The sequence below is a fragment of the Trifolium pratense genome, linkage group LG4 (genome assembly GCF_020283565.1).
Source record: "Trifolium pratense cultivar HEN17-A07 linkage group LG4, ARS_RC_1.1, whole genome shotgun sequence".
Taxonomy (NCBI): domain Eukaryota; kingdom Viridiplantae; phylum Streptophyta; class Magnoliopsida; order Fabales; family Fabaceae; genus Trifolium; species Trifolium pratense.
In genome coordinates this window covers 60,365,112-60,437,019 of record NC_060062.1, presented here as the reverse complement: position 1 = coordinate 60,437,019, position 71,908 = coordinate 60,365,112, and the positions used below count along the sequence as shown (strand labels likewise).

At 32.2% G+C, this 71,908-nt stretch overlaps 8 protein-coding genes, 1 long non-coding RNA gene and 1 pseudogene across 9 annotated transcripts; 7 read left to right on the top strand and 3 right to left on the bottom strand.

Annotated features, from left to right (window-relative positions):
* The first annotated feature begins 3,304 nt into the window (after nt 1-3,304).
* LOC123920030 (keratin, type I cytoskeletal 10-like) lies at nt 3,305-4,483 on the top strand. The gene is made up of 2 exons (XM_045972117.1): nt 3,305-3,668; nt 4,012-4,483. The coding sequence occupies exons 1-2, from the start codon at nt 3,530-3,532 to the stop codon at nt 4,353-4,355; spliced, it is 483 nt and encodes a 160-aa protein (XP_045828073.1). The 5' UTR covers nt 3,305-3,529; the 3' UTR covers nt 4,356-4,483.
* Nucleotides 4,484-8,738: 4,255 nt separating this feature from the next.
* On the top strand, nt 8,739-10,256 carry LOC123920031. Its single transcript, XR_006813394.1, has 2 exons — nt 8,739-9,783; nt 9,893-10,256. It is a non-coding gene; the product is annotated as an uncharacterized LOC123920031 (long non-coding RNA).
* Nucleotides 10,257-10,646: 390 nt separating this feature from the next.
* On the bottom strand, nt 10,647-15,338 carry LOC123920029 (shikimate O-hydroxycinnamoyltransferase). Its single transcript, XM_045972116.1, has 3 exons — nt 14,885-15,338; nt 13,621-14,056; nt 10,647-11,789 (listed from the first exon to the last, which is right to left on the bottom strand). The coding sequence occupies exons 2-3, from the start codon at nt 14,029-14,031 to the stop codon at nt 10,896-10,898; spliced, it is 1,305 nt and encodes a 434-aa protein (XP_045828072.1). The 5' UTR covers nt 14,032-14,056; nt 14,885-15,338; the 3' UTR covers nt 10,647-10,895.
* Nucleotides 15,339-29,189: 13,851 nt separating this feature from the next.
* Nucleotides 29,190-29,642, top strand: LOC123923076. Its single transcript, XM_045975715.1, has one exon. It carries the CDS (start codon nt 29,190-29,192, stop codon nt 29,640-29,642), a length of 453 nt encoding a protein of 150 aa, XP_045831671.1.
* A 569-nt stretch (nt 29,643-30,211) lies between these two features.
* On the bottom strand, nt 30,212-32,089 carry LOC123923218 (annotated as a pseudogene).
* Nucleotides 32,090-34,331: 2,242 nt separating this feature from the next.
* LOC123921457 (probable protein phosphatase 2C 60) lies at nt 34,332-41,936 on the top strand. Its single transcript, XM_045974017.1, has 11 exons — nt 34,332-34,689; nt 35,276-35,398; nt 36,100-36,163; nt 37,301-37,409; nt 37,993-38,146; nt 39,262-39,387; nt 40,368-40,491; nt 40,603-40,679; nt 40,904-40,956; nt 41,090-41,144; nt 41,264-41,936. The coding sequence occupies exons 2-11, from the start codon at nt 35,282-35,284 to the stop codon at nt 41,498-41,500; spliced, it is 1,116 nt and encodes a 371-aa protein (XP_045829973.1). The 5' UTR covers nt 34,332-34,689; nt 35,276-35,281; the 3' UTR covers nt 41,501-41,936.
* A 6,373-nt stretch (nt 41,937-48,309) lies between these two features.
* LOC123921269 (chaperone protein dnaJ 8, chloroplastic) lies at nt 48,310-50,119 on the top strand. Its single transcript, XM_045973743.1, has 3 exons — nt 48,310-49,018; nt 49,155-49,223; nt 49,755-50,119. The coding sequence occupies exons 1-3, from the start codon at nt 48,800-48,802 to the stop codon at nt 49,908-49,910; spliced, it is 444 nt and encodes a 147-aa protein (XP_045829699.1). The 5' UTR covers nt 48,310-48,799; the 3' UTR covers nt 49,911-50,119.
* Nucleotides 50,120-53,883: 3,764 nt separating this feature from the next.
* LOC123921268 lies at nt 53,884-57,200 on the bottom strand. The gene is made up of 2 exons (XM_045973742.1): nt 56,953-57,200; nt 53,884-54,239 (listed from the first exon to the last, which is right to left on the bottom strand). Exons 1-2 carry the CDS (start codon nt 57,122-57,124, stop codon nt 54,136-54,138), a joined length of 276 nt encoding a protein of 91 aa, XP_045829698.1. The 5' UTR covers nt 57,125-57,200; the 3' UTR covers nt 53,884-54,135.
* A 4,347-nt stretch (nt 57,201-61,547) lies between these two features.
* On the top strand, nt 61,548-63,585 carry LOC123882333 (lamin-like protein). Its single transcript, XM_045931180.1, has 2 exons — nt 61,548-61,840; nt 63,173-63,585. The coding sequence occupies exons 1-2, from the start codon at nt 61,645-61,647 to the stop codon at nt 63,508-63,510; spliced, it is 534 nt and encodes a 177-aa protein (XP_045787136.1). The 5' UTR covers nt 61,548-61,644; the 3' UTR covers nt 63,511-63,585.
* A 2,367-nt stretch (nt 63,586-65,952) lies between these two features.
* LOC123923352 (F-box protein At5g07610-like) lies at nt 65,953-67,502 on the top strand. Its single transcript, XM_045976040.1, has one exon. It carries the CDS (start codon nt 66,105-66,107, stop codon nt 67,233-67,235), a length of 1,131 nt encoding a protein of 376 aa, XP_045831996.1. The 5' UTR covers nt 65,953-66,104; the 3' UTR covers nt 67,236-67,502.
* The last annotated feature ends 4,406 nt before the right edge of the window (nt 67,503-71,908 follow it).

Sequence of the window (71,908 nt, the reverse complement as noted above, 5' to 3'; positions counted from 1 at the left end):
TAGAAAACAAGCAACCATCGAGAAAGATCGGATACATAAAAACAACCTAACTATGTCAATAGCAGTGAAAATAGGCTGCATCGAGTTAGGCGTGTTACAAAGTCTGAGTCTAGCCTGTCAAAAAGTCAAGTTTGAGTCTGACCTGTCAAAAAATTAAGACATAATCTTGTTTTGTTATAAGCTTATTTGAAAACTTGATATGACATGTTAGTATATTTAAACGTCTATTTCATTAACTGTCTTCTTTATTTAAAAAAAGTGTGTGACATAAGTCTATATAGACTAGATCGTAGCCCTATAGATCAGATTGATACCACGATCGACTCTTTCACAACCCACTCATAATCGCCACTAGGATAATCCATTATATTTTTATTAAGTATAAAAATGATTGAAATAATTGCATGAAGAGTAGGATTGTTTACTGGTTGGATTAAGTTGATTTTCAGTACTTATCCAAACCAATGGAATATTATTGAGTCAGTTTGAGTAAAAATATTGTATAATTAATATCAAGTCATATAATATGATATTTTGATGGGAAAAAAAAAACCCAAAATGGTGGGAGGATTTTAGAGATTCCTGATTGGTATATATTTCCTCGGTCCCAAATTTTTAGTCATTTTATCCTTTTAGTTTTGTCCCAAAACTTTAGTCCTTTTAAGAAACCAATACATATTTAGTGATACTTTATCATTTGTACCCTTACTAAAGTTAAAACATTAATTAAATATATTTTCTCTTTCTTAATAAAGTAAGGATAAAAATAACTTTACTTATCATTTTTTTATCATTTATTAATCTCCGTGCAAAACTTAAAAATGACTAAAGTTTTAGGACGGAGGGAGTATGAATTATTGGGTTAGTGGAAATAATGTATGTAGAGATTGAAATTTAAACGCTAATACATCCAATTTGTTTACCTTTTAATATTAATAACTTTAAAAAATAAAATTTTAACTACTAGTTCCATTAATAAAAACAATTGCTTGACGTCAAAAGAAAAACATGACTAAAAACAGATAAAATAATATGTATATTCCTTTTGGCTAATGTTGTAGGAGTACATAGTTTTTAGTTCTTGCTTTTTATAATTTTTTTTATTTTATTTTTGAGTTAAATATATTTTTAGTCTTTATAAAATTACTAAATTTTGTTTTAAGCACCTGTAAAATTATTCCGTTCGTTTATGAGATTATTTGCTTACTCATTGAGTTCTTAGTAGTATACTTCAGCGTATCATATAGATTTATGGTTGGTTCTTGATATGTTTATATTTTAATTAAGTTTGTTCTAATAAGTCAATAACCCTAGTTCTTAAACAAATTAAATTAAATAGAGATATATTTTCATACAAAATCATTTGCAAGAGATCATCTCCACCTAACATGCATAATATATGATGAAAAAGAGTAGTCATTGCTTTGGGCTATAATCTGTGTATCAAATGAAGAAAAATGTCAGTTTAATTTAAGTGCTGAGAGTTACATTTTCTCACTTTTAAAGTATAAGCATCATTATTCATACAACCCATTTGCATTCTTTAAATGGGTCCCACATATTTTTTTATATTATTTCATACTTCCTAAATATTTAAACAACTCAACTCTATTTTTCAAATATCCATATATCTCATCAAAAACTCTAAAATGGATCTCATTAGACCCCACATAAATAACATTCATATGGTTAAAAGTATGTAGTTTTAATATTATATTGTTTTTAATGGAGCAAAAGCAAGGTAATGACCGTTCATGCAGTAAGAAACGGTTTCAAGTTTGAGAATGACTTTCATTGCCAATTATCCATATGGTCCTGACAAGTAACGTTCATAGTCAGATAAGAGACGACCGATAATTATGCTCTTAGTTATTCAATTTAACGAGTGACCATGTGTCTAAGTCAGAATGACTTATTTCCTTTTATATATAAGAAAAAAAAAATGGCTTATTAGGAATTAATTTTTAGTGGTCCACATTAAATTACTTTTCACCTTTTTTCTTCGTGAAACAAACTAATATTCTATTAAAATTAAAGTCTTTATATAACCCGATTTACCCTACCAATGACTATAGTTCAATTGAAGTCATATCAAATGAAGATGAAGATTTCAATATTTCTTGCATTGTTCCTAGTGATCATGATTTCATGTGTTCAAGTCATATCAAATGAAAATGAAGAGAGAAGCCGCCTAATCCATACCAATGAACGCAAAGATATGCTTCTTTATGCAAGCACGTCATGATCCTCCAGACCTCCACACAGACTCCAAAATTGGGGTTTTAAATTTTAAATTTGTTAGATATTTTAAAAATATTTATTGGAAATATTTAAGTATTAATTAACCTATAACAAATTATAAAGAGTTGTGTTTTAGAGAGGACATATTCGTCTTTTTTTGTGTTAATCCTCTAGTTTTTGAGGAAGATGACCCGATAATTCTAAATTATTTCGCAAAATAAGTAAAGTTTAACATAAAATTATTCTTATAAAAAATCGAGTTTGAATTTTCCAAAATAATTCGTGTTAAGAGGAGATAAAAAGGTTGTTTGCATATCAACAAATATAGTATGCACAATGTTTTGTTCAATGTGAGAGCTAACAAATTCCTATGATTAGTCCTGGATCAAATCTGACAACTATGCTGATTAATATACACAATCAGATCAAATAATCTTATTAAGTAATAAGATATTCGCCCTATATAATTGGAATACTCTAGAAACGAAATTAGATCAAATTTCAAATTATAACATATAACTTATTAGTTTATAGCTAATTAAATTAATTTGAGGGTATTTGAAGGTTGATTCAACAAAAAAAATCAAATAAATAAGAAATTTTTAAAAAAAATGAAATCTTCAACTAATTTATAACCAACTTTATTTCACATGCATATCTTGTTCTTATTAGTTGATAGGTAAACATTCCCAAAATATCAAGAGGTAAATTTATAGTATTTGATAAAATTAACAATTAAAGTAATTTATTGATATAAAATAACATAAATATACTTATTTAATATTTAATTTTTTCAGGCGGCAAAAATGAAAAAAAAAACTAATTAAATTAATTTATCATAAATTATAAATTAGTAAAAATAAACTATCAACTTGTAAAACAAGAGTTTTCAAATGATTTTTTATCATTTGAGGCTTAAAATTTGACATAGCCTAAAATGCCCCCACTTTACAGGAGTGAGAGGAGAGATGTTTCTTTGTTTTTTTGTTAGGTAAGAGACTTTTCTTTATTATAAAAAAATAAAAATAGAGACTTTTTGAACCAAAAATAGAAAGAGCAGAGTCTTCTTTTCTCATCTTTAAAATACACCGAAATTTAACAATTCATATTCTATATTTCCATTCAAAAAGAAAAATCATATTCTATTTTCTTAGTTTACTGAAACAAGCCAAACACGTCTTTAGATAACTAACAATCTCCTTTACCTTAACCAACACTACACTTCATAATCTGTTTAACACAAATCTTGAAATTGTTCAAAGAAAATACAAAGATCTCAAATCCTAACATGAAGTTCATATTACTTTTATTGTTCCTAGTAATCATTTCAGGTGTTCAAGCAATATCTAATCAAGATTTCAATATGAATTTCACTTCTGAAGATACAAGCATGAATCAAAGCTATGAGCAACCACATGAGCTTAATGGTACAATTTCTTTACCTTTTCAAAAAAATTGTGAAATTGAGTTAAATATTGCTTGAAAATTAGTTTATTTACAAGCTGGTGGTTTTGTATAATTAAGTTAGTCTCAATCCAAATAGTTTATTTAACTGCCTGAGACAGTTTTGTACGGTTGAGTTAGATCAAAAATGAGTCAGGACCACCTGTTATCGGGTTACTCGGGTCAAACTCTAGTTTTGTCTAGTCTTGGGCTTGAGGGGGTATTCCTCGGCTTACGAGCCTGGTTTGTAGGGTTAAGTTAGACTCGACCTAAATTCTAAGACAATTGTAAGCGAACTTATTTATACTTGTGTTATTCAAATGATAGGGAACTTGGATGGAAAAGGAAACCTAGAAGTCTCTACAAGGTTGAATCACAAAGTTGTGCTTATGGAAAATAATAATGAGAACAAACATGAACTATCTGTTACTATAAGAAGAGGAGGAGGAGGGAGGGGAGGAGGAGGAAAGGGAGGGGGAGGAAGTGGAAGGGGAGGAGGAAGAGGCAGAGCAGCGGGCGGAGGAGCGGCTGCTGGAATTATCGGTGCTGGAGTTATTGGCGGTTCAACCTATCGCGGGACTCATCACTCAAACAGTTCTGCAACTTTGTTATCTGCAGGGCCTCATGTTTGTGTCTCAACACTTATTTTATGTTTGAGTTTTTGGCTTTAATCACGTTGTTTCACTTCCACTAGTTAAGTATTTTGTGTTGATTTTGTTTAGAACAATAGCAATCTTTTCTTTATTACTACTAAATATATATTTTGGCCACAATTAAGAACATGTTTGCTTGTTGATTAGTTTGTGCCCTCCACCTGAATGCTATAATGTCATCGATAATATCGTATGAATATGAATCTTTGCGTTTTGCTGTGAAAAAGTACTAGAACACTGTCTTGTGAGGTTGAAAATTCTTGAGAGAACCTTTGGTTATTTACTGATAATAAAGAAGCAGAAACCAGCTAATTTTACTTTCTTTTGGAAAGATAAACTATTTCAGCTATGTTAAATCTTTTTACTAAGAAGCTGAATAGTGAAAATTCAAAGTGAGAAATGAGAATTCAAATGAAATAATTTTATTACAAGAAAAACAGGTTGGCCTCCTCAGAATTTTCCACGTGATAGGGACCACACCATCTATTTTTTTTTTTTAATTTGAATTTAACAGCCTAATAATCTACTTTTATTTTGTTTAAAAAAAATTTAAGTAGGAAAATGATGTGATATTTTGTGTCAAGCATTGGCACATGTTTGCCAGAACACTTGATGTACCAAACACTGTCATGAGGGAGGTTGGTTAGAGAAAAGTTACATCCTTTGGTTACTCTTGACAGTAGAAAAGCAGCGCCAAAATGAACTTGTTGCTTTAACAATTGACATTTATTGCCGAGAATTACGAATCAAACCCTAGAACTCGTGATCAATGAAGAGTTGGTAGATATTCTCAGTGATGTTGTTTATGTATTTACCCTGCTAGTTTTGCACCATGGTTTAAGCCTGAAAGACGACGACTCAGTACCACGCCAAGCAGCCAATAGGGACCAATATGAAACTAGTCAACGACTAATAGGATCTGTTGTTTTTGTTAAATGATATTTGAAAAGTAGGATAACTCTTAATCATTATCAGTCATCTATTTTATTCAACTATGTCAGTTAGTTCTGTTACTTATTGTTTTTTATTATAGGTGTTACTTGTTAGTTAAGGGTTGGTTATTCCTGTACTTCCCAATTGATCCTTGTAAGATATGGAACCTGATATCACTTGTAATTAATATTCATTCAATCAATAGAGTATTATTCATATATCTCTTTCATCTTGGTTCCTGTTATGGTATCACGAACTCGGTTTGGAAGCATCGTCTTCATCAATCATGGCAAGAAATAATTCCAAGCAAAAAACTCCATTCACTCAAGAAGAGTTAAAGAGAAATCAACAGGTTGGTTTTACTCCAGCAGAGAAATCAATAGGTAGACATCTTATTAACAAGTGTAATTCACATTCTAGACTAGCATCTTGGATATTAGATTCAGATGAAACCGATCATGTTTTTAATACCTTTTCAATGTTTTTTCTAATTTTACTAGAATTAAACCTATGAAGTTTAAGCTTCCAAATGGAAACACAACAGTTGCAAATTATACAGGAACCATCATTGACTCATTGTTTAAGTAAAACCTAAACTTCAAAATGTTAATGTTTAAAACTATACCATAATCTGCTTTGTGGCATTTTCGTTTAGGACATGCATCAAATAAATGTATTCAATCCCTTAACTCTAAGTTTCCTTATATCTCTTGTGCTATGCAGTAGAAGTAGAACATGTTACTCACATAATAATTAGGATTCCTACACCCTTACTATACCTAACAAATCCCCTTTTGAATGTTTGTATAAATCTATTAGCTGGACTATCCATAATAAGAATTTCATTGTTTCAAGGAATGTCAATTTTGAGGAACTGATTTGGGAATGACTTGTGAGGGTGTGCAACATGTGATTCTGTGATTGAAATACCACACAAATGAGTTCAGAAATATGGACCCTACTGGTACCATTACACCAGATTCCACTAATGAAAGCAGGACCAGAAATGATAGTCCAAGAAGGTCTACTCATGTGATACATAAACCAGTACAAACTTTTGGATGGAGTTTCAAGTTAAAGTAAAAATAAATAATTTTATTTTTTTATTAGCGAGAGAGTAGACGTCAACAGTCTCTGTAAATCACACAGGCTTTTTCAACAAAAATTCAAAAGAATGTCAAAAATGTAAATGTTTTGAAACTTAAAAGATCTATGCAAAACGTTTGATATTATTTGCTTTTAGTTTCTATGAAATTTTCAACTTTAAAAAGTCAAAACTTACATGATTGTAATAAGATTGTTATTGGATACGTTTTTAGGGGGTCCACAATTTTTAGTCCACATTTATCATTGGACACCCATATTTTCTTATTCTGTCTCAGAAATTTCTTGTTCTTCTCCCTCCACGTTCATGGTTGCTCACCCTTAGCTTCATAGCATATAGGAGATCCCAAATCCCACTAGTTTGCCAACACCTTAGGCCTAACATGAAGGTAATATTTCTTGCAACTTTCCTACTGATAATTTCAGGTGCTCAAGCCATATCAAATGAAGATGAAGATTTCAATATGAATAATTTCACTTCAAAAGACGAGAGCATTAGCCATAGCAATGAACAAGCACATGAGCTTCTTGGTACAATTTCTTTAACTTTTCAAACAAGCACAAACTTAATATTTCACATATTTTGTTAAGAGTCACACATGATGAAATATGACTGTTAATGAGTTTATAACTGGGAGAATTAGGCTTTTAATATGGGTCAAACCCCCTTCGAAAGCCGGCTTGTAAGCTGATGGGTGGCGCTCTTTCTAAACTTGTATCAAACCTATCTTTATTCAATGTGGGACTTGGATTTTTCCAAATAGCGGAGACATCCTCGGCTTTACAATCCAATTTTGTATGGTTGATTTATACTCAACCCAGATTCTAAGACACTCGCTATTAGGTAACTTAGGTCACACTCCAAATATCCAGTGTTCTGGGTTTGAGGAGAAATTTCTCACCTTACACGCCAATTTTATAGGATTAATTTAGACCCAACCTAGATTTTAAGATATTTGTAAGTATAATTCTTTTTTCACTTTTGCGTTTATACTTGTGTTATTTATTGTTAGGAAACTTATATGGAAATGGTAACATAGAAGTCTCTGCAAGGCTGAACCAGAAAGTTGTGATTATGGAAAGTAACAATGAACACAAACACAAATTAGCTTTTACTATAAGAAAAGGAGGAGGTGCGAAGGGAGGAGGAGGAAGGGGAGGAGGATTCGGCATAGGAAGGACGGGTGGAGCGGCCGCTGCTGGAGTGGGCGCTGGAGTGGGCACTGGAGCTATTGTCGAGATACATCACTATAATAGTTCTGCAACATCATTATACGCAGGGCCTTATTTTTATGCCTCGACATTTATTTTATGTGCGAACTTTTGGCTTTAATCACCCTATTTCATTTCCATTTCATTTCCACTAGTTAAGTATCATGTTATGTTGCATTTGTTTAAGCCTACATTAATAATATCTCTACTTCAAATGTATATTTTGGCCACAATTAAGAACATGTTTGCTTGTTGATTAGTTTGTGTCCTCCATCTTTGTGGTATATTGTCATCCATAATTTTATTAGGGAATGTAGTATGAATAGATGTATGAATCTTTGCATGTTGCTGTGAAAAAAGAAATAAAATAGTCTAGCCAGGGGTAACTATATGCAAATATGTAAAGGTTGAACTTGTGACTTGTAAGGTTGAAATTCTAGAGAGAATAAGCACTTGCGAGATAATTTGGAAAAGCTTATAGAAATAGCTTTATGACATGTCAATAAGTTGTTTTCAGCTGATTTCCATAAGCTTTCAAAGATAATTTGTGAAAATAGCTTATAGTTTATACGAAAACAATTTGACTTTATTTCATCATAGAAATAGCTTTTCCATAAGCGTTTATGCTATAAACGCTTAATTAAGTTGTTTATCAAAACACGGCCAAATATTTTAATATTGATTCAACAAAATAAAGTCGGCCTACTCAAAACTTTCCACACATAGGGTAGGGACTCCACCATCCCAAAATATGCATTTATAATCAATTTTTTAAAATTTTCATTTGACAGCTAGATAATCCAATATTTTTATTCAAATTTGAACTTAAGTATGAAAATGACTTCACTACTTGCATCAATGAAGAGATCTTTTGGTTTAAACATTGGCACATATGTGCCAAAACATTTGATGTACCAAAATCATTTGCAAGAGTTTGATCAAAAGTCGATGAAACGATGACGAAATTTTTTATTTTTTATTTTTGAATGGCAAAGATATATAAACTCAATACAGGAAGATAAATAAACGACTAAAAACCCCGAAATTAAGCCGACATGGCCACAACTAAACGAAACTAAATCCCCACCTACCTCCTACAAATGCTGCCGAAAAACACCTAAGATCGAAGACAACAGGGGTTGCAGTAAAAGGGTGGTCCAAAGCAGGCCAAAAAATCTCCAAGAAAAACAATCACAAGGTTACTTTTGACAATAGAGAAGCACTGCCAAATTGAACTAGTTGCTTCAAACATTGACATTTATTGCAGAGAGTTACAAATACAACTGCAAAACTCATGCTCAATGAAAGAGTTAAAGAATGTTCTCAGTCATGCTGTTATATTTATTTACCCTTCATGTTGTTCACAATGGTTTAAGCCAAAACAAAAGGTATATTATTCAGTGTAATAAACTTTGTAGATTAAGGTTTTGCAACATGCAGTTAACTTGATCAGTAAGATTGCAGGCATACTTAGGAACATTACTTTATTCTATATTCTTTCAACCATTGCAGGCATGCTTAGGAACATTACTTTGTGTCATTTCTTGTGTCTCTTCCTATCTTTGGCATAAAAGTAAAATTCTCTATGCTGGTTGTTCCAAGAGATATTATTAACTAATTTTGGGATTTGGATTTCATGCATTCACGCAGTTGGCACATTGTTGACCATTGGATCGAGATCAAACGGTCCAGATTTCAAGCTCCGTATGTTAATGTTAAAAACAATATCAAAATGTGTGCTTTCTACGCTGTCTGATCTCGATCTAACAACGGTTGATGTGTTGATTGAGTGAATGCGTGAGATTATGACTATGGGGAATCCAAATCAATCTCATGATTCATGGTTAAGATTACAAGCATCGGATGCAACTCGAGATAGAGGCTCTAAATGAAGCACTCTTCTTGCTTCTCTTTCAAGCAATCATATGTCTACAAAGAGAATTTGATCCTTTCTTCACATATGCATCTCTCCCTCTCTTTTTACAGCTTATATAAACCCTTTTCTCATATTGTGAGAATTATCATATTGTGTACATAGAACCTCAGCCGACAATGAGATTAAGATTTCTTGCATGCTTCATCATTGTTTTATGCACTCAAGCCATATCAAGCTTTTGTTTAAATGGAAATTTCAGTTCAGAACAAAGAAGCCTAAACTCGTCAAATAGCAACATGCAAAGAAAGCAACCTATTAGTAGTAAACATTTTTCGGCTTTTTAAAGAATCATTTCCTAAATTGTTGTTATGCTTTTTTCTTTTCTTTTTTTGCTGCTATGCTAATACTAAATTTTACTTATTCTATTAAGCTGTTGGAAACTATGGAAACATAAAGGAGGAAAAGTTCGAACGAGATCATTTGTCGATTAGGAGAGCTCATAAAGGAAAAGGAACCAAAGGTGGATCAAATGTTAATAACCGCCCTGACTCTCACCGTTCTAGAAACTCTGCACCTTCCTTGATACCTTGGATTTCAAATGTGTGTATAAGCTTTGTTTTAGTATTATTCTTCTCCTTTCATGCTAAGTTGCTATGAATTTTCAAACACTTTTAGTTCTGTTTGAAGCATGGGCTTGTTTAGAAGAGAAATGCATCTTTGTACATCATAATGTATTGTTGTCCTTCTAAATTGTCAAAACTTAAATTTTAACATGAATAAATGCTTTGAGTTAAGCATATTACAGATTTCCAATTCCAATCAGAAAGGAAAATCATTGATCGTATTATCTAAAGAGCTAACTCAATGGATTCGATCCCTGGCTTAGGCATACAGCAGCGTTAAAACTCTTAGGGAGAGTTTGCCGCTCATTTGGGTCCCACAAGGCTCAAGGGATTAGCCTTTGCAATTGCGCGCAGAGGATACCTGGTTTACGCGGAAAAAAAAAGAGAGCTAACTCAATGGAGTTGGCCTAGTGAAACATGTTAGGTCTGTAAGTAGAGAGAATGAGTACAAAAATTCACTACTTAGTGAGAAATATCTAGTTCGAACTCTTGTCAAGATAAGAGATGTCTTACTCGTGTTGTTCGACCACGAATTGCCTCTGGGAGGAGGATAGATGTGAATTTCATACATAAATATTATCAGTAAGACATTTTCATATAACAAATTTCCAAATGTTTGAAGTCTTGTGCAAACTGCAACATGAAATTAAATTGTTTACAGATTATAATGCTTACCATAGATTTACTCTATGATAAGCTGAAACAAGTCTCATTAACATTTGCATATAGTTCACCAAATGTACCTAAAGAAAAACCAAAAACTAGGAAACAAAACACCACCTTAGAAACAGTGCTGTTCCAATTGTTTCTTCAGATATCATACAAGAATTCCTTAAACACTTTCATATGCTCATGCTGAAGAGCAATTGCCACAGATAAACTTCCATCATTTGTTGAGCTTGGAATTATGAAAGACAAACCTTCATAAGCAATTCCACCTGGTCCCATGAAAATAGGCCTTCCCCAACCAAAATCAGCATCATGAATCGGAAGCCTAGCCCAACTAGTAATACCAAGATTCGGGCACTTGAAAGTATGCGCACCACGAACAAGAGCTTTTAAATCAGGTTGTAGCTCAAGAAAATCAAGTGCAGATCTTAAATAATCGTTGTCCATTCGCGACAACGCGTTGTGAATTCTACTCGCAGCATACCATGTAGGTTTCGACATGAGATCACCTGCTATAGCTATCGGCGTTGTTGTGAATATCACATTGCCGAAGTAGCCCGGTGGAGGTGGAGGCTGCAATCTTGCCCGTCCATCAGTTGCAATATATAATTTGGTTTCTTGATCATCAGGCAACGATCTTGCTTTGCAGACACTTCTCCAAACATGACCAGCTAACATCTCATAAGAGCTGTAGTGGATTGTGTTTCCTGCTTCTTTGGACTTAGCTTTCAACGTGCTGAGTTGTTCGCGAGTCAATTTGAAAATCGAAACTGCTGCGCCATCTGAGCCTGGTTTTGTAGACTGTTGAGTAGTCTTCATGGATGGTGGTGGCTTGTATTCAATATGATCAAAAACAGGTCGTGGTGGATCGCGGGCACGAAGTAGTGTCCGGTCGATGAATGGTGGGATTGAAACGTCTAGGCCACGAGCTACGTCTGACCATGTATTGATGAAGTGAAGACCAGAAGCTCCATCTGCTACATGATGTTGCATACCAACACCAAGGGACACTCCTCCACATTTGAAATATGTTACCTACACAAATAGTATAGTTCAATAAATTGGTGTATGTGGAAGAATTAATTAAGCACACATTAGTCACAACATTTGAATTTAAGTTGCAAGAAAATGATACATATTTTTTTCACTTCATATTATTCATCTACCAAAGGAAATTTAATATATTTAACAGAAACATTTTGAATAAAATGTAGACACTTATCAAATTTTGGTACGTGTAGACCCAAATTCAAAGTTTCTATTTATATTTCACTTTCCAATTCAATGTTTAATCATTTATTGCCGCTAGAGAAATTGGTATAATGACATAAACAAAAGGTCAAGAAGACTCAAGAGTTATCTCACATTCTCACTTAGAAAACAAATGGAGTAATTTTTAAGCAAAAATTAGAGTGTAAAAACTATAAAGTTACATCACAAAAATCAACTATGAGCGTATTTGTTTAAGTTTTAAAAAAATAAAAATTATTTTGAAAAAATGTATAGTTTTTGTATAGAAATTTTTTATAAAAAAAAATAAAATAAAATTGATGCTACATTTTTTATACAAAGATTTCAAGTGAAAAAAAAATTAAGAATTGCTTTTCATTTTAAAGTTAAAAATTATTCTTTTAGCAAATTTTTTTAAGAAAAATGTAGTTTTTTTCTTAAAACAAACGCAACCTATGTTACACCTTAAAATTACGGTCTATTATTTACAGCATCCTAATAAATATATTAAAATTAAAATAAAAATTATATATTTTGGAAAGATTAAACTAATATATAAAATCAAAGAAATTAAACGTATGAATTTACGGCAACTGCTTCGTAAAAACCTTAACACGAAAACAAATATTTTCATCTGAAACATATAAATGTTTTTAAGTAATGTAAACATCTTTTATTGACAATTAAAAAGGTGGTCTCAAGAATAGTTTGATTTCATGTTTTTCTTCAAAGATAGGTGAAGATTATGACAAATTAACAAGACTGCGAGTTGAAATTGTTCAATTAAAAAATTTAAAGTAGTCAAAAGAAAGAAACTCGTCAGCATTCAACCAAAAAAAAAAACATATATTATTATATATTGCTTTGATATGCTTTGATGGAATATGACTTCACAGGGTTGGCTGGCTATAGTTATTAGTTTTGATTGTGGAAATGTGAATGAAGAATAGGATGATAAATAACTAAATAAATAAAAGACAAAAAAATTATGATAAATGAAAGAAGAGAATAAAAAACGACTATACATGTAGTAAAAAAAAACTTAATATGTGAACTTAGCTCAATTGGTAATAATATCGCATTATATAGCTAGAGTTGAAGTTCAAACCCTAAACATCTATAGAATTTTTAGTTACTAGGTCAAAGTTCGAATCTCGATTGATATGGATATCGCATCATATATTAATGTTTTCTATTTTACTTTCCTTTATTTATTACTTGTCTCTCTAACAAGGGAAAACTCCTTTGACAATATAACAATGACTGCTAACCTAATAAGCTCTCTTTTCTTTTTTTTTTTTTTTTTTTTTCCTTCTTTTAAAATCTGTTCGGTAAAAATCAAATTGAAAAGTACAATAATAATTAAAATTTAAAAAAAGTCGTTGCAATCATGGGAGCCAGTATTGAAAAATTGCACTCAGGAAGAATCAACATCGATAATAATTAATTGTTGCACGTCTAGCATAAAAAACTAAAATTAATAAAATGATTCTCAATTTCCCTTATTGTTTAATCTAAAATTATCCAAAATGAAAACAACAAGTAACAAAACAAAATATTTTAGAGGAAACTATCAATTTAGTCTTAAATTTACATAAATAAATTATAAACATAGTAAAGCAAAATCGAAACGCACCTGCAATACTAGAAGGGGATACGATTCAATTCCTCGCGAATAATCAACGACTGGGATAAGCTGACGGAGCTCAAGTGTGGGAGCAAAGTCACCAAAATCATCGATGACCGCCCCAGTGTCGGCCTCCACAAAGAGCACCCCTTGACCATCACAGTCAATCTCAACACGGCCGTCTTCATCACGACGAAGACGGCCAGCCATTGGATAGAACGGGACAAGCACCTTGCTTAGAGCTTCCTTCATTATCTTGGCATCAAAGAAATTGGAAGTCCCATTGTTTGATCTGTAGAAATAAACACTTGGTGTGTGGAAATTTGGTACCACCAAATCAACGTTGGAGTTCCACAGAGTCCGTCGTGTAACCTCCTCCGACGGCCGCACCATTGTCGAATCTCTCACGTTTATGATCATCTTTGTTTTCTTTAGTAGTTTGGTCCTATCAACCATAATAACATATTGTTAGTATATATAGCATTACCATCATTCATTTCATGTATCCACCAAAAGAGAATATTTTTTTCATTGACACCAAAAGACAAATGAGTCAAAAAAACACACACCAAAAGGCAATATACATAATATATTGGAACTTAATTATATATACTTCCATTATAAAGAGATTTTTCTGATAAATTACTAAGTAAAATTTGATTTCATTCTAACATTTTAATTTTCTTATAAAACTTACCTTTTTTATATATATAAAATAAAACTTACTTTAGTATACTAAATAAATTTCTAAAAATTGAAAAAATAACGGTAACTTATGAAGAAAAATATCAAAGAAACAAATTATAAGATTATCAAAAAAAAAAATTATAAATGCATACAATCATTAAGTAATTGGAAATAAATCCTCAATTGCCTTGTATATGATTATTACTTAAATTTTTTATTGAATATATAAAAAAATATTTAAAAAAGTATGGAAAAAGTGATCTTATAAAGAAAAGTATCAAATAAACAAATCCTAAATACTTATGAAAGAATTGATTCTTGTCGGAGATTACAAACTTGTATTTAAAAAAACACACTTGCATTCGCTATTGTCTACCTTCCACTTTGGTTGATAAATTATTGTGAATCACCGCAATTTTAACAAAAGCTACGTTTTATAACTTCAACGAAATTATAGTGTGGATAATTCAAACATATGTGACTAAAAACATTTGATACACATTGGAATGGAAATTGAAATAAATGAGATGAGATGATGAATAAGGAAGAAAATCAAAATGAGAAGGAAAGAAATAAACATTGTTACCTTGATGAAGAGAAGTTTTGAGAGGTGTCTTGTGTTGTGTTGTTGAGATTGTTTGGTATTTGGTATTTGGTATGTGTGAAATGAGGAAGAGTCCTATATTGTTGAGCTTCTTAAAACCAAAAAATTTAGGGTAAGAAAGAGTTGGGTTGGGTCACTCACCAACTCCCGCCAACTCTATTAACCAATAATGACTTGCCACGTAAGCAATTCCCAAAGCATATCAAATTTGTAATCATAAGTGGACAAGGCACAACATTCATATACCTTTCATGTTTCATGGTTAAGTTGGTAAGATAGGGACTTTTGTCCTTCAATTTATTCATCATAATCCTTAATTCTTAAATAAAATTAGTACACTATAATTAATTAGACCAACACTAATTTAAGTATGGGTTTTTCCTTTTTCCCCAACCAATTTATTTATTGGATGGCTTTTAGTTCAACCAATGCCAACGAGTTTTTTTCAATGTTTTGTTTGCATATCCCATAACATTCGAAAATGATCTTTTATATTACACATGATTTTGATAACTAAAAACACATTTAATTAACTCTAAATATGTTATTTATAAAACCTAATATGTGAAATATGAAATAAGCAAACTTTAATATTAAATTATGTTATGCTTCAAAAAAAATTATTAAATTATGTTAAGCAATAGTTTCCAGGTTATTGTGTATAATTGGAGGTGTTATATTCCCTCACCAACTCCTATCCTCTTAAAACCAAAAAAATAAAAAATAAAAATGGGTTTGTTTGTGTGGTGGATGAAGGGCAAAGCTTGGTGGAGAAAGTGAAGTGTGGGCCAAAGAATAAAAGTGATTTTGAGGTGAAATAGGAAGTAGTGGGGGTCAAGTAGTAGTGCAACAAACGTCACTAATTCGTGACCTATGACGCAACGTAATCACCACCAAGACTTATCTTAGAAGCAATCAAATGTGACCATATGGGAGAAGATGAATCGGTTGAAGTGGTAAGAATTTTGGTCCCCTTAAATATGTGGTTAGAAATTTGATTTATGACTCATGTATATGGAAAAAATTTGGTTGGGAGGGGAGAACTCATCTTATGTGTCTCACATGTTCTCGACAAAGATTAGTCATTGCTCACAACAGTAAAAACTTCGTACTAATATTATGGTAACCTAAAAAAAATGTCACCATATGTGGAATGGGATAAAACTTTCACTTTAGACTTAGTTTCAAAAGATTTCTTTTATCATCTACCAGTTTCTTGCGTGTTCTATGTATTTTTATATTTTACTGTTTCATTATTTAAGTAGCGGACGTTATGAAAATGAGAAATTTTTGTAAATGTCATTCGCTTCTTAAGTAGCGGACGCTATAAAGGTATGATGTTTTTGAGGGGTGCCCGCTACCTAAGTAACAAACGGGTATTTTGGTAAATTCATAAGGCGCGCGAGAAAATAGGTAGGTTGGCAAAAAAAATCTTTAGTTTAAAAGGGATTTGTATCCTCTCTTGATGTTATTGTCCAACTCTCTTGATATTATTTTGTTAATTCAACGGTTGAATGCACACAAATAAAAAGATAATATAACATGAGAGATGAATGATTTAGATTAGAGTAGGATAAACAGGGCAGTTTGAAAGTGATTCAAATTCTCTTATGATTGATCATCTCATGTAGTAGTATATTAGTAATTACTACAATCTTAGATCTCTCCTATTGATTCTCTTTTAACCACATTATTTTTGTTTTCAATTTTAATTGTTGAATTAATGCAAGAGAGATGTCCTAATATATATAGTAGTGCAAGAGATAATTCAACTCTAATTTAAAGACATAAGAACCAAACCAAAAACTCGGTGAATTTGAAGATTTAATCTAAACCGATTAAATTAGTGTTGGTTGTTTTAGGTTGGGAAGAGATTGATGGAGCTAAAGTGATGGGCGAATAAACGTGCAATGTTTATTTGTGAAGAAAAAAAGTCCAATGTTTAGCTTCATTTAGAATTTCCATTTATTATCTCATATTATAGGTGTAGTTGTAGGAAATAGTTTGTTTGTTTTGAACTTAGGTCCTCAATTATTCCGATTCCAAAAACATAATAAAAATCATCAGTATTAAGAAATAGAGAATCTCAAATTTAGACTCCTATAATATACTTACAAGACATCATATAACTTTTTTAATCATCAGTATTAAGCTTTGCAAGCTGCTATACAAATGAATATCGAGAAAGTAATATTTGAGAGTGACTCACAACTAGTGGTACAAGCAGTTCACACAAATTATGGTGGACAATCAGAATTTAGCTTGCTTATATCTAGTATTAAGAGTTTATTAGCTCCACATTACAATTTTGAGGTCAAGGTTTGTCAAGCGCCAAGCGAATTCGGTTATACATTTGTTAGTTAAAGCGATCAATTCTTGGACTAGGCGTAGTTCTTTTCATTTGATTCCTTTTTGTATTGAGCAACAATTATTTAATGAAATGAGTTGAGTTTATTTGAGTAAAAAAAAATGGTATTTTATAATTTAGAGATTCTTTTTGTGTTTGTTTGTTTGTCGGAGTGAAGGTCTTGCTTTTGGTAAAACATACTCCCTCCGGACACAATTATAAGCAAAAAACACTTTTTAGGTTTATTAAAAAAAAAAGTGTTTTTTACTTATAATTGTATCCGGAGAAAGTATCATTTTCCTTAATATATTTTTATGATAATAAATAACTGTTATATTGGTAGAATTCATAGTTAATAATGAGTTATTAAACAAAGTCATAATATTTTCATCCTTTAAGGGTTTATATTTTGGTTAAATTTTACTTTTAACTGTTGGAGATATTCCAAACAAAGAGAAACAACTAAGAAGAAGATTTGGAGAATTGAATAGCAAACTTTTATGAGAAGAATGATTAAAAGAAAAGGAGTCAATTTTATTAATCACAAAAGGGGTTTATATACAACAAGTGGTGGGCTAGTTGTTACTTGGACTCCAAGTTATTCAACCTCCCTCTTATCATAACTAATCTAACAACCAAAGTAGAAAAGTATAACAAACTACAACTAACTATGAAAACAGAAAAATAACTGCCATAACAGAAATCAGTTTTGAATTAAAACCAATACTCCTCCTTAATTCAAACTGTCAAAGCTAACAACTCCCATTTCTCTTCTGAGCTTGAGAAATTGATCCCTCTTCACTGCCTTAGTCAAAATATCAGCTTGTTGATTGTTGGTAGAACAATACTCCAGATTCAATTTTCCTTTATTCACTTGGTCTCTAAGATAATGAAACCTAGTTTCAATATGTTTGCTCTTGCCATGACTGACTGGATTCTTGACAAGGTTAATTGCTGATTTGTTGTCAAGCTTCAACATAACAGTAATGTTGTCAATTATGTTCATCTCACTGAGTAGTGATTGCAGCCAATTTGCTTGACAAGCAGCCATAGATCCTGCTACATATTCAGCCTCACAGCTTGAGAGAGCTATGACTGACTGCTTCTTAGAACACCATGATACTGGTGCATTTTGAAATTTGAATATGTATCCACTTGTGCTCTTTCTCTCAATTTTATCTCCACACCAATCTGCATCAGAGAAACCAACCAATTCCAATTTTGTGCTGTCATTAGAATATGGAAATAGAACACCATAGTGGACTGTGCCATTGATGTATCTCAGAATTCTTTTTGCAGCTAAGAAGTGAGATTTCAAAGGCTTGCTCATAAACCTGCTTACATAACCAACTGCATAGTTAATATCTGGTCTTGTTTGACACAAATATCTCAATGAACCTATCAATTGTCTGAACATGGTTGGATCCACTGTATCACCAATTCCATCTTCTTCATTCTTCAGTTTTGTGTCTGCAGGTGTAATAGATGAATTGCACTCAAGCATCTCAAATTTCTTTAAGATTTCACTAGCATATTTTGCTTGATGCAATACCATTCCTTTAGGAGTATCTAACAGTTCCATTCCTAAGAAGTATGTTAGTTTCCCCAAGTCTGTCATTTCAAATTCATTCTTCATTTGAGATTTGAAATTTTCAATATCTATTGGTGAGCTACCTGTCACTAACAGATCATCAACATACAAACATATGATCACCATATGATTGTCATTACTGCATTTCATATAAACTCCATACTCAACACTGCATTTTTTGAAACCTTGCATAGCAAGAAAGCTGTCAATTCTCTTGTTCCATGCTCTAGGGGCCTGTTTTAAACCATACAGTGCTTTATGTAGTTTGAGTACTTTATCTCCTTTACCCTTTAATTCAAATCCTGGAGGTTGCTTCACATAAACATCTTCCTCTAAGGGTCCATTTAAAAATGCTGATTTCACATCTAAATGGAATAAGGGCCATCTTCTACTACATGCTAAGGCAATCACTAACCTGATAGTTTCATGTCTTGCAACTGGTGAGAATACTTCATCATAGTCTAGACCTTGCCTCTGCAGAAATCCTTTGGCCACAAGCCTTGCTTTGTGCTTTATTACTTTACCCTCAGGATTTTGTTTAGCTTTGTACACCCATTTGACATCAATTGCTTTCTTGTCTGCTGGTAGCATGCACAATTCCCATGTCTTGTTCTTCTCAATAGACTTCAACTCTTCATTCATTGCTTCTAACCAAACCTTACTCTTTAATGCATCACTCACATTAATAGGTTCAGTATTTGCAAGCATTGCATAATGAACAATATCACCTTCACTGTTGACTGCATTGTCTTGCAGCATCTCACAATCAGCCAATCTTCTAGGTAATTGAGTTTGTCTCTGAGGTCTTGGTGGCAAATTTGCATCCTCATCATCACTTGATGTGTGCATCTCCTCATCACTGATAGCTCCTTGATTTTGATTGACAAATGTGACAGGTTCATTGTTGACATTTAGTCCATCATCTAAGTCCACTGCATAAGTTTTCTTAGATGAAGATTTCTGCTTCCAATCCCAATTTTCATCTTCTAAGACTTTCACATCTCTGCTGATTTCAACTTTGTTAGTGATAGGATTGTATAGCCTATAAGCACCAGTTCTGTGATATCCTACAAATATCATAGCTTCACTTTTGTCATCCAGTTTCTTTCTTCTTGCATCAGGCACATGCTTGTAACATAGGGAGCCAAATACTTTCAAATGTGCCACACTTGGTTTACTCTTTGACCATACCTCTTCTGGAACCTTCTCATTTAATCTCTTAGTTGGACATCTATTGAGTAGATACACTGCAGTAGACACTGCTTCAGCCCAGAATCTCTTGGGTAATTGCTTCTGCTTGACCATGCTCCTTGCCATATTGAGTATACTTCTATTTCTCCTCTCTGCAAGACCATTGTGTTGAGGAGTGTATGGTGCTGTAACTTCATGAATTATACCCTGCTCTGTACAGAAATTCTCAAATTCTGTGGATGTATACTCACCTCCACCATCAGTTCTCAACACTTTAATTGACTTGCCACTTTGCTTCTCAACCAGTGCTTTGAACTTCTTGAACACATCAAAGGCATCACTCTTAGCCTTAATGTGATACAACCAAGTCATTCTAGAGAATTCATCTACAAATGTAATAAAGTATTTGTTTCCACCAGTAGATAACACATCTATAGGTCCACAAATATCTGAATGTACAATATTCAACACATCACTGGATCTCATTGGTAGATAATTTTTGAATGAATCTCTTGGTTGTTTTCCCAATAAGCAAGTAGTACAAGTCTCTACAGGAGCTATAACACTAGGTAGACCTAACACCATATTCTTTGAATTCAATTTTGACAAACTTTTGAAATTCAAATGTCCATACCTTTTGTGCCATAGTTCACTGTCATTGCTCTTAGTGGTTGCAGTCAAACATTCATACTCAATGGCTCTCAATTGTGTCTTGAATGTTCTATTCTTGCTCTGTGCTGACTTTAGGATCAAATTTCTCTTTGAATCAAGCAGCTGCAATGCTCCATCTTCCAAATAAACTTTGAATCCTTTGTCAAGTAATTGACCAACACTCATCAAATTACACTTCATGCTGGGCACATATAGAACATTTTCAATGACACACTTCTTGCCATTCTTCCTTTGAATAACCACATTGCCAATTCCCTTTGCATCAATGGAATTGCTATCTGCCAGTTTGATCTTTGTATTGACACATTTATCAAAATCAGTCAAGATGTTTCTGTTGCCTGTCATATGATTTGAACACCCTGTATCAAAATACCACTCCATTGATCCTGCAATTTCATCAGTGATTGTCACCATGAAGCTTACATCATCATCATCTGAGTCTGTGTTCTCTGCAACATTTGCCTCTTCATCACCTTGCTGAGTTTTGTTCTTCTTTGATGCCATACACTGATTTGCATAGTGACCAAACTTTGAGCAATTGTAACATTGTATGTGGCTCTTGTCTGTAGTTTTCTTCTTGAATTGTTTCTTTTGTTTCCCTCCTCCGATCCATTAGAGGATTCAGGCTTATCTTCATCATTGTCCTTGTCTTTCTTGAACTCTTTCTTTTTCTTTTGCCAATTCTTTTTGTTATTCTGAAATTTCTTGAATTTGGCTAAAAGAACTTGCTCATCATCTTTGCCATGGTCTCTCTCACCATGCTTCATCTCATGAGCTTCAAGAGTACTCTGCAGATCTTCAATCTTTACTTCACTTAGGTCTTTTGTCTCTTCAATTGTCACCACAATGTGATCAAATTTTGAAGTTAAAGTCCTAAGTACCTTTTCAACCTTTTCTTGTTCTTCAAGAGTATTACCACAATTCTTCATCTGATTAGTGAGAGTCACTAATCTTGTGAAGTAATCTGCAACCTTTTCATCATTCTTCATCTGTAACAGTTCATATTGCCTCTTTAATGCTTGTAATTTTACCTTCTTTACCTTAGCATCACCACCATAGCTCTTTTGCAGAATATCCCAAGCACCTTTGGAAGTTTCAGCATCTGCAATTTTCTCAAACACCTTCGAATCTACACATTGATGAATGAGAAATAGAGCTTTGTTGTCTTTCTTCGTTGCTTCTCTGAAAGTTGTTCTTTGTTCTTCAGTTGCATTGGCTGGGAGTGGAGCAATCTCTGCATTCACTTGTTCAAATACCTCTTGAAAAGTGAAAATCACCTTCATTTGCTTAACCCACAAATCCCAATTCTTTCCATCGAAAACTGGTAAGTTTGCATGGAAATTATTGTTTCCAGCCATGGTTGAATACACCAATCAACTACTGAATCTTTCCACACCAGAAAGATCGCAAAAGATCAAGTCTTGATCAATCTTGATCAAGGTCCCTTGAATCGTACAATGCTCTAGATACCACTTTGTTGGAGATATTCCAAACAAAGAGAAACAACTAAGAAGAAGATTTGGAGAATTGAATAGCAAACTTTTATGAGAAGAATGATTAAAAGAAAAGGAGTCAATTTTATTAATCGCAAAAGGGGTTTATATACAACAAGTGGTGGGCTAGTTGTTACTTGGACTCCAAGTTATTCAACCTCCCTCTTATCATAACTAATCTAACAACCAAAGTAGAAAAGTATAACAAACTACAACTAACTATGAAAACAGAAAAATAACTGCCATAACAGAAATCAGTTTTGAATTAAAACCAATATTAACAACTTAATTTTTTACAAACTTACAATTTTGATCAACTAATTTTCATTGTACTTTTGACCCCTAATTTTAACTCTTTTTATAAAATATTAATTTTGATCAAGTCATGCAGATCAACCGTCAGTTAAATAATTTACATGTCATGTCAACATATCTCATTACATATTCAATTATTAAATAAGTAAAAGATAATAATTCTACAAAATCAACTTATCCTTTTGTACTTATCCTTTTGAAAGTTCCTTCCCACGGAGTCAATTAAGTTTTGTTAATTCTACTACTACTACAAGTCAAATTTGCTCAATATTGAGTCTCCACACACTGTACTTTCTCTATACACTAATTTTCCAATCTTTTCAATCTAGAAGACGCGTCTATAACAACCACACCAACAAATATTAACATTATAATATGATTCTCATTTTGTCTATATTATCATCGCATTCTAGATTTTTGGTTGACACTACGAAATAAACCAAAGCTTATTTGTAGCAACAAAACTAAACCAAAACTCTTGGTGGAATTTGACACCCTATACTATACATTGAAACGTGGATAAGAATGGTGATCAAATGTACATGCTTCTTGGTAAAATTACTTTTGTATGTATAAGGGTTGGGATGGGTAGCTCAACTAGCTTAACTAGTTGAGTTAAGAGTTAAGGAGTAGGAGGTCTAGGTTCAAGTCCTAACAAAGAAAAAAAAATTAACATAACATTGTAATACTAATAACTAAAATTATTTATAAAAAAAAAAACTTTTGTGTGTATCATGCTTTGCAATGCAAAAATTAATCAAATTCGAGTTGGAGATAGGATTATAAAGACAATAAAGCGCTCTCAGTGTGTTAATTGGGTATCATATGTTAGCAATTGTAGACACTTAATTAATTGGATATATATCTTCGCAATTACATTTCCGCGTTTTCATTTTTGTTCTTCCGTTATTTAAGTAGTGAACATTATATAAATGAGAAAATTTAAATATGTTGTCCGCTACTTAAAGTAGCAAATGTTATAAAAAAAATTGGTAGGATATCTTTGGGGGGTATATGCTACCTAAGTAGCAGACATAGAAATTTTGGTAAATTCATAAGGTGCGCGAGAAAATGGGTAAGATGCCGAAAGAAATTCTCTTATTTGTTATTAGAAAAACAGAATTTGGCCCAAACTAAATAAACCTAACAAAGGCCCAAAACAGAAAATTAAGTCCAACACAAGAAAAAAACTTTAAAAACTAGTTAATTTTAACACACTCCCTCGGGTGTTTTAATGATGCTACATTCACAAGATTAGGTTTAAATCCATAACATTTGGATTAACTTGAAAGATATGCAAACCATTTTATTGTGTGTTTGCCTTTTTTTCTAAAACCAAAGTGTCATAGCACAATTGGTTTAAAGCAACAATCGATAAATCATGGTGAAAAAAAAATCAAGATATTTGGCTCAAGTGATTAATGAGCTTCCCCTAAGAAGAATTGTTCTTGAGAATCGAATTTGATTCCTGGTGATAACCAAACTCTGGATTATTGGAGATTCCTTCACCTAAAAACCATAGGGTTAAAAAAAAAAGGGAGGGGGGAGGCAAGAATAATGACACAATTATTTAATGAAATAAATGTTTGATGGGCTCCTTATTTCTTAAAGATACTTTGGGTTTCCTTTTCTTTCTTAGATATTGGTTGTTTCTTTTTTTTTTCCTGTGTTTTTTTTTTATTTCTTTTTTTTTTGTCTTAGATGAAGTGGTAATCCACTGAAATTAAACTCACATATAATTGTGAGATCTCGGGTTTGAACCCGGATCACGACATCCGGCCTAACAATTTCGATATTTTTTCCAGTTGCGTTTGTAGCTAATTAGCTACAAACGCAGTCGTTTTTTAACGGGAGGAACGAAAATCAACAAGATTTGCATATATATATATATTAAAAATGAGTCATGGCCCTCCCCAACTCATGAGTAGTCCGTCCCCTGCTCTCTTCTAAGACCATTTACAATGGTGTTGAAAATGGGTGTTGAATGGATGTTGAAGGAAGCAAAACCATTGGAGAGGGTGTGTTGAAAATGGGTGTTGAATGATGTGGGGGAGAGAGGTGTTGAAAGAATTCAACATAGTTGAATGCGCCACGTGTTTGATTTTGATTGGCTGTCTGAATTTTTATCACATTAATACTTTGAACTCAATTATTTCATTGCAAATTAATTTTTTTTTTTTTTTTACCAAAATTCATAATTTTGTTTTGTCTATAAATAGAGACTTGGTTCATTTGATTTGGACACAAAAAAGAAAAAAAAACCAAGTTTTTCACTATCTTAATCTTATTATTATCTTTCTATTAGTGTTTATTTTGAAGTTTTAGTCTTTTTTTAGTGAAATTGATCCCAATAATGATTTCAACAATCAAAATTCTTCTAATTATTCCAACAATTATCAATTGTTAAGTGTTCATTATTTTAATTTAAAATTATAATTTTGTGTAATCATAAAAACAGAAATATAAATTTAAATAAGAATATGAAATAAAAAGTGGTGGGGTAGAGTGTTGAATGAAAAACCATTGGAGAGGGTAAAAGTTGAATGAGTGTTGAATTATTATATGGAAGAAAGAGAAAATGATGTGGATTGTTGGAAATTGAAAAAGATTGTGTTGAATGTTGAAACCATTGTAAACGGTAATTAGAGAAGTTTGAATTACACTATCTCTCTTTTTCTTTTTATGGTATTTCCTCTTATGCTAAAATATAAATTTTTCATCCTTAATAAACATTTAAGTACATTTGATTGCCAAACCACTAAGTTTTGTCTAATAGTGAGAGGTTTGAATAGTATGTTATAGGTCTTGTGTTCGATTCACAACTCATTGTAAAAAAAAAAACTATTATATCTTTAAAAACTTGCAATGCATATTTTATTTTTGACCAACATCATTAACACATATTTTTTTTATAAGAATTTAACACATATTTTAAATACTATCATAAACTATGAAACAATATAAGATAAAATAAATATTTTGAACAAATCACTAAAGGTGATATAAAAAATAAAAATTATTTAAAATTGCTGATCCAATGCTCTTGAGCAGCTTATGTTTGTTTTGATAACTTGTATCTTACTTTGATGCAGACTTTGAGATTTGATTAAATTATTTTACTTTCCACTTTCAAATTAATTAAGATTGTTTATCGATTAAAAGGAATGTCATACATTTTTATTACTTTTTTTTTTATGATAATGAGGGCCGAAGCCCGAGAAAAAAAAATTTACACATGAAGCAATCTAGGGGTAGTTATCCCCAAAACATCAGCTAACAGCAAATCCTTAATCTCAGATGGGCAATCATCATAAACAATGATTTCATTATCCAACGTGCAGCCAATATTGGCCAAAGCATCAGCACATTTGTTTCATTCTCTGTACGCATGCACAATACTCACTTCCCAGTCCAAGGCTATCAAACTTCTTATGTTACGTACCAACATAGCTCCGGCCAGGCTCTGCAAGGTTCCTTTAGTTAACACATTAACCACCGTGACAGAGTCTATATTGAGCTCGACTTTCATGAACCCCAACCTCCTTGCATATGACAAGCCTTCATAGACACCCCACAACTCTGCCACGAAAGCACTGCAATTTCCAACTCCTTTTGCAAAACCACCAAGCCATTCACCTTGACTACCCCGAATTATGCCTCCACACCCAGCTATGTTATTATGCTTCCTTGCCCCGTCCGTGTTAAGTTTCACACGGTCCCCTGTCGGTGGAATCCAACCAATTTGTATACTCACAACTTCTCGACATCTCAACACCTCGGTTGCTTTCTTTGCTTGCATGTAGTCCTCTACTTTGTTTGACACATATTGAACCGCATACATAGGCCTCACAAGGTCATCATCATGCAATTCTTTATTTCTCCATATCCACAAATTATGGCACGCCGTGGCCCAAAAATCACACCACGCGCTACCATTCTGTTGCTTCCTACACTTGTTCAGGTTCGTTCTAATCCATTGCTGGTGTTCTTCCATAAAGAAGGTGCCTCTCTCTTCTATAGGCACAACCTGCAGCCAAAATGGAACAATCAAAGCACAATCTCGCATAGCATGTAAACTTGTTTCTGCGACATTCCCGCAATAACGGCACATAGCATGACCAAGTCCCATTCTACTTTTGAGATGATTTGTGAGAAGCCTATTATGTACTAACAACCATATAAAGCATCTCACTCTTTCTGTTACGCATAATTTCCACACCTTACTCCACACGGGATCCAATTCCTGCCGATTAAAATCACACAGCATGTCATACATAACCGACACAGAAAAATCACTACTTTTTCCACTTATTCCTGCACGTTCATCATGGCCATTTGCAGCACAAGGAGGAGGAATTGCTGCAATTTTATTTTGAACATCGGTTGGCAACCAGTCGACTAGAATGTTCCAATTCCACTGACCATTCTCTTTTATTAAATCGCAAACTCGAGCGCCCTGTAGCTGGATTGGGACACACAGTTTTGCATTACAGTATACCCAGGTTCAATCCATGATTGATTCCAAGCATCAATGTAACTCCCATCTCCAATAGTCCAGAAAGAATTAATATCCAAGTGGGACTTTAAGCTTATTATAGCTTTCCACATACTTGAATCAGTGACCTTTGCATTGGCAATATTAGCAAAATCAGTAACTTTATATTTCCCTTTCAAAACCTCACACCAAAAATCATTATTTCCACTTGTGAAGTTCCAACAAAGTTTCAATAAACAAGCTTGGTTCATCACATCTAGTTTTCTCAGTCCTAAGCCACCCATTTGCTTAGGTGTTGTAACCATACTCCACCTGACTGCATGAAACTTTCGGTCATTTTATTACTTTGATTGTCTCATCCATCGATGGTTTTATTTTTGGTTCATTTTATATTTTATCCTACAATGCCTCAAAAGGAAATTTCCTACAAGAGGTCACTTTTCATTTTGCATTTTATATTTCCATTTAAAAATACTTTATTTTACCGCTTTTTCTAATCTATTCATTCATAATTTTAGGGTACCCGGCCACCAACCAATTAGAACAAATCATATATGCAAATTCACATGCATTAACGTTCGTTTAGCTTCCAAATGAAAGATGATCTTTTTTCGCTTGCTTTTTAGCTTGTTACTAATGGGGACACTTGATATTACGAGAGGGAATCACAACTTTTTATTTTATAGAAAATAATACAAAATTCGTCTATTTTATCGGATGGGTAAAACCCTATTTACCCAAATAAAAAATATGTTAAGCCCCTAAGTAAAAAATAGGCCTCAGGGCCTAAAATGAGCCCCTAAGTTTCCAAATTGAAATACCGAAGTATTTTAAATTTTGGAATAAGTACCGGAGTTTTCCTATATAAAAAAAAAAATACTGAAATTTTTGTTTGCATTGAACAATATTTTAAAGTGAAAAGTTAACTTTTGACATTTGATAATAGAGTGACACATAAAAAGGTACACCATCCCGATAATTAACAAATTTGTTCACGATTTCTACAACTAAACGAGTCTTTTTCTGTCGGTCATCTGGACTTGAAAACTAAGTACTCCATGTGAAGAGATACTTGCTTGGGCACAAGCCTAATTGTTTTTATATTTAGATACACACTCAAAATGATAATGAAGTAATGTTAAATAATGTGACTAAATTATTTAATATTTAGTGTCCAAATATTTTTAAAGGTCATGCTAAACAGTGCCCCTGGGGCACTAGTTAAGCATACTAAAAAAGGAAACAAATGATAAAGTTAATGATGAGAGAGAATAACTTTTCACTTCATTAAAACATTGAATGCGCAATTTACGAGATAAAACTTCTATATTTGTATCCTTAACTAGTGTCCCGGAGGCACTGTTTAGCATTTTCCTATTTTTAAAATGGTTTGTGTGTATGTTAAAATTCCTTCGTAATGGGAAATGATTGCCAAATTTAAAAGACATTGTAAATCCTAAGCAGAATAAATTTAAAAGCCACAAGTGAAAACATACTATAGCTCCTCTTGGTTTAAGAGAAATATATAGGGAATATAAAAAAACACAATTACCTGTGAAGGATACCAATGAAATGATGAATCATTCATTGGTAATTGTGTTTTTCTATATTTCCATCATTCATTGGTAATCATGTTTTTCTCTATTTCCTATTTCTTTCTTTCAAACCAAAGACACCATAACTAATTATTAGAGGTGCATACAATAATCTGACCTTAGTAGGCAATCTGTACACGCAGGGCAGAAATCTTGAGTGCATGATAATTTCATACAATCAATCAATCAATCAATCAAAGTGATATCACTATCATCCTTCAGGGATCAATGAGCTCTTAAATAGCCATTGGAAACTCACACAAAAGTGAATGAGTCGAATTTCAAACCCCGGTCATGACATCCGATTTTTGGCATTTTTAACATAGTATAATAGATATCTCAAAACATAATAATAGTATAATAGATAAAATAACGATTAATATTTTTTTTATATAAAAAATTACAAGTAAATAAGAAAAAAAATTACATTTGCAGATTTGTTGCTAATAAGTGCTAATAATAATTTTGTCAAGAAAAAAAGTGCTAATAATAATGAAATTTAAATATAATGTAATTGTAGAATAAAGACATACAATTCTATAATGTAATTGTAGAATTAAATATAATGTAATTGTAGAATAAAGACATATGAAGAGCTCCATACTAAGCTGTCTCGGTTCCCCAGCTCGATCAGGTTTTGGTGGAATCATTAGAAATACTTTTGGTCATTATTTGGCAGGGTTTTCTGGTTACATTCAAGGGTCTTCTGATATCTTGTATGAGGGCCTCTTGTTGGCCATAAACATGGGCATTGACGAACTTGTCTGCTATTCAGATTCTTTACACCGTATTAACCTCATAAAAGGTCCCCAAGTTAAGTTTCATATGCATGCAGTTTTGATCCATGACATAAAGGATTTGTTTTCCCAAAGTAATGTTTCCCTCTGTCACACTCTTAGAGAAGGTAATCAATACGCAGACTTCTTCGCAAAATTAGGAGCCTCCTCGAATGCTGATTTCACTAACCATGACTGTCCTCCAGAAGGCGTTCAAGATCTGCTCAAGAACGATGCTTTAGAAATTTTATTCCTAAAAGACTAGTCTTTCTTTTTTGTCTTTTTTTTTTCTTTTCCCTTGTACTCTTTAGCTTTCTTACCAAAAAAAACTAACGGGAACACTGAGAGCGAGATCCTAGAATATCTAAATTCTATTGCTCTTTTACGGTAAAGTTTGTTTGGCTTTCGAGTAGAAGATGATGTTTTTTGCATTTTCTTCAACTGCTTTGTAACTTGTTACTATACTTACTAACATTGAGTGAGATCCTAAAATGTTAAATTATCTTGCTCTTCTACAACTTTTACTCCATTTTGGGGTCACATAATTTGCTTTTGTGAAGAGATTCTTAGGCTTTAATTTGTATTAGGTGTTGGGGGCAAGATAATAGTGAGGACAACTCCTCCGGCTTTGATCATAAGTAAATATTTTTTTATATTAATTGAATAGTTAATGTATTTAATTTATATTAAAAAAAATTCAAAAAAATAAATTAATCTCTAACCACCGTTACAAAGCTTAAGAGTCTCTTCACAAAAGCAAATTACCCGATACAAAAATAAAGATAATACCGCTAATAAAATAATATATATTTTCATAACGTTCGACACATCTCAAATAAATTTGTCTTTGACAAATGAACCTATAAAAAACACCCAACAAAAAATAGAGTGATGCTTGGTGTTTATTCATTTTTGAAAGAAACAAACCAACTAAGAATTAAAACAGTACACTACAACAGAATATTCTGACTTTGGATTACATGTAGAGAAGCAAGGAACAAGGATTGATTATACAAAAAAACTAAACACTAAACTACCAACTCAAGTAAAATTGTAAATTAATTCAGTTGAGTAAATTCTTAATTTAAATCATATTCAAAATTTGTGAAAATGAGATTAACCATAATTTAAAATGAGAATTGAATTAATCATTTAATCAGCTGAATCAACTACTCCTTGCATTGAAAAACTTTATTAAACGTAATTAATTAACCAAATACCGTAATTGTATGAAAAACTTTATTTCCTTGCATTGCTTTCCATTTGAGTGCCAAGTTGAGAAAGTGCCCTTGTGGAGGATCCATCTTCTTCTAATGCACTGGCAGCAGCATCTTTAAGCTCATCAATTCTTTGTTGAATCCCACTTCTTTCTTCACCCAACATTAAATCTCTAACAACCTTAGCAATTTCCTCTCTTTGTGCAATGCCATTCTCATTAAATATCACCTTCAAACCAACTTTAAGTCCCTCTATTATAAAATAGCATTCAATTTTTGTTCGCCAAACAACGGCCAAGTTATCATAGGCACTCCTAACAAAATGCTTTCCAGTATTGAATTCCAACCACAATGAGTTAAAAATCCGCCGATTGAACTGTGACCTAGTATTAGAGTCTGTGGGGCCCAAAAAGAAACAACTAACCCTTGTTCTTTTGTTCTCTCTAAGAATCCATTTGGTAAGTATTGTAAAGGATCATTTTTAGCACTATGATCACCTAAATTTTCAAAATTACTAGGTTCTCTCAAAACCCACAAGAATTTTTTACCACTCAACTCTAACCCTAAAGCTAGTTCATTAATTTGTTCTTGAGATAAACTCCCTCTACTTCCAAAGGAAACATACAAAACCGAATTTGGTATTTGATTCTCCAACCACTTCACACATAATGATTCATTTAATTGATTTGAACCGGTTTGTATGATTGGTCCAACTAGATAAACTAATTGAGTTTTGTTGATAATGTTATGTTGCTTCTCCATTAAAGCTTTCACCGTACTTGCCTCCATTTCCGAGAAGCTATTAATCAATACACCATCAGCAAGAGGAAACCTCTTGGTTTGTCGAAGAATTGTCTCATAAGCGATACTAAACCGATCTTGAAAAAAAGTAGGAGGTAAATCTAGGCCACGAATAGGAATGCAACCCGGGATTTGAATAGGATCGGTGTGATCGATGTATTGACATGAAACTTGTTGATCAAGTATTGGCAAATACAAGTGTAGTGAAGTTGTCATGGAAGAAACCGGGAAGTACAAAAATGATAAGAGGTTGAATTCTTTGGCTATTTCTAAAGCTTGGTTTGCAAAAGGATCAACAACCATTGCTACTAGTGGTGTGGTTGAATTTGAACAAAGTGAACTCAACGAGTCGCGCAAAGATGGCATGGATTTAGTAACCGCGTGTTCGATTTGCAAGGCAACATCTTGTGGTAGGTCTTGTTTGTTTATTGGAGGGAGGAAAGTGCATTTTATAGTTGAAGGAAGAGATTCAAGTAATTTGAGAGTGGCTGGAATTGGTGCATCAATGGTGGGGAAGATGCAAGTGACATGGAAATGGTTATTGACATGAATGAGTCTCTTGCAAAACTCAATCACTGAGGATTCATGGCTAAATAGAGGGATTGAAGTTACTACTATATGACTAGTTGTTTTTGTTTCAGCCATTATTAGATCTAATCGATAATCTAGCTGGTTTATGGTTTATGAAAGTTGCTCACTAAATTATATATATCTCAATTTGAGGCCAACTTTCAGATTTAAGTTTAATTTATTATTTTTGTAGATCTTGGCAAAATCATTATAACTCACATAGATATGTGAAGAAGCAGTGTCAGGATTCAAACTTCGGTCACGACGTCTGACCTAACAATTTCAGTATTTTTTGTTAGTTGAACTATGACTTGTACAAAGTTGTGAAATATTTTAAAATATAATGCTCGACTATTTCACAATACTAGTTAACTCCAAGATAATATTAACTTGGTTTTAGTACATTATTTTATACTATATAGTCGTTTGAGGCAAGTTATATATATATATATATTTTAAGATTCGCTGCAGTAGAAAACAACACAGTTTTCTTTAACTTTGCTTGATAATAGGGGGGACAAAGGTTAAAATATTGTGGCATGGTCCCTGCCAACTTTCTTTGACTTAAATTAAAAATATACTAAGCTATGAATATTATAATTCAAATTCACATGCATGTATAGCCTTATTTAAGATAAACAAACATGGCTTCACTAAAAAAATCAGTATCAATAGATCAGGCACAAAAAAAAAATGAATAGTAGGAATGTGTTTTCTACAAGAAAACTCTTGGCAAACTTCTGATAATGAGAAGAAAATAAAAGAAAAACTCAAAGTTGGACAAATATCTAAATAGAGAGATTGAATTACAACATATGACTAATTTTTGTTCCAACCATGGAATTGGTGATCATATAAATTGTATATATCTTGATTCGAGGAAAGTTTATTAATTTATTTTGTTAATTCATTGTGATTAAAAATTTAAAATCTTTGATTCTCAGTAGACAATTCACGTTTAAATGGAAGCATAATGTTAATGGTTACATATATAATTTTTAAAGATCACCGTTTAAACTACGCCTAAAATTGACTTTAATATCTATTAAAACACTTTTTTTTTAAAGGGTCTTTTTTTTATATAAATTAAGGGTATTTAGACATCAATGTAAGGATAGACATCACAACTTTGTTGATATTTGTATTCTTCCCCGTCATCTACCTATAGTTCATATTTTTATTAAAAAACAAAAATAAAATATATACAAAAACTAGAGAGAAATGACAAGAGAGGATGATGCATATCCAAAATTATTCACGCCTAAGCAAAAAATTCACAGAAGCCTTACCTTTTGCTAAATCCCTCAACATATCAATCAATTTAAAAAGACATCTAAAAATATGTAAAATGAAATTTGAATTGTTGTGATGGATTTTGCCGTTTCAAAAAAAAAAATGTTGTGATGGATTGACAATGTAAAACTTTTTACACCAATAATATTACACTCTTTTATATTTTTTATTCAAAAGAGAAATAAACACCAATGTAATTTTTTTTTACATTAACGGGCGTATAAAAATCATACTCCGTTGTATAATCATATCTTCTCATATGACACCAAATGCATGAAGGAAGATGTAATGGCTTTGTCGTCTTGTGAAGCCGAATATAAGCTACATCTATATAGTATGTGTTTGGTTCTACGATAAAAAGAATATGACATTGTGAAATTGTTGATGGATGATAAATCTAATATAGACTTTTTCAAGCATAAAAAGTAAGCAAACACATTGGAGCTATCTTGAAATAGGAAATATATTGATGTATATTTCAAGTAATTAGTAGTTGAGTTAGTTAACATTATATTTCAAGTAATTGGTTATGTCAGTTGGGTATATTTAGAGCAGTAAATATAAACACCGATTCTCATCATTTTATTTTATTTTTGGTTTGTATACAAAATAACAATTACCACTACAAACTTATATAGTTATGAGGTGGAGTTTGAATTTAGGATGAAAATGTTAAGTTTAACAATATTAATATTTATCAATCAAGTTATCTAAGCACAAGTACTCGTCATTTTTTCTCATAATATTTTTTTCCTTTGCAAATTAGGGTGTGTTGTAATCAATCTATCATAACCTATATCACAAATGACATTTTTTTAATTAAAAAAAAAAATGCAAACCACCATTTTAGTCCTCGAATGTGTAATTAATTGTCACATTAGTCTCTTAATGTATCAAATTTATAAACAAATTTCCTCATGTTCTTTTTTTTACTCATTTTTGTCCTTGAATTTATTTTTATGTAGTAAATTTAATTCTCAAAATGCATTTTTTTTATGATCAATTTAGTCAATATTTTAGAGTCAAATAAAATATGGAAAATGTATTTATAGTTTCAATATATTTTGTGTGACATCGAATACTACTTTACTTTTATCTAAAAAAGAAGATATGATGATTCACGCTGAATTTGATAGATAATCACATTTCGATTCCTGCAACTATGATTGAAAAGGGTTAGATCACTTAATGCCAGAACTGATCCGAATCAAAGAAAAAATGGTAGTATGATGAGAGGCGCGTGGCAAGCTGGAGCTGGTTTAACACAAAAACTGGGAGCCATTCCTACATCAGAGGCAAACAACAACTAACTGCAAAACTATTCTTTCTTTCTTTTCTTCCCCCACAAACAAATCGATTACTATCATCGCGCTCTTTCTCTTTCTCTTTCTCTCTCACACGTTTCACTCGCTCTCTCTTACACCACTGACTGTGAGTATTCTTCCATCCAACCCTAATTCTCTCTAATTTTATTACTATTCATTCATCGCTCTTTGATTCTTGATTCTTCTGTTTCTGATTTATGATTTATGATTTCTGATTCATCATTATCATTATTCTCATTTCCAATTACTTTTTACTCTGTTTTGATCTTCATTGTTTCACATCACTAGATCACATTCATTTCATGTTTTCATTCATTTGATTTCGTTGCATCTGTTACCGTTTCGATCTGTTTTGTTTTCTGTTTTAGTTTCGATTGCATTGCATTGCATAATTTTTCTCCGATTCAAATTTTTTAGTTTATTTTATTTATTTAGAATATATATCATGTTTCATGAATCCGGTGCAAATAAATATGATTAGATTTGACTTTTCTTAAAAAATGAGTTATAGTGTGTTTGAAATATGGTTAGGTTGAACTAACTCACATTTGAAGTCTATGTAATGGATTGTTAAACACGCACTTATATGAAATTGAAATTGAAGTGTGTGTTTCCTTCATAGATTTGATGTGATTGATGATGCATACTGTTTTTGTGATTCAGTGTTGATTTTGTGTGTAATGTGATTGCAGTTTCAGATGGGGATATATCTGAGTACGCCGAAAACCGAGAAGGCATCTGAAGATGGTGAGAATGACATGCTCCGATTCGGTTTGTCATCCATGCAGGGCTGGCGTGCTACTATGGAAGATGCTGTAACTATTCTTTTTCTTTTGGTTCATATTTGTTTTGTGTATTGCTTTCAATAAGTGAGTCGCTGTGTTTATTGAGGTGTGTATGTCGTGTGATGTCTGTTAATCACACTTGTGAGGAAACTACCAGTGTTGTTAAAATAGTGATGCTATGATGCAGGAGAATTTGAACAAAAAAAAAATCCACAATTCGCCACATTTAGTTTAAAATGTTGTCAAATAGTGGTGCTATAGGCCTATGGAACTATTGCGAGCATAATTTGAACAAATCACTATTTTCCGTGATCCACAATTGACAACACTAGAAAATCCTAAACTAGGTATTTATGATTTGCACAAATGACTAAGAATGTTGTAAATGGAGCTGTATCTTTTATCTTCTGTTTAAATAAACTTATAGATTACTGCTTTCATCATTAATATACTACAATGATGTGTGTAAAATAAAAGCATCATTATGTGCGCATTAATAATAATCTATTGTTGTGAATTCACTAATGTAAATAGTAAAATTTCAATTTATTAGAGGGTGAATTGTGCTATTGTTGTGATGAAAAATTCCTTCCTTTTAGAAATGATGATTGCATGTATATGATGTAGATGCTTCTTGTTTGGTCTACCTTGATTCTCTTGTACTTAAGTAGCTCATTATTATATCAAAATCTATTCGATATGATTTTTAATTGTTCTATATGACTTCCCAGCATGCAGCTCATCCGTATTTGGACGAGTCTACGTCTTACTTTGGTGTTTATGATGGCCACGGAGGTTGGTATCTTGTCTTTATGTTTTCATAATATTGTTTTTTTCCATCCACTCATTTTCAAAATACAGCAAAGGAATTAGTTTTTCTTTTCTGTCATTTAAATTTATTATTTTTTACTTGAATCTTATCATTGGAGCTGTAACTTTTCATAAGCAAAATTATTTCATTACTCAGAAAGCATGGTGGTTTAAATGTTGCCTTTAGCCTGTTGCTTTGATTTTGAAGTTTCCTTTGCAACCCACCTTGACATTGGTGGCTTTTACTACTTAACATGCTGCCAGAAATATCTGTTTTGTGTTACTGATCAGCTTTTCATTTTCCTTTATATGACGGGAGTATAAGCATTCTACGAATTACAATTATTTCAAACTTGTCATGGATGTAAAATACTGCTTCAGATTCCATCTTTTCCTTTTAACCATAATTTCCTTGTAATATATCATTGGTTGCATTAATTCACCAGGAGTCCAATATATTTTTATCATCGACATAAAAAAACTCCCATAGGTCTGACATTTTCAGTACAGTATGTACTAGTTTGGATAAACTTCTCAACAAGCACTTTAAGAGAAGAAAATAAAATGAATCAAGAAATTAAATAATCAAACTCCTCTCATGAGTCGAAATCAACTTTTTAAAAAGGTCTCATCCAACTGCTTCATAAGCACCTAATAAACTTATAAGAGATTTTCTGTACGTTAGGAATCAAATACATAATATCTTAATTAAACTGCTCTCATAAGTTATAAACTAATCTGAACTAAACTGGGCCTATATTTTGTTAGATTTATTTGGAGTCTCATAGATAGAAATGCCTTTCCAATCCTCGTCACATTTAAAATGCTTTTTATCCCATAAATTTTTTGTTTGCAATGTCTGTATTTTGGTTCCAGAGGCCATGTCAAAGGAAAATCGGGAAAATTATTTTCATTTTTGGTTACTTTGGCTGTATTTTGCATTTATACTATTAGTCCATTCAAGGCTTAGTATTGATTATACTTCACTTGAGGACTTTGAATATGAAATGTCTATGAATTTTATTTCATTTCAAAGTCTAGTGATGGGTCTGAGTGGCTGACATATATACCATATTTAACATCTAGTTCTATAATCCTCAACATGGCTTCACTGATTTGCAGGTAAAGCTGTTTCAAAATTCTGTGCAAAGTTTCTACATCAGCAGGTGCTTAGGCATGAAGCTTATGTAGCTGGAGATATAGCCACGTCTTTACAGAAATCTTTCCTCAGGTAATTTTATTTCTTCTCTTGTCTTTTTGAATTTTCATTAGTCTGACTGGATGCCAGTAAAAGCCAAGGTCAATATTGCACCAAATGTTTTACCATAACTGTCTACTTTATGTGTCCCAGTAGCATCCTTGTCCCATAGATACAAATTACTAGGAAACAAAGAAGTCATGTGCAGTAACAAATAGTTTAGAAACACTTCTCCTTTTCCTCTCTGTATCCCCGTATCTTTTGAGGTAGAACTTATCCTTTTATGTCTTCATTTTGGGATATCCTATTTTTACTCAAATATTACATATTGAAATAATAATAAATAAAAAAAAAATTAGTTAAGGGGTTTAAGATGACACATTGATGCATTTGAAGTGTTTTAGACTTGTTAAAAAAATTTGTAGTGTTACCACCTGAACTGAGTCTTTTACTGGAATATAGTTTTTTTTTCACTATATTTTTTTACCTTCATGGTTTACACAATTTGTACAGTCAGAGCTTTAAAGATCTGACCAATAGTTGAGATTAATATATCGAGTTTCGAGATTCTGAATTATTCCTTTTTATGTATATATATTCCTTCATATTGTGGCAGAATGGATGACATGATGCGCGGACAAAGAGGATGGAGAGAATTAGCAGTCTTGGGAGATAAAATAGAAAAGTTGTCTGGTATGCTAGAGGGGTTTATATGGTCTCCCAGGAGTAGTGAAGCCAATGAACGTGCTGATGAGTGGGCTTTTGAGGAGGTAACAACTAAGGAACACAGTTTGTTCTTGCATCACCGCTGCTTTTTTTCTAACTTATTTACATTGTTCTAGATGCATGTTGGAAAGGTTTCAATGAATGGAATTTAAGCTTATGGTCACCATACTTGTTATCTATTTGTGTTGATGAGTTCTATATATAATTTCCTTTGCTAGAATAGCTTACAATCTAAACAAAAATTTTCAGTAGCTACTATCTAGAACCTTTTGTTGTTACTTTGCTAGTGTCCATTGGACTTTCAAAGGTTGTCAAACTTGAGACTCAATGTAAACTTGTTAGAGTTTATATTAATAAAAAATGTGTTTCAGAGATAATGAAAAAGGCGGGTAGGAACAAATGGTTGATGATGAAATAAATTAGGAAGTATGACCTAGTTTGTACAAGTCTACTCAAGTCTACCTGAATTTATGCAGGAACAACTTTTCAAGCAAATTAACTAAATTTCCTTACCTAGAATTGTAAACAAATATAATTCTACCAAGTTAACTCATAAGTTTGACCATCATGGCTATCCTCTTGTGGCATGCTGAGTTATTGATTACAGATTCCACCCCACCATTGTAAATAATAATATTAATACTGTGCTGTGTGGTATGCCATTTCTTTTGGTGTTTCTAATGGCACTAAGTTTCCAGTTTTAGTGTATTGAACTTGATATTGGTTTGCCTCATCAATAACACCAATAATTTGCATGCTTTAAATGGCTACTTTTGTGATTCTATCTGTTTTCTTCCTGTCAAATTATGATTTGTGATTTCTGTCAACGATAATAAACTTCTGAGCATTTAATACGTATACTCAATCATGTTTTTGTTATATTTAGCTGTTCAAATTGTAAGGTTAAGATCTCATCCATGTTTCTTGTGTATATCAATCATCATATATTATTGTCTACATGTTTATCATGATTATCATGATAGACTCATGCATGAATAAATGTAAACCTTAAAAGTCAACTCTTGGAAGATGTTATGATTTACGCAGTATGTGACAATTTGACATATATAGTCCTTTATGGTTAAGTTGGTTACAACTTTGAATTCCCTACTGAATAAGGTTTTATTTTGAACTGAGAAAGTGATATACTGTGAATCAGGGACCCCATTCTGATTTCAGTGGGCCAAACTCTGGAAGCACAGCATGTGTGGCTGTCATCCGAGGAAAAAAACTTGTTGTTGCAAATGCTGGTGATTCTAGATGTGTGTTATCAAGGAAAGGCCAGGTACTTCCACATCCTCTTTCAGTTTTGTGATCTTCTCCAATTTTAGCAAATATTGACCTATATATGATAGGCATGGTGTAGCTGGTAATGAGGGGCGCAGCGCAGTTACATGACTCTTTTTTTTTACACAAGTTACATGATGTTAAAAAGTGCTGTTTCATACTAAAGTTTGTGAATTCTGATATATATACACACGCGCGCGCGTGCGCATATGCTTGATGCCATATACACTTATGTTGTCAATAGCGCCGGGTGGCCGCACCCATACATAGCAGTGTGGCACAGAAGTGAGCCGCAGAGCTTTTAGCGCAGATCGAGGTGCACCAAACACGCACCGTATTAGAAGATGATAAAGTTGAAGAAAGGAATTTTCCCTGTTTATGGCCGATTTAAGATTTCCACGACAAATATATTTGTTTTCCAGCTATATCTGCTTGTTGTGTGCAGCAGCAGCGCTCCAGTTTGAAAGAGAAGACTACTAACGACTATATGGGCCCTTGTCATAAACAAATATTTGATTCAAAAAAATAACAAACTAACATAACTAACTAAAATAATATTATTTTATAATAATAGACCAATAATTGAATAGTAATATAAACTAATGGCAAAATAATTACTTGTATATATTTAGTATAATCATTTTAAATTATATAGTATAAATTGTTTAGATATATAATACTACAGCTGCCATCCTGCTACACGCAATACCAGTTCCAGGGTTAGCCCCTATGCTATCTGGGATTGACATCTATGGTTGATTGTATTGATATTGCAAAATAATTTTGAAATCTACATTCATCCTTCCGAAGTCTAGGCTTTCCTTGCTGCTGTCATCGGATTCAGTATTTCTGACTTGTTTTCTCCTAAATCATGAATTTCTTATTTTAGTTTCTGTGAGTTGATGCCTTGTCTGCATGTTAGAGCTATACTTGAGCAAAATTTGTTCGCACTCCTATTTAACGAAGTTATATTTGCAGGCACACAATTTGTCTAAAGATCACAAGCCTGACCTTGAGGTTGAGAAAGACAGAATTTTGAAAGCTGGTGGTTTCATCCAAGTTGGACGAGTCAATGGAAGTTTGAATTTGGCTAGAGCAATTGGTAAAAAAAAACTTCTAGCTATATAATTCTTAAAAGCAAAAGAAAATGCCTGAGTTTGGTGTTCTCCTGAAATATACAAGTGTTTGTGATATAGTTGTTTTTGTATCACAGGAGATATGGAATTTAAGCAGAACAAGTATTTGCCTGCTGAAAAGCAGGTTGTGACTGCTGATCCGGACGTAACGTCAGTAAGTATTACCGTGTATTATGCACTACAAAAATAAGAATTATGGCCTTTTTTGCCTATGTTTTATTTATGTTATATTGATAGATATGTATTTCTTTGGAAAAATTATAACTTAAATTTTTTTTCCTATTTGGGCATCGTTTAAAGTGCTGATGCTCCGTCATAGTGTTGTTCTCTATTTTCTTCTCTCCAATTTGAATGTATATACCTATTTATATCTGATAGGTCGAGCTTTGCGACGATGATGAGTTTCTTGTGATAGCTTGTGATGGAATATGGTAGGTTACTCAGATTTCCTCTGAAAACTCTATTGTTATTACCAGATGCATATTGATAGCAAATATTCCTTTTTTTATTCTGAATTCTCACTTCAACTAATTTACTATCATATATAACCTCCTATGTGTCTAGGGATTGCATGTCCAGCCAACAGCTTGTGGACTTTATACATGGCCAGTTAAAGACGGTAAGTTTTATATTGTTACCTTGGTTTATTTTACAGAGAAATAACTTGAGTATTAGCATTCACATGGCTGTAATTGCAAAATCTGGTTTTTACATTAATATAAAATCATGACTATGCAGGAGAATAAACTTTCTGCGGTTTGTGAGAAAGTATTTGATAGGTGCTTGGCACCAACAGCTGGTGGTGAGGGATGTGATAACATGACCATGATCTTGATTCAGTTCAAAAATATTCCGACCTCAGATGCTTCTGACATAGACCAGCCTGAGTCATCTGCTCAACTGACTCCAAATCCTCCGGCTCCAGATACATCTGCTCAACCGTCTGAAGCCGGGCAGAAAGTAGAATCGAAGTGAGAGAATTTCAGACTCGAGCAAATGGCCATCAATTTCTTACTGCATATTGAAGCACTGGTGAGGGGAGGTTCATGGGTGTACTACTTTATATCCAGATTTAAGATTCATGGCATTAATTCTCGATAGAGGATTGTAAATTTGTGAGAAACTGCTAGTTCCTGGGGTTATTGGCTTTGTACATAAATGTGGATGACCAGAATATAAGGGGGGGAAAAGCGTTCAGCAAACCTACTGGTGTAGACACAGTTACATGGATGGTTAAAATTACCTTTTTTGGAATCATACCACTGACAAAAAACATGATTGTTAACTGGAAGAACTCTAAGAACGTGTCTGAATTCTCAAGTCATATACATTAATCACGATTTGTAGAAGTTTCTTAAGGATTTAGCAGATTGTATCAAAATTACAGGTGATTTATTTTTTCTTCACATGATGTTACTTGCTCGCTAATTTATTGCTTGGTTCTAGAAGGTGATAACTAAAAAACCTGATAAAATCTGAAATATGACGACAGTCTTCAACCAGTAAACTATTTTTTTTTTTTTATGTAAAATTATCTTCATTATCTCTTCCTCTACATTGTTGACTCGTCAACTTCCATGATCTTTTAAACTTGCTGAGAAAATGTTTGTTTGTTCTCATTTGCGATTTGGAACTTAGTCTAATGCAGACATTTGTGTTGAGTTGTTTATAGTGTCTTCTGCATTCCACCGTGCTTTCTTCAATTTGTTGCTTTGATATAATGTGGATTTAAACACACGCTTTACATACTCAACAACCAAAGATCCAATTTATCACAGCACCTTTTTATTTTTGGTACAAAACCCATGATTTTAAAAGTGCACATTTAGGATATAAATACATATATGTCATACTTTATGTCACTGCTTTTTTAAATGTGTGTGCATTTATTTATATCTGTTTTTTTTTACGGTGCATTTATTTATATCTTAAAAAATTTGTAATGGATATTTTCATTTTTTTTTAGAAATGAAGAGATCTCTATTGGTCACCCTCCTTATCCATGCTACCTAGGAATCGTTTACACAAACCTCTATTGGTCACCCTCCTTATCCATGCTACCTAGGAATCGTATACACAAACCTATCGCAAGCTATCCATGTTGGTCGCGTTTTTTACTCCTTATTTCTTAAGTTAAATTTGACAAGTTGATCAATGAATTTTAAGTGATTTTTTTTTTTTTGGTAATTTCTCCCCCTAGCAAAAGAAGAGATGTCATTGAAGTTTGAAGCGGCTAATCCTACGCATACTATTTGTACTTCTGCTTCTACAAATTGCATAGTATCAAACATCGTCATTCCAAATATTACCTCTCCGCCCGGGGAATTTATAAACAGATACAAATCTATGGTCTTGTCTTGTAAATTAAGAAATATCATTAGATCGTTCAATTAATTTGATATCTCACTGTTTACTTCGTCACCTAAAAATAAAAGTTTTTCTTTCATAAGGGTGATGGTATATATGAATCCAAGATAAGTGTTGGTGTAAATGCTCTTTGAAAAGTAATATAGGACTTGTGAAGAATGAGAGGAAAAAGAAAATTGAGAGGGTAGGAATGATAAGGAAATCAAAATTTCTTTATTTTATTACAAGTAAATGATTACACACATGACTAATGTATTTATACAATTTTACAAAACTAACCGGGTATCATAACTAACTCCTAGTAACTTCTATTAGGGCAACCAGTTTTTAACAACCTACTACTTTTTTTTTTGGTAGAACAACTGACTACTTAACTATTTAGTAAACTAATTGAAAATACAACCACTAATAAGAAGATATTTAACCATAAGAACTAATTTGACTAAAAACCATTAGAGGTAAGTCATATATCGACTATTGTGTAATAGAAGGTGAAAGTAATTTAAAATGAGTCATACGAACAAATATTTGAGGACAAATGTTAAAAAACTAAAAGAAAGAAATTGAAACTAAAATATTATACGACTTCTAAGACATTAATTTTTTTAAGCAAAAAAAAATAATATGTTGAAGTTAGTATTTTTAAAAAGCTTAATGGATATGATATGTTCGTGTAAATCAAATTTATACTGAAATTTAATCTAATAAAAAAAAGCATTCCACGTCATATCATATAGTATAATAAGATGATTTGGCACAATTATAATTGCTATTGGGTAATAGTATATAATTATTTTACATTGTTAATTAGTGGATATTATATTTTCTAAAATAATTTTAAACAATTAATTATACAACTCTAAGGAATTAACACTATATCTTTTGGATTTTTTTTTTTTTATAATTATCTTTTGGAGTTAATTAAACTTTTGGAATTAACTCTAAGGAATTACTATATTTTTTTTGTCAAAACAAATCTTTTGGACTTAACAGGTCTCCTCACTAGTTTTTTTTTAAAAAAAAAAAATCACTAAAATTATATAATTCTGTAATAAAAAAATAAAAATAAAAACCAGATAAGAACAGTCTGAACTCTGAATAGCCACAAAATAAAATTGTAGCCCCATAAAATTAGCAATGTGGGCCATCTGATATTTTTGTTACGGGTTACGTTAACTTGTGCCCTAAGGGCACATGTTAATCTACCTAAAAATAGAAATATAGTATTAATGATATAAAAAATTTAATATTTAGAAAATTGAATACACCACAAGTTCAATAAATTTTTTCTATATTTATCTTCTTAAAATGTGTTCTTAAGGGCACAAGTTAACATTCTCCTTTTGTTACTACCGGTAGTATATATGTACAACAAAATTTTCGATTTATTGACGTTATATTAGGGTTGCATGATGACCACGTGTCGATGCATGAGGCCATCTTATCCACTTATGTTACGTTCTTATCCGATCCCTACCGTTTACGATTTGTCACGGACTTTATTTTCTTACACGTGTGAGATCTTGATTTGAAATTTTTTAACTTTTTAATTTACTTGCATGGTATCAAAATTCAACACGTAGAAGTTGCCAGCTTCACATTTCAGAAAATGGACTCTTATCTTATCTCATTCATTTGCACATAATTTGGTGAAGTGCTCTTATCTCAATCTCATATATTTACACATAATTTGAAGAGCTCTTATCTCATTTTAGAATTTTAAGTTAATATTATTTAATTTAATTTTTTTAAACTCAGCTTATAAAATAAAAATTACATCTGGTACTAAAAACATGCTAAAGTATCCCGAGTATTAGTTTAGGTGAGATATAAAAGGGATTTTTTTTAAGCATATTAATAAAGAAATTTTATTTTGAATTTTGTATTTTTAATATTATTTTTTGAATAGACCCAAGAAAATTATATTAAAATGTACAATATGTGTTAAAAGGTAATTAATACAAGAAAAACTCGAAAAGAGTTAAAAAGGAACTTACATATATAATAGATCTTAAACACGCTAAAGTATTAACAAATCAATGATTAAGATTAAACACCCATTTTTTTTTTTAACTTCAACCACCATCAAGACAAAACTTTAATCTTACCAATCAAAGTCTCAAGAGAAACCACATTATTCTTGAATAAACAGTCATTATGCGCTTTCTAGATGGACCAACAACACGCAATCCAAACAAGATCAGAAACCAAGTCAACGCTCTTCCCAAACAAGTAAGAGCCACCAAATTGAGTTGCATGAGAAACAACTCCAATGGGGAGGACCAAAGAAATTCCAAACCAACGAACAACCTTGTACCAAATAGCACCAAAAGAATCACATTCAAAAAACAAGTGATTACCAGTTTAAATTTTACCGCAACCACCTGTACACAAAAGTGCATGCTCATTTAGAACCTAATGCCTCAATAAATTATCTTTTATCGGCAAACAATTATTGAACAACCGCCACGCAAAAAGAGAAACTTTAATAGGAATCAATTTGTTCCAAATCACCTCCTTGCAAGCCGTCGATTCTATAGGATCCTGATGAGTTAGCCAATAATAGACCACACTAACTATATAACCGTTAAAGGTTCAGATTTCAACGCCAGTTATCAGCCACATTAACCTGTAAAACAACATCCACCAACAAAAGGCAACACTCCACCACCAAAGCCTCCTCCCAACCTGTAAACCATGCATCTCCCAGCAAGCTAACTTTTCCCTTCCCTAACTCTAACCAAATCCTCCCACCACACCGAAGGCTTACGACACCCTCCTAAAATAAAAATATAAAAAGTGATATTTTTAGCATTAACTTTATTCTTAATTTATATTTTAAGTATGCTTAACAGATGCTCCGAAACACTATTTAGCATGATCTATAAAAAATTACTCTGCTTATATAAATATATCTGTAGATATTTTACATTCAATATAGAATTCTTTAATATCATATTTACAAATTGTTTCATGATAAGAAAAAATAGTTACAAAAAGTTTAACAGAAATAGTAGGCGCCTTTGTGAAAAATAAAATAGTAAGAGTGTTTTTTTTTCCCGAAAATTTAATTATCCTCGTTTGAGTTAATATTAATTGACATTAAATATAGATAATTTATCGATTAAAATTTGAACTTTAGTTCGTAACATCGTAGAAATCTAACTAATTTTACCAAACTTCGAATTTTTATCGAATACTAATAAGAGTGAAAGTCTTTAAATAATCACTCTTCATTTTTTTATCAAACTTTATTTACGTCACATTTAAACTATAAATTACCGTAATCTTTTTTTCCTAGGAAAGTAAGAACCATAAGTTTTTTAAAAAAAAATAGCCACTCTTTTTTTTTTTGGGTACAATAATACTATAATAGCCACTCTTCTAATCAATAGCTATAAGCACCACAGCTCTCTATACCTCACAATGAAAATGTTTATTTAACATGTGTTAAATAAGTGAATATTTTGATTATTTTCAGATTGAAAATTTGACGCGTTCTGTTTGGCTTTCAAACTTTTTTAAACGACGTGTAACATTCATGTCAACAAAATAAGAAAATGTTTCCGTGTGTATCTATAATACTAATTAATGTGTATTAATTTTAGAATATAAAAGAAACAAATGAGTAGGTGAGTGTTTTTTTATATGAGAAATAATATGATTTTTGTCTCAAAAAAGAATGATTTTTATTTGAAATATATATGTACGTAATTTCTAAAAGTTTGATAGACTTCGTTACTCGATCAATAATATCGTAACAGTTTTTTTTTTTTGTAATAATTTTCACTGTGATGACTTATTCGTCACTTTCTTAGGGGCGAAGTGATGGGTAGGAGGAAATGAATTTGAATTATATTTGTTTTATTTTTTTGTCAAGGAATTATTTTGATTCTTTTAAATTAAATAATTTAAGTTAGTGGCTATAAATTTAATCCACAAATTTCAACTCTTACATATTTAGTATATAATATAATGTTCCAGAACTAAACTTACGAAAACATGAATTATTTTTTTATTCGTGATATATTATTGTTCCTCACCAACCAAATTATATAGCCATTCTATGCTGCCGTCGCTCAATGAATTGTTTATTCATCCGCCCCGGCGACATTGACTCCTTCACCTAATGGTTTTGTTACACCTTCTTTCTTTATTTGGTTAAACAATTAAATAAGAGTTAATATATGATGGTGATATTGCACGGTTGTATAAAAGTTAAATATGAGTATTTTCTTTATAAAAATAAAATGAGTACTTCTTTTTTGAAGAAGATAAAATGAGTACTTTAATCTAACTATGTGCCAATCAATTTTATATTTTTTAAATTTGTATATGCTTCTACTATATACATCGATAGAATTATATAGAAGTGGAATGGTGTAAGAAAATAATAAAATCTTGGTATCAATTAAAAAATCAAAATGAATTCATTTTTAATATGATACGTAGAAATTAAAATAGATTTGTGAAGTATGCAATTCATTGTCGAGAGCTTTAAGCTTTGCAATTTCAGATAGATTTAGAAAGCATGCAGTTCATTGTCGAGAGTTTTAAACTTCCAATACATACATGACCTTGTTTTGGATTTTTTTTTATGTTTTCAAACGCATATGAGTATATGTGAATTGTGAAGAAATATGCGTCTGTGAACATCCTGACTGACCCACTAGAGGAGAGATCTACATTGAAGTCAACCGATGTTCTGGTGTACGGCTATATAGGAGGGAAGCATGCATGTGTCATTTTGACTTGGGTTTCTAGCTACATTTGTGGGATTGACTATTGAAGATTTTACAGTATGACAGACGACCTTCAAAACTGCTTCAAGTAAAGTGATCAAACATGATATAACGTGTTATGACAAGTAACATGTGTTTATACATTTATCTTTTGACACTTTTGGTTTTCTAGTATCATAGATTAAATATTTTGAAAAGAGTTCAAATAGTCATGCATAATAAAGTGATGTCTCTTAGGTCTCAAGATGTGCGGTATTTAAAATAATTGATTTTACCATCCAAAAAAAGTAGCAACTTGCACGTTTACCGTTTATTCTAGTATAATTATCTTATCTAATAAATATTTTTTGCGCTTTATATTAATAGAAATAAAAAAAACTTCTCCAATTTTACTTATAAAAAAAGTTAAATAAAAATCCTCTAAAAAAAAGGATAATATCCACTTTCAATTTCCCGATAAAAAAGGGATAATATCCACTTTTCATTTCCTATTTCCTAAAATAAATCTTGACCTAAATAAATCCAAAAGAACAGTCACAAAATGCAGACAAAGTAAAAGCTAAAAAAAGCCAAATAAGATAAAACCCAATGACGTTGCTTCCTACTAACTCTACATTCCACGTCACCTTTACATCAATGAATGGATAAGAACTAATTTCACACAATTGAATTAACAATTTTTTTTAGCAAATAATTATTCTTTTTTCTATATATATAAATCTCTTTCTTTCATTTCCTCTATTCCAAGCATATTCTTTGATTTGATCCATTCTATTATTATGTTCTTCAACCTTTTCTTAAAAAAATAATAATTCAAAAAAGAAATCTAAACCCATTATTTATAATAGTGTTTGGACAGATTCCCCATCAAAATCATAATCAACTTGCCGTGCCCATTGTTCCAATTCAAAACAATATCTTCGTTCCTTAATAAAACCACATCAAAGTTTTGTTCTTTACAACACAACCTTTTCTGGGTCATTGTGAATTTGTGTTACATGTGTTAAAGTTTGGTTCTTTACAACAAAATCTTATCTGGGTCATTGAGAATTTGTGTTAATATTTCAAAGTTTGGATCTTTATTACCAAAGATTTTCTGGGTCATTTTGAATTTGTGTAAGAAATTTTGGGTTTTTGAGATTTTTGTGATTCTAATTGATTAACAATGGCTGCTGCTACTAGTGTTGGTGTTGTTGGTGGTAATGGATCTTGTGTTTCTTGGATGCAATTTGGAAGAAATGAAAAGAAACAAAATAAGATGAACAAATTTAGGGTTTCTTGCTCTAATTCTGCTTCTGTTATGGATCCTTATAAGACATTGAGAGTTGAACCAGGTGCTTCTGAATCTGATGTTAGGAAAGCTTTTAGAAAGCTTGCTTTGCAGGTTTGATTCTATCTTTTGTTTTTGTCTCTCATCTCATTAGATTGATGAATTTAGATTTGCCATTTTTTATTTTTTATTTTTTATTTTCATTTTTGTTGTTAAAATATTAAATATTTGGGTTTTGTTTATGTTTCAGTACCATCCAGATGTGTGCAGAGGAAGAGATTGTGGTGTGCAGTTTCACCTAATCAATGAGGCTTATGATGTGAGTTTTCATTCAACTCTTGACCAATAATTTATCTAAATTTCCATTATGCATTGAATATAGTAGTATAAACTATATATGGATACATATACTTACCAAAAAAAAAATATGGATACATGGACTTGAATTCCCTGCATTTGAAAAAAATCATGTTTTGATCGTGATTTGAGATCAGTTACTTACTATAGATCTTTACAAAATCATCTCAAAGATCAATAAATGTGTTACATATTTACATGGAATCCAAATCAAGTTTTTGATGTTTATCTGGCTTTAGACCACATTTGACTGCAATTATCTGCAATATTTATCGATCGTTGCGATCGCTTAACATCAAGATTTAAAACTTGGTAACAACTATTGAAGTGTGACATTATTGTTTGAATGAAATGATCATTTCCTAAATACTAGTAATTAACATGAAAGGACCAACAAAAACATGTTTTTTACATCCTTATTGAATCATAGTTTTTAGCATTATTTTGACTCTACCTAATTGTAATGTCATTGTTGCTTATATTGTAACTTCAGGTTGTGATGACAAATTTGAGAGAAGAAGAAACAAATGCACAAGAAACCTGTGAGACCTATACCTATGAAGAACCAGATTATGACTTTTGGGAAGAGTGGTCTGGTTGGGAAGGAGCAGGAGGAATCCGTGATTACTCTAATCCTTATGCAGTGTAAATTATTGATTAGTCTTTGAATTATATATGTAAATTATTATTAGTTAAAATGGGTCTACTTAAGACCTACCACTTGTTCCCCACCCAAAAGTGGTAGGTGCTTTTTGTACATATGGTCCAAGTTTAATGTCAATCTCCTCAACATAATTGAATTTGAGGATACTTGGCTTTGTTATTATTGTTCAACACAAATAAAAGTTTATTCCACAAGCAATGTGTACTTTTCTGTTTTCACAAGTTTATCTTTATCTAATGGAACTTGGTAAAGAAGAGGCCAATATCAAATTATTGCTTGAAATGTTGTAAACAAGATTATAAATAATCTCACTAATTATTAAGTGAATTGCCATCCCTGCAAGTAAAAATAAAAAGAAAATAAGGGCTAAATATTATTTGCCATTTTTAGTCTCTACTAATTATAACAATTAATTAATTTCTTGAGAGGGATTAAAAAACATCCATTATTGTAAAAAAAGTTAACTAAAAGCACCTATTTTATTTTTAAAAAAAATCAGTGACTAAAAATTGATAAAATTTGTATATGGCTTAAAATTAGAATTTTTTTTTCCTGTTCTAATATTTTTGTGATGTCCAATTGTGAATATTGAAATTTTTGTTTGATTGTTTTATTAGCTAAAAATCTTTATTTTAGGTAAATCGGAAAGCATAATAATATTGGTCTCTAGTTTAAAACTTTAAGTATCTTTGATTGTAGAAAGTAAAGGTAAGTGAGGTGAGTTAAAGAAAGGGAAAGAAAAGGAAGAATAAAACGGTGCAAGAAAATAATTGAAAAAATATTATTATTTAATTATTATTGGATAAATAGAAGGGAAAATGATAGAAAATTAATTTTCGTTATAAGTTGTTGCGGCAAAAAATTACTTAGTTGTGTAGAAAATAAGAGGATAAATTTTATATTTTTTACCCAGGACAAAAATTTATTTGAAATATGCTATATACACTATGAAATGTAATTAATATAAAATAAGATATAAAGCATTTTCTTGCTAATATAATAAAGAAAATGGACATTAGACTCAACAAATTAAAAACATGTTAATAAAATAAAAACAAAAAACTACTTTCTACAAACAAAAAAAAAAACAACAAACCACCTCATATTTTCACTTTTTTTTAAAGTTATCATATTATAGACACAAAAATTCCACTGCATTTAACGGTGACTTATCTCCATCAAAAAACATGTAAAACACATAAGGAGGGACTATCCTCTCGATCAAAAGTTTTCATATTGCATGTCAAGAAAGAATCAAACTCTCGACCGCCTGGTTAAGAGTCTCAAGTTTCCTTATCACTTGAATTAATTCATTGTTGTTTATTCTCACTTTGCTATATCCAAATGGGAAGTGAAAAACTAGAGGCTAATATCAGCTCATCGCTTTGTAATGTGATAGCCTAAATTTTATATTATGGCCCCTGATGCTTCACAAACAGTAAAGTGTCTTGCAAATAAAAATTATTTTCCCACTTGTGAAGCTACCCCTTGAGGACATTGATTGATCATCCCCTTTGAAATTTTTGTTATATTCTTTTATAAGCTATTATTGTAAAGTCTAATCATAATAATTGAAGTATACCAAACCTTATCTTCATGTGTTAGGACTTGTGACATTCTCCATCCACAATTTATAACTAACACAGAGAACTAAACAAGCTAAGTATACCACATAGAGAGAACACAAAAGCTGATAGGTCATTTCCAAGTCAACATCTTAATCCTAACATCAGACCAAAGAGGAAAAAAGTTCCACATTCTTTAGTCTTGTTTAGTTATGGATCATTTCTTTAACCTGTGTAAGCTAAAGTTGACAATAAGTTGTCTATGATTAAACTAATCACATGCTGGAGAGCCATTTATGGGAGGGAGAGAATGATGAGGTTGGCAGTAGTCACCATTATCAGTGTATGAAATAAATTCCAAAAGGCCAAACACTTGTGGGGCTTTTCAACAAAAACCATAGAAAGAAAAAACATGAAACAAACTAAAAAGTAAAAATAACAAGATACAAAACAAGAAGCAAAATAGAGGAACCATTAAAACATCGAACACAGAGATTCATAAACACAAATATGAGATCTCAAACCATGAAAGTAGAATTGCCAATCCACAAAAATGTCGGTTTCACCTTAGAAGAAACTGTGGTACTAATGTGGTCACTCAAGAAGCTATGTGCATGCCAATGGAGGTATGGCATGGTGGGGTGGGGAATCTTAGTTCCAAATGCAGTGGCTGACTTTGGTGGAAGGGAGATCACATTTGTTAGTGTTTTGGGTGCTGCCATAAGAGAGCAGCAGGCAGCAGCTCCAAGTAGCAGATCCCCGTCTTAGGGGAGCAAGCATCCACAGTCTGAGGGAAATTTTTTAAGGCAGCACCAAGAAGGAAGGAACCCTAGCAAAGTCTTTCAGATGGCAGGGGCGATGACATACTGATAAATTACACATTGAATCTTATATCAGCTCTAAGATCAACAGTCAATTCCATAAGCATAAGAACATATTTGTTTGGCATGGAATTGGGAGTTGATAACGCCGAAGCGAACCCCTTTCTTGAAAAGTGAGGGAAAAGGAGATGATTATATAATTATGTGATATAAGAGAATATGACAAGAAAGTTTATTGCCCAATAGTCATACTAATTCTCTCTTTAGGTGTAAAGATCACTAAAGGAGACTTTACCCCTCTCAAGGAAACCTTTCTTGTACTCGGACAATAAAAATTAAACTCGTGACAGCATGATTAAGGATCTAAATCAACATTCTAAACAAATAGCCAATGTTTTTGCACTTTTACATAGCTCTTGGTGTAGAGCATACTCTTAGTGTAGTTTGGATTCGGAATGTTCGTGAGATTATAAATCCTATCAAATGTCAATATTATATAGATGAGGAAGATGGTGTTTAGTTTTAGAAGAAACACACAAGGGTTGTTTACATCTGATGTCTCTATATCCTCATTATCCTCTCCCTATATAAAAGACTCTCATTAGCTCAAAAGGTGTGTGAGGCATATGATTCTAGTTCTCTGAGTGATTTAGGTAATCTGTATTGTTTTTCCTTATATGACATGGTCTTGTGCTAAAGAACAAAATGTTTATGCATCATACCTGCATTTTATATGATGATTTTGTAGTTTAGTGTATTTATTTCGATTTGTAAACAGCTGATAAAAAAAATAGAAATTTAGTCCAATTCAATTTTGCATCAATTTTAAATGGTTTGTTTTGTTATTATGATTTATCAATTTCCCTATACTAATGTGTTTTCCTGGTCAATCCCTATACTAAAGCAGTGAAACTAAATAGTTCAATTGACACATAACACTTCCTAGTCCCGGTGATATCTTTTATGGCTGAAAATTTGTTGGAGTTGCTATTCACCCTGGTTAATGACGGTTGCCTAACGACAAATTTAGACCATGTTTTTACTTTCTAACATGATCTGCAACCCTGGTCTCTTTCAAGTTCTGCCACTGAATTAGAGGCTCCCTAAGTCTCTACAACATTAACTTCTAAATCCTAATTAGCACAAGGTGCTGCAAGCTACTACAACAGGGCACTTCATGTTCATGTTTCTACGTTTATTAACAATGCACAATTGCAAACGGAATTCCATCTAAGATTAGGTACCACTATAGAACTTCTGCATATCGTACAAACAGCAATATATCATTAATCAATGATCAATGATATAAAGATCTGACGAAATTTATATTGCATTATTACCTGTTGACTGCTTGATACGAAGTCTTCTCTTATCCAGCTTGGGACCAACTATATTATCATTTTCAACAACCAATGACAGAGGCAGAGTATGTTCTACTTCTACTACAAACATTACGCCAAAATCATCAGCAATGTATATGCTCACCCGAGAGACAAGTTGCACCTGCACATACATAAAATGAGAAGTCTCCACATCCTATTACTATGCACTATGCTGCAGACAACCAAATCATATGCAACAAATTTTATTATATATAGGAAAAATTTAGTACATCAAATTATCTAACATCCTTAGTTTTTATTTATTAAAAGATTGACTTAGCAGAAAAGTACAATGGTTTCAGAAAAATGGACCTCCATCCCAATGACAAAACGAGAGAAAAGGGCATCCTACAAACATATCTAATGGCTTTAAATCTAGAGTTACTTCTGTCGAAAAAAATCTAGAGTTACTTAAAAACTGGGATCTGTAACATAATGCTTTTCAAGATTTGGCGGAAGCAGGATTGGAGGAGAGTCTTTGGCTCCTTGCTTTATCAGCTTTTTCAGCCTTTTCCAAGTAATCTTGATGAGACTGGTGTTTTGATCCTGCAAGGAAACATAAGCTTAAGTTAAAATAGAAACATAAGTAACTAAATGAAATGTATAATTGGATACTCGTTTGAAATTCAGAATCACGTTCACTTTGTTCGTGATTGATGTTTGGATATTTTGATTCAAAATTCATTGTCTCCAAATCTCGGTTTTATAGAACACCAATTTAAATAGACAAAACATAGGATCAAATAATGATAGGACACAAAATACAACAATGCAGCTGTACAGATATTATTCTCTGTCCAAAGTACAGAATAGGAACAACCTCTCTGCCTAGTTTCTGGCCCTACTATCAAATATACGGATTTGGATCCTCTCCTCAATTCTCTACATCTCTCTCCTTCCTCTCTATCTCTCTCTTAATTTTAATCTCTCTCATCAATAAAAAATAATAAACAAATCAAGAGGAGAGTGAAATGAAGAGAGAGAGAGATAGAGAGGAAGGAGAGATGTAGAGAATTGAGAAGGAGAGGATCCAATTTGCAAATATACAACTCACACTGTCTTATATTTGAAATATTTGTTTGTCTCATAAGGTTATTTAAGAATACTAAATTACTAATGAAACATTAATTATCTTTTTTCACCAACACCTTTATTTATTGTATCTTGGTCCACCTAATTACTCTACTTTATTAATAAAGGTATTTTAGTCAATGAAGCTCATTTTTTCATAAACATTAGTACTTGATGATTTTCTTAAGAAGTTTGCATAACCTTAAAAGAGACTTAATATGAGATAGATGGAGTAATAAACAATTGTAGTTCTCACTGTCTCGTAACCACCATTAAATTCCTAACAATTGCCTTCATATAATTCTGTTACTAATTATTTCCTAACCACAGGTCCACATCTGTCATTCTTCCTATTGTTTCATGTACTGTCTAGCTGATTCCATCGTAGTTCATCTCTCATAGAAGTGATAAAAAGTAGAGGTAGCTTTTACATTAGGTTGAAAAATTAGCACCAGATTGTACAACAAACTTTCTTTTAGAGTTCATTAAAAAATAAACCGCTTCAGTTCAAACTCAGATTTAGCCAAATCGATTTTACAAAATCATGTTCATCCAAAACCTTGATAGCCACTCGCCCAAACACACATAAATGCAAATGAAAATATTTAAAAATAGAACCTTTTAGAATGATCTGCATGAAAGAAAACAATCCAAAAGAAAACATACAATAACACTATGGGCAAAATGCATTTTGGCCAGGACAGTTCTACAGTCATGTCATAGAATGTGGATGTGTTACACTCTTTTGACAGACAAACTTCTATTGCCACCAAAAAATGGTGAGATAGAGAGAAGAGCTAACAATATGAAATGTAAGTTTTTAACTTATGATGCTTTACCTCCTCTTTAATATGGAAATATTAATAATATCATTTATGTTGAAGAACCTATAAAGAGAGTTGGCCAAACAAAGTACACTCCAATAGTATGAGGCAGAAGGAGACCAAGTAAAACTATGGCACAAACCGATAACTGAGATATAGAGATTTAGAGATGAGTATCTTATCCTTGAACTAAGTATATAACAGGACAATATAATGTCATTTGATCATGGTGCTAGTGCCAACACGGCAACACATGAAAAAGGTTTGGCAGTTGTTATTCTCAACCCAAATTTTAAGCTACATTTTTGGAGGAAAAATAATAATTGTCTTTGAACAACCATAGATAATTAGTTTTCTTAAAATCACATTTTCTTGGATTAAAGGTAATGTTTGAGGCTTTCGGCTGAGCAAGGATTTTCCTTTCTAACCTAAGGCATGCGGGAAAACACTTGTGCAATACCATTAAAAACCTTAACTGGAAAACTGGTAAAAGGTATCCAGGCAAATGAAGAGCCAAACTAGAATTGCCTGAAGAACTTCAATTACTCATCAAACCTTAAGCAAGGTGCTAGTTATATTAACTGTTGTTCAGTAGTCCATTCTTGAGTAACTAGGCATGGCATAAACTATTTATATAAGGCTGCTAATTTATTTTCATATAATTAACTATCTTAGAGATATTATTGAAATAAGCTGGTAACAACTAGGCATGGCATAAACCATTTATAAAAGCTCACTCGCATGTTTGAATTTTTTTATTTGAGTTTATCTACTAGAATAATCACTTGTGAGATTGTTCGAGAGAGCTTATGGAAATTGCTTATGACATATCCATAAGCTCTTCAACATAGGGCTCATTTAGATTGGCTTATTTTTGAGCTTATGCGAAACAGCTTATGCAAATAAATAAGCTTTTATGTATTATTACAAGCTTTTCAAAGTAGTTTATGAAAAAATAGCTTATAAAGACACATTTTTTGTTAGTGAGGACTTATGAAGTAAGATAAAAGTTTATTTATTTGCATAACCTATTTTCATAAGCTCAAAAATAAGCCAAATCCAAACTGTTTGCCAAAACTTACATAAACAGCTTATAACATTTTTCATGAGCTTTCTTCAGCTTATTTTTACCAAGTTCTCGAAGTTAGCTTATGAAAACAGCTTATAGCATATACAAAAAAAAATTAATTTAATATTATCTGATGCTATAAAAATAGCTCATGTAACCTTATACATAATCGCTTATGATGACAAGAACTTGTGCTATAGCTTATATGATGAAAATATGAAGTTTGAAACTAATTTCAATATAAAATTGAAAAAAAAAAATTCCCGATAATAATAATAAAGTTGAAAGAACGAACCTTTATTCATAAGAAACCATGGAACAGAAAAAACGGCGGTGATGAGAACTAAGCCAGCGAAAACATGCTTCTTATCGCCGCTATAAAGAACATGATCAATCTTTGATCGGAATCCACCACCTCCGATTTTGGTAGCATCGATCTTCGTTTTCGATTTTGCTTCGTCGCTCATTTTTCTTTCTTTCGCTTTCTGTGAATTAATTCTTCCTTCTGCCGCTGTGCTGTGCTATATCAAAACCAGCCCTAACATTTTCTTGTTTTAATATTTGGAAATTTCTAAATAATACTAGAAAAATTTTAAATAAAATAAATTTCAATTGTAATTTACTCACTATTTTTTTTTGTAATTTACTCAGGGGTGTTTGTTTCATGGATTATAAATTTATTCCCAGGAATGTGACTTTAAGAATCTTTAATTTCTATGTTTGTTTCAAGTTTTAAAAAATTATGCCTAGGAATTTTTTATTCCTTAGAATATAAATTACACATGACTTTCCCACTTTTCATTCCCATGTTAAATGGTGGGAATCTTATATTCCCATGGGAATAAGAGGTAACCACCCATAACTCCCCACTCTCCCATTGTTTTTAACTCATTTTTTTTTATTTATTTTAATATTTTAAAATGTTAATTGAATTTATTTTAAAAATATTCCAAGGAACTTTATTTATTTACCAAACACATTGATAGGAATAATACTCCCAGCAATAATGTTCCAAGGAATAATAATCCTAGGATTATAATTTTAATCCCTGAAACAAACACACCCACTATTCATCCTATAAATCAAAACTAATAAATATAAATTATTTGATCCACTAGTAGGGTTAGGAATAGGCCAGGCGGCCTACAGGCGCCTTCGGCCTGGCCTGTGTAAGCCTGGCCTGACCTGTTTATTAAAAATGTCAGGCTTAGACTTTGAAAAAAGTCTGTTTACATAAATAGGCCAGACTCATGCTTCTAAAAAAGCCTACAAAACCTGATAGGCCGGCCTGTTTATATTTAATTATTATTATTTATATAATATTATTATTTATATTTTTTTTGCCAAAGAAAAAATATATTATTATTTAATCATATTTGTTATTTTATTAACTTTTAATTATTGTGCTAATCATTTTATTAGTTTTTTCTTAATGTTGAAGAAATTATAAAAATTTAAATGTGAAATAGGTTTTTAAGGTCTGTTTAACCTATTTAAAAAGACTATATAGAGACTTTTATGTAACACAGACTTTTAAATAGGCTACAAGGCCAGACCAGGCTTTAAAAAGGCTCAGGCCAGGCCAAAATAAATAACATTTGATAGGCCGTAGGCCAGACTCAGGCCTGAAAAAAAATCGTAGGCCAGGCTCAGGCCTATCAAGGTCTGGCCTGGCATGTTCCCAACCATATCCACTAGGTAGGACAAATCAAGAGTGGTTATGAACTTTACTAAAGAATGAATCGTTCGAAACAACCAAAGTTCGATTTATAAGTGAAATAATTTATTGGATAGATTTTATTTACCGTGCATTCAAATTTTGATTTGTGAAACTATTTTTTTTTTTTTTGTCCAGTAGCCTAGTATTCATAATTAGAAATTTCACCTTAGATGTGAATAAATGAAGTGTCCGAGATTCGAACCATGACTTTGTATAATATATGTGATGCCTCTATTAATTGTTCTAAGTTCACGGGAACTATCTATGAAACTATTTTTAGTTATAACAAATCAAATATGAATGATCAATTCTAGATTGATTTTTTTAAGTTTAATTAGTGTCTTTTTATTTCCTTGATCCATTACTATTATAATAATTACATATGAACAAAAGGTAGACAGACAATAAGCTGTGCCGCTAAACCATTTTAGATAACAAAACTCAATCTTTGAAAAACTACATTCATCGACCTAGCGACACAACATTATTATGCATAACCTTTTGAACTCTATTTAAAAGGTTGACATCCTCTGGTTCTAGAAAGCCAAAAGTGTCAAATGCAAACGGTATAAAAACGTGTTGATTGTCAAAACATGTTTTCTCATGTGTTGGCCATTTTGCTTGAAACAGCTTTGAGGGCTGTCTGTCATACAGTAAAATCTCCAACCCCTAGTCCTACAAGTGGGGAAACTTCAGTCAAATTCAAACAAGCATGGTTCCCACCTACCCATCCAAACACCATAATATCCGATGGGTGAAGTGTCGATCTCCTTTCTTGTGGGTCGGTCAAGAAGTTCACGGGTGCCTCTTTCTTCATAGAGATTCCTGCATGCCTAAAAATATAAAAAAAAACACATCTCTGATCAAGTCATGCCTGTATTTGAAGCCTGGGAGGTCCCTACAATACATTGTATGGTCACCAAAAGTGTCTAAGCACACTTTACGACAAACCGGACAAACTCCATCTTTAGGAAATAATGGAATCATGAGGCGATACCTAAGGATGGTACGATACTCAATCAGGGACATATGTTGGCCTAACCCATCAATGGAAATAGCGAGGAGAAAGTCTTGAGCATGTTCCCCTTTCAAACACCCCAAAACTGCTTTTCCTCTTGTGGTCATGTTAAAACCAACTTTCATGTCTTGAACAATTTTACCAAAAAGAACACTCGCCAAAACATGTTGGGCTTTAGGGAGGCAATGTCCTCGCTAGCAAAATTGCTAAAGTCAAAAGTCGGAATCAAATCTCGAAGACCGTCCAAAGCTTTGTCAAAATCCAAGTTCATGCCTCAAACCCCGCTTTATCTCAATATATGATCTTGCAAAATCCAAGATTGGGCCCTAGAGGCCACAAAGTCATATGAGGTGGCCTTTACTGCTGAATATAAACCTAAACCCTCAAATTAAATGTCTAAAGAAACAATCCTTCAATTCCATTGAAGGTCTCCAAAGAACGGACCTCCCCAACCACGATGTTCTTAACTGCCGCTCTCAACTCTTTATCAAACAAAACAACTACCTCCTCCATGTAAATGGGTTTGCATGTCCTGAGGCCGAAAAAAGGTTTGGCGATACCCATGCATGACCGAAGTAAAAAAAGCTTACTTTGTGGATCTCTTAACTTAGGAAGAAGCTGCATTTCATGGCCACCTCCTCAATAAAACCTTTATCTCGACTAACAGCACCTCCGAGCAATTTCACCCCAAACAACGGCCTCCCAATGTCGGAAGGTTACAACCCCTCACGAAATTTGCTTCCATCACAAGAGGGCCAAAAAATATTCAAATGAAGGCCTAATCCTGGACCCGTCGCTCTAATGATATCAAAGGATTTAGCCACTTCCTCTGAATTCCCTATGATGGTCCTGTCATCAAGATACCAAGCATGAAGAAGGAGGTTGTCGCTGTCTCTGATCTTATGAATAAGAGGGTGTAACACAAGAGAGAAAAAGAGTGGTCCCAATGGGTCACCTTATTGCACTCCAGCGGCAACCATAATATGTCCATCCCCAAGGTACAATCTCGCTTCCTGGCCATAAATAAACTCAACCCACAAAGCAATAGATGGACATCTCATCCTCACCTCTTGTAACAGTGCCGACCTATCAACCAGGTTGAAAACATTCGAGAAGTCTACTGTGAGCATAGCCAAAGAACCATCTTCATGTTGCTGGCTTAGTACCCTATTGGCACTGTGCAAAACAGCCTCTGCACCGCTTGATATTCCGATCCCAAATTGAAAATCATTGAGATATTTATCCATATCTTTTCCGACTCCTCTCATAGCGACCTTAGATACTAAAACCCTCCAAATAGTACCTACTACAATATGCCGTATCCCACCATCGGACTTTAGTAACAGAGTCAAGGGTGCGAAAGCTACAAACTCAGACAAGATTCCTAAAATTTGTGAACATTGATTTGGCTGCTACATAACAGTGAAAATTTTGTACCGATAATATAGTAGAAAGTGAAACAAACTATCAACTATTTCTAAGTCAACACAATCTTGCCAAGCATGTTTTTTGAATTCAAATAGGGGGTGGATAGAAGAAATTTCTCCTTCTTGGTCTCTTTGTATTTTTACAACATGGGCCTTAGTTTTTTTTTTTTTTAACAATTTGGGGCTTAGTTTTGTTATTCATGAGTATTGTGAAAAATTCTCCTCCCAACCCCCACCCAAGACTCTCTTTATCCCGAATTTTCATTTTTGCTCCTGGGAATGTTAAATCCTCACTTTTCTAGCATAAAACTAACAAATGTAGAAATTATGTGTAATTATCATCTCTAACATTAAGTCACCGTAAATCTTAATTCAATTAGTAGGGAGATAATCACTTAAAAATAAGGAAAATGCTAAACAGTGCCCCCGGGGCACTGTTTAAGGAACCAAATATAGTAATATCATATTGAAGTTTGTGCAGTCAACGCCTCGAAAGTCTAAAAAGTGTTATTTTCAATTTTAAAATTTCCTTTTTTGGTTTCCTTAACCAGTGCCCCGGGGGCACCGGTTAGCATGACCCTAAAAATAATAGGCGGTGTAAAAGCATGTGTTGTGTGAAAGAGTATAGCCAAGCGAGCCAGCTAAGAAAGCAGTCGTTGTCTGCCAACTTATAGTAGGACCCCACCCCCATCCCAATACAATAATTTCCAGCGTGTTATCTCTAATGTTACCGTTGGTACACAAAAAAAAAAAACACTATTATAAGCAAAAACATAACAAGAATCAATCATAGTTCATTCATTCACTTCTCAACAGAAGAACATGGCCTCATCTTTGGTACTAAGCAGCAGCAGCAGCAGCTTGTTGTTGTTGTTGTTGTTATGTTTCCTCTTCTTCACTACTCTTCCTCAAGTCTCTGCTACTGACCATATTGTAGGTGCTAACCGTGGCTGGAACCCTGGGATTAACTATACTCTTTGGGCTAACAACCATACTTTCTATGTCGGTGATTATATTTGTGAGTCTCTCTCTCTCTCTCATTTCTTCCTAACACACACACACACATGATAGAGTACTGTCTATGTTCTTTTAGATCTTTCACTTCACTTCACTTCTATTTTCGGTATTTTATTTCATTATTTTGTTTCAATTTCTATATACTCAATCCACCAATTTAGAATTAGCTTCACAAAAATACTAGATAGTACTTGATAAGGTACATATAGGATAAAATTTTGGTCGATTGGATTTGTAGTGTTTGATAAAATTAACAGTTAATTTAACCCATAAATATAAAATGACATAATAAATATGTATATTTGATTAACATTTAATTTTTTTTTTAAAGATGATATGGATTAAATTAAGATAAAAATAATAAGTTATAAGCTAGTCAAAATCAGCTACTCCCTCCGTCCCAAATTGAGTTACTCCGTTGACCTTGATACACTATTCAGGATTCACACATTTTGGTTTAACCATATATTTCTACTAATAAATAAAAATAAATATTGACATATAAAATGTTATTGGATATATCTCGATGAGTATTTTCAAAATATCAATTTTTTATAATTTACCATTAAAGATATTAATCGTTAAAGTTATGCATTGGCATGCGTGAAACAGTAACTGTGTCATTGGGACGGAGGGAGTATAAGCTCATAATCATTTATCAAATAAGCTAAAACTCTATCATAGTAGTCTTGTCAGATCAGTTAGTTTAACCTCTGAAATTGGCCGGTAGAAACTAATGTGACTTGAGAATTTCATTGAATAATGATTTTCAAATCATTGTTAGTTTCAGGACCAACTTAGACAACCTTAGAGTGAGCCACCAAGTGTTTTTTTTTTTGTAGTTTAAAGTGGCGAAACTCACCAAAACAGTCTAAAAAAGAGGGCCGGTCAGTGCCAATTCGAATCCGTACCTCAACATTTCAAATGTTTCAGCCGTTTTTTACCATCTCCCACGCACTTATGTAATCTTTGTTATTAATTGATAATGACTAATGAAATTGATTTTTTTTTTTTTTTGTAAATTTAGTTAGTTTTAGGTTAAAATTGGCAACTCTTACAATTTCCATGATTAAATCAGTGATTCACTCATGACGACCAAACGCCCCCCCACGAAATATAACGCACCTTCGCGCGCCCCGTGCATATGCACGGGTATGTAACTAGTTCATAGTAATAGTAGTCACATGGATCTACCGAAGTGGCTGGTGCGCAATGTGTGTGAATATTGTAAACTCCACGGAGTTTAATTTGTAATCTAAAAAAAAACTAAATAAAGCAATTAGCTCTTTCTGTCTATTGATGTGTTTTTATTTTTTTGTTATTGTTGCAACAGCATTTAGGTACCAGAAGAATCAGTACAATGTGTTTTTGGTAAACCAAACAGGTTATGACAACTGTACAACAGAAGGTGCTGTTGGAAATTGGACTAGTGGCAAAGATTTCATACTATTCAACAAAACTATGAGATATTACTTCATTTGTGGTAATGGCCAATGCAATAATGGAATGAAAGTCTCAGTTTTTGTTCACCCACTTCCTTCTCCTCCTCCTTCTTCATCTGAACATCATTCAACACCAAAATCTGCTGCTCCTATGATCTTGGAATATTTAGGGCTAAAGTCTCTAATGTTGTCTTTTGTTTTTGTTTTGTTTGGATTTGTTTTGGTATAACCAATTAATTTGCCACTTTGCAAAATTTAGCATTCTTAATTCTTTGCTTTGTGTAATGAAACTTAGCATTCTTAATTCTTTGCTTTGTGTAATGAAAGTTACTAATGGGTTATGATCACAAAATTTCTATTAACCCTCTCTGAAGTTAGTAGTAATATATATGATCACAATCAACTTGAATTGCAACTTGCAAGCATTTAGAAAGTCGTAATGAAACGGACCTTATATGGTCACAAGCACACATCACATGTACAATCACAAATTTCCCACGCATGAGATGTCCTTATCTAAAAATTCATGTTATGTTCCCTAAACCCTAATAGTGGAATGTTTATTGCATTTGGTATATTTATTGTCTGGAACTTAGCCTAGTGTAGTAGTGTTAACCTTTTAATTTTCACGGAAATGAGTCTGGTAATCTAGAGTGCAACTATATGATAAGTAAAGTTTGGCCGATAAATTAATTGTTTTTATCAAAAAATGAAGTCGGGTTTTTTAAATAATTTGTTCTACGAAAAACACATTAATTACTTGGACTTAATTAATGTCTTGACTACCAAAAGATAAAAATGTCATTAATATGAAATTATGTCACTTTGGAATTTTACCCTTATCTTTCAAATCAGTCTTAGGAACTCGATACACTCAAATTTAATTGTAGAGTGTTTCAGAAGGAGATGATCCAAGTCCATTATAATAATAAGGCTTAACTACATTTTTGGTCTCTTACGTTTATTTTAAGTTTTAATTTGGTCCCTTACGTTTAAAAAGTATCAATTTGGTCCCTTACATTTCCATTAGGTTTCAATTTAGTCCTTTTCGTCAATTTTGTCACATGTGGCAGTCAATTCGCATATGTAGACTGACACGTGGACACTTTGACACAGTGACACGTGTATAGTTCAAACGGTGTTAGTGACAAAACTAACGGAAATGACTAAATTGAAACATAATGGAAACGTAAAGGACCAAAATGATTCTTTTTAAACGTAAGGGACCAAATTGAAACCTAAAATAAACGTAAGAGACCAAATGTGTAGTTAAACCTAATAATAATAATTTCTAAATTACTTAATTTTTTTTATCAAGTCTAAAAGTATTCGCTCTTAATCATAAATATATATGTTATGCTAAAAAAAACATATGTTTGAAGTTAGTAAAATCATATAGAAAAACATGGATGAATAAACAAAAATGACGGGAAAAAAATAATGATTAATCGATACCTGAAATTAAATTAAGAAATTACGTATATAAATAATTTTGGCAATTTTTTTTACCAACCTAACTCAAATTATACTGCATATTTTTCTACAATTTTTTATAAATATTCTAAAAAAAAAAGTAACCAATCTTTTTTTTTTTTTTTTTTTAAGACTAATCTTCTTATTCATATTTCCAAAAGTTCACAATGGTAGCTTTATTCTTTTGCCATAGGGGTCAACGAATTAATATAATTAAATATGGTAAAAATAAATGTCCTTAAATGAATAAAGATAAAATACAATGAATTGCAATAACTATTTTAGACAAAAATAAATCAACATTTCTGCTTCAAGTACCTTTCCCTGTCAGACTTTTTTCTATTTTACTAATACATTTAATATATATATATATATATATATATATATATATATATATATATATATATATATATATATATATATATATATATATTTCTTTACATTAAATTTTTATTTTTACATACCTATTAAAGAAAACTATTTTTGTCCACAAGTCTTAAGTCAATTGGATAAATTTTTGAAATTGTTAGATCAAACGTCTGAATCGCGGCTCCTCCACTTATGTGTGAGTTTATAATGACTTTTTTTTTTTGTTTTTCACCACCAGTTGAATCTAGTTCGGAGATCAGTTTTGACATCGAGTGGTTCCAGCCCCCTCCCGATCGCAGTTGCGGAGATCGAACCACGGTCCTCCCTACCAAGTTCAGCGCCAATCATCACTGAACCGACTAACGATCGATAGTTTATAATACTTTTGTCATTTTAATTGTCTAAAAAAAGAATATTTTAAAAATATCCCAGTCCTATTGTAATAATTGCAACATGTAATAAAATAATCAAAATAATACTATAGCTTATTTCAAACGTTAAAGCATACGCTCATATTATTTCTTTTATTATTTTTGATATTCATTCATAGCTTATATATGGCTATATAAAGCTACTTAAAAACAATTTTCTAAATCATATATATATTTTTTCAAAAAAAATATTAATTCTAAAAATTCTAAACAAATCTTAAATCATAAATTTTAACATCATATTTTAAATATAAATCTAAACTATATTTAAATATAAAATTTTCCAAAGATATTTATACATTATTTTCAACATGTAATAAAATAATCAAAAGAATACTAGCTTATTTCAAACGTTAAAGCATATTAATTGGGTCTTAGGATCTGATAAGAACAAAGCAACTAACTGCCAATTGTTTCTCCTCCTCTTACTTTTTCTCTCCTTTGTTCTCTCCATATTTTGTTTCATATAAATATCAATCACAAACACTTTGTGTAATATTTTTGTTGTGTTTTCTGTGTTTTGATTTTTGTGTGTATATATTTTGTTCATATGGCTCATGATATTTCATCTTCTAAGTTGTCATCAAAGTGTGACATAAATTACTTATCAGATGATTTATTAGCCCAAATCTTCACTTGTTTGCCATTCAGATCCACCGTTGGATGCAAATGTGTTTCAAAACGTTGGCTTGATTTGATTTCAAGTCCTTATTTCATAAAACAATTTATATCTCATCAACACTCTCTTTTCAATTCAATTTTGATATTTGTCACACCTCATGAACTTGTATTAGCTTTTTGGGAACAAAATCCATCTCTAGAAGAGATTCCTATCTCTTTCCCTCCTGATATGCTTATCAAAGGAAGCATATGCGGTTCTTCAAACGGTTTATTCTTATGTTGTAATAGCCGATACACGTATGGTAGCGGCTATTATGTTTATGATCCACTCACGAAAGAATGTATTACAATACCGCCTTCTCCTTCAGCGCGTAACGAAAGTTTATATGCCGTAGGGTTTATTTGCAACCCTAAGGGTCCAGATGAACGCAACTTTCGAGTTGTGATCATCAAGTCATTTATTAGAAGAATGTTTGAGATCGAATTATATGTTTTTTCATCCGAGACCGGGCTATGGAAACACATTGTTATGAATAATCCGGACGGGTTCACTTTTGCACCTCATTGGCTTCTAAGTTTTTCATATGATGCAAAATTATATTTTATGGGGAGGACAAGTATTTTTGTGTTTGATCCTTATACAAACCAAATGGATATCCTTAATTATCCATTGGGAGCTGATTCAATGAATATAATGAGTTTTGGTTTTCTTGGAATCTCTTGTGGTGGTTTAAGGATAGCTGATATTGGACAAAATGATTTGAGAGTTTGGGAACTAATTGAAAAGAATCAATGGGATTTGTTGCATAGGATTGATATATCAAAAAAGATGCCACAAAAATTTTGTGGTAATTATTATAAGAAGGTTGCAGGGTTTCATCCATATGATGGTGACATTTTGTATTTACATTCTTATGCTGATGGAGTTTTTGTTTGCAATTTAAGGACTGAAAAATTTGAAGCTGTTCTTGGTTATGAGAAAACTGATATAAGTCCTTTTCAATTGGAGATAGCAGATTTGTTGTTGCATCCAGAGTCATCATCACCATCTTCCGAATAAGATTATTAGATGAATATTACATCTGTTTTCTTGTTTAATTTCTTAGATTATTAGGTGCTTAGTTTGTTAAGTTTTGAATAATACAATTGTATTATTATATTTTTGTTCTAATGAGTTTAGGGGAGAAAGTTAGACACTTTAAATGCAAAGAAGTAGAAAATTGCAGATTCGAACTCGCATCACAACATCTAAATTGTACCGAATGCGAAGAAGTAGAAAATTGCAAATTTGAACCCACGCCACAATATAATTGTACTTTATTGTAGACATTTTCTTTTATGATGATGATGGGATTTTCATGTCATGTTCAGTTTCAAGAGACAAAATATGTTGACTTGTGTTGTCGGTGATAACTCATACTAATTGGATTTGACATGAGAATCGTCCTTTTGAAACCAACTTGTCCAAAGAAATAGCAAAAAAGCAAGAGAGAACTTGGAGATCAAAAAGAGAATAAGAGAGGCAAGTAAAATTCTTTGTGGTATAAAAAATCATAAACATTTAATGATGTTTCAATGAGAATTGAAGACTTTTGAAACGTTATTCAATAGATCTAGTTTAGAAACGTGTTAAAGTTTATTGTAAGAGAAACCTTTAAATATGCAATGAATATAATGTTGAAATTCATATATTATAAGAGTGTTTAAATGCTACTAAGCAGTGTCACATGAATTTTCAAGTGTAATATGATCATTTTTTCTTCCGATTAACCTTTTAATTAATATTGCGTCTATCACTCTCTCAAGTAATTTGAGAGTATTGAGTTCCTAGCATTGTTTTGAAAGATTGATAGACAAGTGCAAAACTCCAAATTGACATAATTTCAATATTAATGACATCTCTCTGTCTTTCTGTAACAGTTTTAACATTTCATTCAAACTAGGCTAAGGTCAAGACAATAAATACATGCAATAAACAATACACTATTGGGGAAGCATCATATGAATTCTTAGATAAGGACATCTCAAGCGTGGGAAATTAGTGGTTGTACTTGTACATGTGATGTGTGCTTGTAACCTACTCTGGTTTAACTCTACACAACTCAAATAAATTAGTTTTATAGTTCTCTCTCTCTCTCTCTCTCTCTCTCTCTCTCTCTCTCTCTCTCTCTCTCTCTCTCTCTCTCTCTCTCTCAGATAATAGGACTATTATAGATAATTGAATTGCTGAAAGTAAGAAGACTACTAATCCATGCCTACAATAGATAATAGGACTGCCTTTAGCACCATCTCAAGATCCATTTAATCACCTTAAGGAATTGATAGAAAAACCTAATGCTTAATCAACAATAATGACATTTTCACATCTGCTCCTCTTTCATTATGATGGATCCTTAGAGGTTGGCAAATGTAAAAACTAATGGAAAAACACACTGATTCGATGAAGACATTACAAGCATTTAGGCTATGTTTGGATTGATGGAATGAGATGGAATGGAAAGGGATGGAATAGAATAATGTTCCATTGTTTGGATTTGAAAAATAGTAATGGAATATTGGAATGGATTCCATCTCATACCACCGGTCCACCACTTACCTTCAATTTTGTTCCCCTCCAATTTGAGAGGTAAGTGATGAAATGTAAAATTTGTTCCTCTCGTTTATAAAATATCCAAACAATGGAACCATTCCATTTCACTCTATTCCGCTCCGCTTCATCCCATTATATTCCATCGATCCAAACAGACTATATTTAATAAACCCGGTTATTAGAGTATTAAGCCAGCAAATTACTTGGTTCGTGCATCAAAACTACATACATTTTGTTAAACAATATAACATTTTGAAAGGACAAACCCTGATCAGATATCATCATTGAGCAAGTTAAATTATCAATTTAACATAAGAACATTTGCTAAACAAATTTCTGTCCTGCAGTTAACATATATTATCTAAAGACTCAAGAATCTGAATATATCATGTGTAAATTTTAGACAAAAAAGTGAAAAACTCTCCCTTGAAGAATGGACATGTTTATATATGTGAAGAACACTTCTTTAGAGACCCTAACTAATATGTGTCAGTTAATAAAGAAACTTGATCCTATCTAATGGAGGACAATTCGCATCCAAAAAATCCCAAAAATAAAACCCAATTCCACTCTGTAGTGTCAAAGAAGTTCTAATTTCTAATCATTGTTATCGTCATTACCACTTTTCTTGTTATGTTTGCGGTATTTTTCCTCGATTTCCTTAGCCTGGAGCAAGATATTGTTAGCTTCTTTCTTGATGTTTGGAACTTCATAATTCTGAGCCACATAGATTCCAACTAAACTCCCAGATATAAAAGCGAAGAACCTCCTGATTATACCCATCACAGTTGCTCAAGTCCTAGATTGCAGTTGCAGTGAAATATTGAAGCAGATTTTCAAAAATCACTGTCATAAAGAAGCAAATGATCAGGAAAAATCATCTGAGGAGTCATTCGTTTTTGTGGCCTTATTCAATCTTTAATCATATTGGTTATCATTATCATGTTACATTAAATGATCCATTGAATAAATGATAAAATATATGTAAGCTTAGTTCCATTCACACACAGAAACAGAACAATGCAAACATGCATACAACAACTATGTCGTGTAGGTCTTATAATTTGAATGCTAGTCCCAACTCAACCCCCGAAAGCTAGCACATAAAGTGAGTTTCCCCCACTTATAACCACAATCTTCGTTATAACAATATTCAATATCCGACTCTAAAGACATCATTTCATGCGCGGGATGAGAGTGCGAAGTTTGCATGAACAGACATTTGTGGGTGACCCATCGGATCAAGGATATAAACTCGATGTTGTCAATTGCAGAATGCAAAAAATAACAGTTTGTTCAAATCTTGTTACACTATAGTGCTAAAGTGGAACAATAGCTACTTTTTTTATGACACTTTATACTAAATCCGATCGCATATTGCGGAACAACAGCGGTTTGTTGAAATTCTGCTATGCTATACTAACATTTTAGAGACACTATATCTGCTCTTTGACAATACTAGATAAACTCCGATACCATATTAGAATTAAGATTTTAGCCTAACTCGATCCCGTAAGCTATCTAACCTATGTAGCAGCGACACTTCAGGTTGAAGGCACGTCCAATATCCGACACGTGGGTCAATGTCAGACACTTACACGACACATACACCGACACACATGGTTTAATTCAATTATTCTATTTTTTAAAAATGATTATTTATCGGTGCCAATGTGTCAATGTCGGTGTCCATATGTTAGTGCCGACGCCGTGTCCATATTTGTGCTTCATCAATTATCATAGTATGTATCAGGACGACGATTCATACATACCCCAGTTATAGACACAATACAGTTCATATGATATCACTGTTCAATGTGGGATTCTTAGATTCATATTCTAAAACAAAAGAAAAGAAAATTGTATTCAATTCCATAAAAATTGAAACAAAAAGTTGAGTGATACTCATACATATAATGTTTTTCACTTTACTCTCAGCCAATAATAATAATAATAATTAGATAAATTAAAAAAAAATTAGAAACACAAAAACATGGTTAATTAAAATGAAGAGATATTAAATGAAGCATTATTGAAATTAGAAGTGATTAATGATTGAAAGAAGGAAGAAAATATGGTACCGTATAGTTATTGAATTTGAAATTGCAGAACCAAAAACCAAACGGAGAAGACGACGATACCCTACTTCTTCTAATTTTTTATTTTATTTTATTTTATACCCAAAACCAAACCGAGAAGACGACAATACCCTCTACTTCTCTTTCACGGTATAACACAAACCTTCTATTATTATTATCGTGGCTAATGCATGGACAACCGATGAGTTTTAGGAAATTTACTGTTGGATCGAAAGTTTATATCGTATAAATTATTTATAAATTTTTAAAATATTTTGAAAATCATTTGATATGTTATTGAGACCCATCAAGATTTACATTATTTAATAAAACATTAATTTTGACGTGTCTCAATAACATATCAAATGATTTTCAATTTTTCTAAATTTTTTTATGGATGATCTATATGATATAAATTTTCAATCCAACGGTGGACTTTGTAAAATTCGTATTCGTTATAATGTTATTCATGACTGGTCCACCATGGACCACTTGATGAAGTGGTCCATGTTAGAATTTACCTTATTATTATTATTATTATTATTATTAAATTTTTTTTTATAGAGAGAAATCTATATATTTTTTTTTGTTTTTGGGCACACAAGGTGTACTATTTTATTTTAATCAAAGTTTCCTTTCAGCTCAAATTAAACAAATAATTTTTTTTAACAAGCCAAAATAAGATATATTAACATAATTAGCCCCCTAGTACAAGACGTACCGAGGTAGACTACAAAAGTTTACAAAAAGTCAGACAATCAAAATCATATACAAATCATACAAGGTCCAAGCAAAGCAAATGACTAGACCATCAACTATGGTAGTTTGAAGCTAACATAATACTCGCTGACTTCAACCACCTAAATGAGAACAGCTTGATCTTGTTCAACAAAATATCGGGCGTGTCTGCTGAGGCTGTGAACAATTGATGATTTATCTCCGTCCATACAACCCAGACGCATGCAAGCCAAATGAGCTGTAAAAATGATCGGCGCGCTCGAGAACCATCTGTGAAGATGTAAATTGAACAAAGTGATCACGCAAGGTAGTGACGGGCCGACTCGG

Bases quoted from the DNA above. Each gene is read 5' to 3' on its own strand.
- LOC123920030 (XM_045972117.1), top strand. From the start codon at position 3,530: ATGAAGTTCATATTACTTTTATTGTTCCTAGTAATCATTTCAGGTGTT. The intron at 3,669-4,011 runs GTACAATTTCTT...TTCAAATGATAG, and splicing joins GCAACCACATGAGCTTAATG to GGAACTTGGATGGAAAAGGA.
- LOC123920029 (XM_045972116.1), bottom strand. From the start codon at position 14,031: ATGATCATAAACGTGAGAGATTCGACAATGGTGCGGCCGTCGGAGGAG. The intron at 11,790-13,620 runs GTGCGTTTCGAT...CTATTTGTGTAG, and splicing joins ATCCCCTTCTAGTATTGCAG to GTAACATATTTCAAATGTGG.
- LOC123923076 (XM_045975715.1), top strand. From the start codon at position 29,190: ATGAAGAGCTCCATACTAAGCTGTCTCGGTTCCCCAGCTCGATCAGGT.
- LOC123921457 (XM_045974017.1), top strand. From the start codon at position 35,282: ATGGGGATATATCTGAGTACGCCGAAAACCGAGAAGGCATCTGAAGAT. The intron at 35,399-36,099 runs GTAACTATTCTT...ATGACTTCCCAG, and splicing joins GTGCTACTATGGAAGATGCT to CATGCAGCTCATCCGTATTT. The intron at 39,388-40,367 runs GTACTTCCACAT...TTATATTTGCAG, and splicing joins TGTTATCAAGGAAAGGCCAG to GCACACAATTTGTCTAAAGA.
- LOC123921269 (XM_045973743.1), top strand. From the start codon at position 48,800: ATGGCTGCTGCTACTAGTGTTGGTGTTGTTGGTGGTAATGGATCTTGT. The intron at 49,019-49,154 runs GTTTGATTCTAT...TTTATGTTTCAG, and splicing joins TTAGAAAGCTTGCTTTGCAG to TACCATCCAGATGTGTGCAG. The intron at 49,224-49,754 runs GTGAGTTTTCAT...TTGTAACTTCAG, and splicing joins TAATCAATGAGGCTTATGAT to GTTGTGATGACAAATTTGAG.
- LOC123921268 (XM_045973742.1), bottom strand. From the start codon at position 57,124: ATGAGCGACGAAGCAAAATCGAAAACGAAGATCGATGCTACCAAAATC. The intron at 54,240-56,952 runs GTTCGTTCTTTC...GTTTCCTTGCAG, and splicing joins ATGGTTTCTTATGAATAAAG to GATCAAAACACCAGTCTCAT.
- LOC123882333 (XM_045931180.1), top strand. From the start codon at position 61,645: ATGGCCTCATCTTTGGTACTAAGCAGCAGCAGCAGCAGCTTGTTGTTG. The intron at 61,841-63,172 runs GTGAGTCTCTCT...TTGTTGCAACAG, and splicing joins CTATGTCGGTGATTATATTT to CATTTAGGTACCAGAAGAAT.
- LOC123923352 (XM_045976040.1), top strand. From the start codon at position 66,105: ATGGCTCATGATATTTCATCTTCTAAGTTGTCATCAAAGTGTGACATA.